The sequence below is a fragment of the Cricetulus griseus genome, chromosome 2 (assembly GCF_003668045.3).
Source record: "Cricetulus griseus strain 17A/GY chromosome 2, alternate assembly CriGri-PICRH-1.0, whole genome shotgun sequence".
Taxonomy (NCBI): Eukaryota; Metazoa; Chordata; class Mammalia; order Rodentia; family Cricetidae; genus Cricetulus; species Cricetulus griseus.
In genome coordinates this window covers 347,074,476-347,146,564 of record NC_048595.1, presented here as the reverse complement: position 1 = coordinate 347,146,564, position 72,089 = coordinate 347,074,476, and positions in this window count along the sequence as shown.

Genomic DNA, 72,089 nt, shown 5'->3' with positions numbered 1-72,089 from the left:
TCCCAAAGTGCCTATACAAGTTTTCACTCCCATCAGCAGTGGAGGAATGTTCCCCCTTTTGACACATCTTCTCCAGCATAAGTTATCATTGGTGTTTTTTTTTTTTTTTTTTATTTTAGCCATTCTGACTGGATTCAGATGGTTTCTTAGAGTTGTTTTGATTTGCATTTCCCTGATGGCTAAGGATGTTGACACTTTCTTATGGGACTTTCAGCCCTCTATTTTAGATTCCTCTATTGAGAATTCTCTATTTAGTTCTGTACCCCACTTTTTAATTGGATTGTTTGGTGTTTTGGAAACTAGATTCTTGAGTTCTTTGTTAATTTTGGAGATCATCCCTCTGTCGGATAAGGAGCTGTCATTTTGTCAAGTTTACTGTGTCTTTTGCCTCAAATAATCTCAGTTTCAGGAAGTCCCATTTAATTGTCAGTTTCAGTGTCTGTGATACAGGTGTATGTTCAGGAATCTATCTCCTGTACCAGTTCATTCACAGGTACTTCCCACTGTCTCTTCTAAGAGGTTCAGTGTGGCTGGATTTATGTTGAGGTCTTTGATCCATTTGGACTTAAGTTTTGTGCAAGGTGATAGACATGGATCTATCTGCAGTCTTCTACATGCCAACATCCAGTTTTGAAAGCACAAGTTGTGAAAGATGCGTTCATGTTTCTATTGTATATCGTTAGCTTCTTTGTCGAAAATCAGGTTTTTGTAGGTATGTGGGTTAATATCGGGTTTCAATTCAATTCCATTGGTCTTCCTGTCTATTTTTGTTCCAACACAAAGCTGTTTTCAGGACTATAACTCTATAATAGAGCTTAAAGTCAGGGATGGTGATGCCTTAAAGTCAGGGAAGTACAGGATTGTTTAGGCTATCCTGGGTCTTTTGTTTCTCCATATAAAGTTGAGTATTATTCTTTCAAGGATGTGAAGAATTGTATCAGTATTTTGATTTGGATTGTATTGAATCTATATATTGCTTTTGGCAAGTTTGCCACTTTCACTATGTTGAGCCTACATCTCCAAGAGGATGATAGATCTTTCCATTTTCTGGTGTTTTCTTTAATTTCTTTCTTTAAAGACTCAAAGTTCTTTCTATAAAGGACTTTTACTTGTTTGGTTAGTGTTACCCCAAGATATTTTATGTTGTTAGTGGCTACTCTAAAGCGTGATGTTTCTGTGATTTCTGTCTCAGCCCTCTTATTATCTGTATATAGTAGTGCTACTGATTTTTTGAGTTAATTTTATATCCTGCCACTTTGATGAATGTGTGTATAAGCTGTAGGTGCTCCCTGGTAGAGTTTTTCGGGTCAGTTATGTAAACTGTCATATCATCTGCAAACAGTGGAAGTCTGACTTCTTTCTTTCCAATTTGTATTCCTTGATCTTCTTTTGTTGTCTTATTGCTCTAGCTAGCACTTCAAGTACAATATTGAAGAGATATGGAGAGAGTGGACAACCTGGTTTTATTCCTGATTTTAGAGGAATTGTGTTAAGTTTCTCTCCATTTAGTTCGATGATGGCTGTTGGTTTGCTGTATATATTTTTTTTATTATGGTCAGGCATGTTCCTTTATCCATTATCTCTCCAGGACTTTTATTATGAAGGGATTTTGGATTTTGTCAAAGGCTTTTTCATTATCTAGTGAGATGACCATGTGGTTTTTCTTTTTTTGTTTGTTTATATGGTAGATTACATTGATAGAGTTTTGTATGTTGAACCAAACCTGTATCCGGGCATGAAGCCTACTTGATCATAGTAGATGATTTTTCTGATATGTTCTTGGATAAGGTTTGACAGTATTTTATTGAGTATTTTTTGTATCAATATTCATGAGGGATAGTGGTCTGTAGTTCTCTTTCTTTGTTGTGTCTTTGTTAGGCTTGGTTACCAACGTAATTGTAACCTCATAAAAAGTTTGGCAATGCTGTATTAAATATGTAAGGTCTTAAAAAATTAGGGATTTTGAGAGCCTATCCCATGTGAAGGGATGCTCTCTCGACCTGGACACATGGGAAAGGGCCTAGGCCTGGCCTACGATGATGTGGTAGACTTTGGGGAGCCCCTTTTGAGGGCCTTACCTTGCATGGGGAGTGAAGGGGGGTATGGCTAGGGGCAGGTGGGATATTGGGGGAAGGGGAGGGAAAGGGAGAAGGGATTGACATCTGAAGCAAGCTTGTTCCTAATTTGAACTAAAAAAAAGTTTGGCAATGAACCTTCTGCTTTATTGTGTAGAAAAATTTGAGGAGTATTCATATTAGCTCTTCCTTGAATATCTGGTAGAATTCTACAGTGAAGACATCTGGCATTGAGCTTTCTTTGGTTGGAAGACTTTGTATGACTGCTTCTATTTCCTTAGGGATTATAGGACTCTTAGTTGCTCACCTGTTATTGAATAAATTTTGTTAAGAGATACATGTCCAGAAAATTGTCCATTTCCTTTAAATTTTCAAATTTTGTGGAGTACCAATTTTCAAAGTCTGACCTGAAGATTCTCTGAATTTCCTCAGTGTCCATTGTTATGCCCCCACTTTCATTTCTAATTTTGTTAATTTGCATGTTCTCTCTCTGCCTTTGGTTAGGTTAGATAAAGGTTTGTCTATCTTGTTTATTTTCTCAAAGAACCAACTCTTTGTTACATTGATTCTTTGGATTGTTTTCCTTGTTTTGACTTTATTGATTTCAGCCCTAAGTTTGATTATTTCCTGATGTCTACTCCTCCAGAGTGAATTTGCTTCTATTTGTCCTAGAGCTTTCAGTTGTGATGTCAACTCTCTGGTGTGACTATTCTCTCGTTTCTTCTTGAGCACCTAGAGCTATGAATTTTCCTCTTAGTACTGCTTTCAAAGTGTCCTATAAGTTTGAGTATGTTGTGTTTTCATTTTTATTGAATTCTAGGAAGTCTTTAATTTATTTATTTCTCCATTAACCCAGGAATGCTGCAATTGCATGTACTTCAGTTTCCATGAGTTAGGTTTTCTGCAATTTATGTTGTTCTTGTATTCTAACTTTAAAGCATGGTGATCTGATACAGGGTGTTATTCCCATTTTTTGTACCTGTTGAGGTTTGTTGTGTTGCTATGTATGTGGTTGATTTTAGAGAAGGTTCCTTGTGGTGCTGAAATAAGGTATATTCTTTTGTGTTTTGATGGAATGTTCTATAGAAGTCTGTTACAAAACCAATTGAGTCATAAATTCTGCTAGTTCCTTTGTCTTTTTATTAAGTTTCTGTCTGGTAGTCCTGTCCAGTGGTGAGTATGGGGTGTTGAAATTGCCCACTATAACTGTGTGGGGTCTTATTTGTGATGAGGTCTTATTTGTGATTTGAGCTTTAATAATGTTTCTTTTGCAAATGTTGGTGCCCTTTTATTTGTGGCATAGATGTTTAGAATTGAGACTTCTTCCTGATGGATTTTTTTCCTGTGATGAACATGAAATAACCTTCTTCATCTCTTTAGATTGATTTAATTTGAAGATTAATTTGTTAGATACTGGGATAGCTACTCCAGCTCATTTCTTGTGTCCATTTGACAGAAATACCTTATCCCAAGCCTTTACTCCAAGGTAATGTCTGTCTTTGATGTTGAGGTATGTTTCTTGTATGCAGCAGAAGGATGGATTCTGTCTTCATATCCATTTTGTTAGCCTATGTCTTTTTATTGGAGAGGTAATAGCATTAATACTGAGGGAAATTAAGGACCTTTGAGTTTGTTTCTTGTTTGTTTTTGATTTGTTGTTAGTAGTGGTATTGTGTGTGTGGATTTACCCTGATTTTTCTTTTGGCTATTGGTAAAGTGTGACTATCTATTGCCTATGTTTTTGTGTGTGTAGTTAACATCCTTAGGTTGGAGTTTTCCTTCCAGTACATTCTGAGGGCCTGGATTAGTGGTTACATATTGTTTAAATTTCATTTTGTCATGGAATACCTTGTATTCTCTATCTATAGTGATTTAAAGCTTTGCTGGGTATAGTAGTCTGCACTGGCATCCATTGTCTCTTAGTGTTTGTAGAATATCAATTCAGGTTCTTCTGTCTTTCAGAGTTTCCATGGAGAAGTCCAGTGTAATTCTGATAGATTTGCCTTTATATGTTACTTGGCCTTAATATCTTTCTTTTTTCTGTATGTTTGGTGTTTGATTTATATGATGAGGGAACTTTTTTGTGGACCACTCTATTTGGTGTTGTGTAGGTTTCTTGTACTTTCATTGGCATGTCTTTCTTTAGGTTGGGAAATTTTTCTTCTATGATTTTGTTGAGTATCTTTTCTTCACATTAGGTTTGGGTTTCTTCACCTTCTATACCTATTTCCTTAGGTTTGGTCTTTTCACAGTGTCCCATATTTCCTGGATATTTTGTGTTAAGGATTTGTTGGACTTAAGATTTTCTTTGGTTGATGAATTTATTTCCTCTGCTTTATCTTCAGGGTCTGAGATTCTGTCTTCCATCTCTTGTATTCTGTTGGCTATGCTCACATCTGTGATTCCTGATTGTTTACTCAGCTTTTCTCTTTCTAGCATCGCCTCAGTTTGTGTTTTCTTTATTGTCTCTAATTCAGTTTTCAGGTCTTGAACTGTCTGAATTGTTTCCTTCAATTATTTGATTGTGTTTTCTTGTCTTTCCTTAAAAGATTTGTTGATTTCTTGCATCTTTTGTTTTGTCTTTTCTTCCATTTCTCTGAAGGATTTTCTCATTTCCTCTCTTAGGTTCTCTATCATCTCCATGAAGTTGTTTTTAAGGTTGCTCTCTTCTGCTTCATCTGTGTTGGGATGTCCAATTCTTGCTGGCATATACTCTGGTAGCACCATATTGGTTTTTCTGTTGTTGGATGTGTTCTTATATTGTTGTCTTTCCATCTCTTCTTCCAGTATGTTCAGATGGTGTCTCTTCCTTTCCTGGAGTGTACATGTCCAAGGTTTTCTTCTGGTTTGTGCAAGAGGGTCTGATACTCTGATTGTTCTCAAGGTAGGTGCAGTTGGGTCTGAGGCTCTGGCTCTCCAGGTGGGTTGGAGTGGGACTAACACAGAGATATCATCAGACTCTGGGTTGCTTGGTCCTCAGGGGCTGAGTTGACCTGCCTGCAGACCCTAGGACAGGAATTCCCAGAGTGGACAGGAAGAAGTTGGGCCCAAGGCAGGAGCCAATCAGCTCACCTCTGCCCTGATTGGGGGCAGGAGTAGCCCAGCAATTTCAGCAGACACAAGGTTGCTTTGTCCTCAGGGGTTGAGTGGACCTGCCTGCAGAGACCAAGACATGAGTTCTCAGAGAACTATGAGACTTCTTAACTTAAAATTTCTTCCTCTGTCTCTGTACTCATTTCCTCTTCAATATGTGTGTTTCTTTATGTCTTTGCCAAAGCACTGACACCCTTTATTGTTGAAGTTTTGATTTGTCTGTGGAACATTTTCCAGTGGAAAATAGGATTTAGGAACAGTAATGGACAAAATACCCCTAATCTATAAATACTTCATTCCTGGAGGCACATTTTAAATAACATATATAAATAAATGAAGATGGGTAAAATTAGGTAAAAAAATAAATCAGCAAAAATAAAACACTAATCAGTGAAATCTAAGGAAGTATAGATCAGTTTTAATTAAAAGAATGTGATTAGACTATGGGCCTGAGAAGTAGGAACATACATGAAAATAACTTTGGGGCCAACAATTAAAGGACACAAAACCTCTTAAATATAAATAAGAAATTATTGGGTTTCCTATACCTAAATAATAGAACAACCACAGCAAAAAGAAAATCAGATCTAGAACAATGAATGCCATTTGATCATCTATTTTTATTGTCATGCTTATTGGGTTAATAATTACATAGATGTGTAGACAAGCACATCTCTTTGTGTGCTACTAGTAGTTTTCAGATAAGATTAGATGATGATTGTCCCCTTATAGTGGGCAAATAAAGCTTTGAGTTCATGACATGAGGTCATTATTGGAAGATATCTTGTGGCTGGTAGGAGTTAGGGCTTAATTTGAGGAAATAGTTCATTGCCATCATAGCCCTATAACTTGCCTAATGCCTTTCTGAATTCCATTTTCTGTAATTTCTGATCACTATGATGTGAACTTCTCTGCCATAAACTGCCATCCCAACAATAGATTGAATCTTCTATAGTCTTGAGTCAAAATGAAACAAGAGTAAAAATGAAACAAGATTCATTTTGACTCCAGATTTCAGAAGACGCAATCTTATTTTCTTGTCACAGTTTCTGGTCACAGTGGTTCAAAATCTAATAATTGTTCTTCCAGTTGATATGTTCTTACAGCTTCAGTTAAACAGATCATATGAACTAAATATACCAAGAGCATGAATGGCAATGAAACTGAAATAAGGCAATAAGTGGCTGAGAACAGAAAGACACTAATAAAATCTAACTTATTAGTCAGAGTCAAGAGTTTTTGCTCTTGAGAGCAAATAAATATCAGAACTTACTTCTTGACTATAAATATTTCCTTAGGTCATATGATCTAAGTCAATTCTTTCACTATCATTTTCATAACCAAGTCTGTCCTAGGAATCTAAATGTATGTGTCCTGGTAGGTATTTAGTAATAATTCATACTTATTTTAAAAACTTGACTAATTTTTGACAATGCTGGGTCTTTTGCATAGAAAAAAGTAATATTTATTATGCTATTCAAAGAAATAATTCTTCAGTTTAAGGTTTAATTAAAAACCATACACTTGAATAAACTTTTTCCATATGTTAAGTTCACCTATCTTAGAAATGAGATTTAAATATTCTCCAATGTTCAGAGGAGCTCTGTTCTTCAGATGAGTGATAAATTCAGTGTATATCAGGTTGTTTTAACCATTAGTAAAATACAACAGTGTTGGGTCAAATATTCCCTCTTAACCATGAAGCTTTTTTTCCTTTGAAATCTGTGTTCTTAATGACCTTCTTCTTCTCAGTGTGAAGCTTCTGTTAATTAAAATATTTGTGATATGTGGTTTTAATAACTGCAATTAAAGTATAGAGAGTAATTAAAATATGGATAGAAAATTAAGATGGGGAATAAAAAATTTTAAAAGGGATGATAACATCCAGATGACTCAAGGGACCACAGACTGCAGGTCAGCAGCAATTAATTAATGCTTACAGTAGTAATTGTTTTACATTATCAAGATGCCTGTAGGATCATCCTGAAACCCAGACCACAGACTACCTCCAGTCTTGGCCAAAAACAATGTTCTTGTCAATTTATAGTTCAAATTTGTATGAGAAAAAAAGAGTAATAACTGTTTTTAATTGAAAATAGATTCTTTTCTCACCCAATATACAGTGACTTCATTTTCCCCTTCCTCTATTACTCCCAGTTCCTCCCCACCTCCCCTTCCATATAGATACACTCCCTTCCTATCTCTTATTAGAAAACAACAGGTTTCTAAGAGATAACAACATAAGGTAAAAAAATAAAATATAGTAAGTTCAAACAAAAACCATCACAGTGAATCTGGACAAGGCAACCCAACAGAAGGAAAAGAACCCAAGAGAAAGCACAATATCTGGGACACATTTGATCACTCTCTTACAAGTCCCATAAAAAATTCTAAACTGAAAGCAGTACTATGTGCACAGAACTCCTGGTACAGACCATTGTAGGTCCTGTGATTTCTACTTCAGTCTTTGTGAGTTTATATGAGCTTTGCACAGTTGTTTTAGGAAATCCTGTACTTCTGGAATCTTCCATAACTTCTAGCACATACACTCCTTCCACCTCTTGCAACATTTTACAGTTATTTTGAATTCAGGCCCTTCCTAACATAATACTACTGAAAGTTATATTTTAACAAGAATGTAAGAAATACCACTACTTTAATAACTACTACTTTTATAAGTCCTTTCTACATCTTTGAATGATTTCCTATGAAGTTTCCATGCATCAAAATGCTTTAGAGAGAATTTCAAATGTCACATGTGTAATATATACATAAATTATGCATATACATATGTATATATCCAAAACCAGTAATCTATTTCTACATTAACCTACTAGTTATTCATACTTGCCCTGAATTTGTGTAGAACTGGCTTCAGGATATGACTGTAGCAATCAGAGTGAAAGGGAAGATGAACGTTGAATGAATCTGGAATATCTTTGGTTAATTTAAATATCTTTTGTTAATTTGATGGTAGTTGTCTTTTAACATATTTTCATGAAGAGTTCATTCCAGCTTCAGTTTATCTCATACAAAAAGGGGTACAAGATATATAGTGAAGGGGGAACAAAGGTAGAAACCCAGTGATCCACATTGCCTGAGGAAAAGAATCAGTGAAGGATTCACTGTCTTCAAGATACTGGTCAAAGTAAGGGTAGGTATGGCAAATACAAACCTATGGCAGCCAACTTAATTAAATATGCATATTTTAAGTGAGTTGGAAGGGTGATAGCTACAATGACACCAGGACCTGCAATAGTCTTGCATGCCACTATCTAATGAAATCACTTTTTCAAGTAAAGTCAAATCAAAATGTGAAATGTGAAAAAGAAATTATTATTAACAATTTTTCTAGATCTTTTTGTGATAATTGATATTATTTGCTAATTTTAATTTGTATTCAATTTTCAAACTAATCTATGCCTTTCAACTTTTATGTTAACTTCTCAAAGGATGTCTCACAAATTTCATAATTTTAGTCTTTCAAACAACTTGTATAACAACCACCTTACATGAAAAAACAGAGAGTAAAAGTATTACCAAAGATTGTGTGAGTCAGTGGCTTCTGTTTGAACCTAACAGCTAATGTATATGTTTTTGTCCCTGGTAGCTTCTCCTGGTTTTGTTACCCTTGCTTTTGTTGCTGTTGTTTTGTTTGGCATTGGGATCGAACCTAGGACTTGCTGATGGCCAGCAAAACTTTTCTTAATACATGCAGGTTTCCTTTTACATTTTATTTGGACACAAGATTACAGAAATATCCAGAATTCAAACTTATCACTACAGAAAAAGACCTTAAAAATTCCTCATTTTAATACAAAAAAATGAAACCTGAATAATCACCAAAAATTATATAAACCTTCTCGTGTAAAAGAAACCAGAATAAAGCTGTTAAATTTGAAAATAAAAATTAATTTTCTGTACATATTGTCATATAGTTACATTGCAGAGACATTATTTCTGGGAGAGTTTCTCTTCATGGTTTTAATTAATTTACATTTTCTTAATGTAAAAGGAAATAAGTTCAAATATGTTTCTATAGTCTATTGTACACATTGTCTAAGATGGAAAATGGGTCACTTCTGTGAAATTATCTTGATCTGGAGCCATTATGTTTTGAAGATGTTTAGAGCTCTCAGGTAATGACTTTTAGAAAGCAGTAAGACAAACCCACTTGAAGGAACCCACTATAATTTGAGCTGAGGTAAAAGACAGAGAGCTGCATCCTATAGGTGTGTAGCATAGACAAGAGTGTTTCATAAGGAAATGACTCAACAGAGAAGGACTCATCAGGAAGAAGAAGGTACTCAGTTCAGTAGAATAATGTGATAAGAGAACAGAAACCATAGGAATTGCACATCTGTGTTGGATATTTAGGAGACAATTGAAACAAGAAGGAAGCTCCAAAAATTTCTTCTTCAACTTCTAATTTCACGGATATTTGAACAGAGCAAAAAATTTCTGTTGCTGTCATCACCATCATCAAATGGCATGTTTATGAGTGACCTGGAGCCAAATATTAGGTTCTAGAGGAAAGTGGAGGATTCCAGCAAAAGAATGAAAACAAAGTTTGATCTGGATGCATTTCTTGCCAACTGCATAACTCTGAGTGATGCTTTCTTTTTCATTTGATGTGGTTTCTGTCAGTTCTCAATGAGAAGATTGAAAGAACAGAGAATATTTAGTTTAAAACTTATGACTTGCTTTTGCCTTTCTTACTAATTGTGTTATCTGAAAGTAAAAACACATTCTCCTGAATCATTTCCTTAAATATGAATGCATAGATTATATTGCATTCTGATCTACCTGTATAGAGATACACATGAATATATAAGAGTGTCATGAAATTATTTGCTACAAAAATGGTTTTTAAGCCACTGAATGATTAACCGTATTTTCCACACATGTGATAAGGGTCACATAAAAGTATAATGACATTTTTGAAAGTTTCTGTGATATTGAGACAATTGTGATGTCATTGTGTACTGTATTTCTGGAGACACTGGTATAAACAAACTCACTGCATAGACATTTGTAGTAAAGTACACACCAACTCTGAGAGACTCAGGAACACAGGAACAGAAAGCACAGCAGGAGAGTGTCACCTGCCTTGTGTTGTGGGTTGTGTTGTCTTAACCCAGTTCAGCATTGAGACTATTGCAGAAAATAAAATTGAACAGGCCAAATTTTGGTGGTTTTTATAAGAAGAGAATAAGCTTACTTTTGACTAAGTTCCCATGTACCACCAATACACACAGAAAAAGCTGCTAGCAAGTATGAGCTCTGTCTCTAAAGGACTTTAGGCTATTATTTTACAATGCTGGATATACTAACATAATAAAAATATACCATGGATTGAGAGTGAAAAAAAAGAAAAGTACAGCACATGCAACTATGCACATAACTATGGTAACAACTGATTTGTCATTTTTTTTTTATGTTTTACTCTACAATAGTATTTATGCTACTTAACCATTTAGGTCTTTGCAAAGTGTACTTTGGAATAACGTGATATGTGATACTGGAGCAGCTGCAAGCCACTTCTGTTCATTGTTTCCTGATTGTACTGGAGATCAGTTTAAGTGAACAACTTCTACCATCCAGGTATGTGTCAGTACACTGCTTAACATTAACACAATATAAAACTGCTCAATTCGACAAGTCATTTTAGTAATCATCATGTGACCCATTTTAAATGGTTCATGTGTGTTTGTGTGTGTGTGTGTGTGTGTTCTAAATGGGTCAGCAGATAAAATTCACCTTTGATCAGAAATAAATGCTGAATTATTTCTGCATCCATGGCACTAATATTCTCTATACTGTGCTGATAATTAGGCATGTGTACCCTCCTAAGGTACTATATCTAATAAACTATTTTTTTGACTGGAATAGATTCCTGTATCAGCAAAGACAATAGAAGGCACTTCATGTCTGAGAACATCTCATCTGTTCTCATCTCTTTGGCCTATGAACTTCTACATTATGGTGTATTGAATATGTATCAAGTTATTCACTAATGTTTTGCATCTTTTGTGATCATTACTAAGTAATTTAATAAGAATAATTAATTCAATGGGAATTTGATATGGTGTAACCAGTCCCTTGTCCAGTGTGTTTAGGATCATTGTGTGTCACATCATGGAAGGTAAAAAGTTAATTAAGTAAAAATAGTTACAAGTAATAATTTTTATTTAAAGAAAAATCTCTACAATTCTTCATGTTTAAAAATTGTTTAAAAGAATACAATAATTCTAGAAGGATTCCAGAGAAATTGGATACCTCCATTATGATAAAATGTAATACCTTTGGATTGACTTTTAAAGCCCTCCGAACAAGAAGAGTTACTCATGCCTCAAATCACTAACTCACTGTAAAATTGATGATTGTGTTGCCATAGGGAAGAGCCTAATACTATTTTTCTGCTTAATGAGCATAGTAATGCTTCCCCTAAGTTCTTACCATTATGTCCATAATTTAGTATATTTTTCAAAGATCATTGGAGAAATTTCTATTTGTACTGGATAGCAATTTATGTAAGAACCACAACTCAGAATAAGAGAATTTGGAAAGGTAAGTTGTACATGATGTATTTATATCACACCCTCCCGAAGTTTCAGGCATCAGTGCAAAAGAGGGACGGAAATAGTGTTAGACTCAGAGGTGATGGGCATCGACAGTGAAGCCATATTTGCTTGGAATTGTAGGACGATTGGACATATGAGCTCTCAACAGTTTTGACTGAATATATAAGACCCACACAAGGTCTGAAGAACCATAGTCCCAGGATAGATTAGGAAGTGGCTTATGAGTTACCACCCTAGCTGAAAACTGTTCACCATTGATATCTATTATGGTAGAAAAATTTCTGTGTAATTCAAGAATGAGATTTCTCAGAGGCAGCCAAGCTTGAGTACATAGACCTATAACCATGCACATATAGTGAGCACTACATAGTGCAGTTTTTTTAATAATATACAAGCAAGTAAATTTATATTAACTAAGCATGTTGTATTTATATATTCAGTAATACAACCCACACACACATACACAAACCCCCACCTCCACCACCTACCCCCCACAAATTGATAATTAAAGAAATAAAAGACCAAGTACGGTATATGGGAAGGGTTTGAGGAGGAAAGAGAAGTAGGAAATGATGTGCTTACATATTAATTGAAAAAAATGAGCACATGAAGTTGAGAGGGGAAAGTTGTAGGGTTGTGGGAAGGAATTGGAGGGATAAAATTAAGGATGCATCTAATAAAAATGAATGTATGACATTCTCTGTCAGTAAAAAACAAATAAAGATGAAAAATAAAAAAAATAGACGCATCTAGACTGACAACTTGAAGGAATTTAGAATCACCATTATAAATGTTCTCTGATTTGTCCATGAGAGATTATATAGATTCGGTTAAGAGAAGAGGGATGGTCCACCTTAAATGTTGATAATAACTTTACAAGTCCTAGGACTTGGGCCAAACAAAGAAACCAATAATTAGTAATAATAATAATAATAATAATAATAATAATAATAATGATAATAATAACAATAATAATAATAATAATAAACAGAAGAGAGCAGCCTGGAAGGAAGATTTATCTCCCCTCATAGCCTCACAGCAGATACCATTCGATCATCCATGCCAAGCTCCTGTTGTCATGTCCCTGCCATGGTGGATTCTAGCCATGGACTGTCAAACAAAACAAGATAATCCTTTCTTAAATTGCTTTTGTGTGGTGTACTGTCACATTGGGTAAATATGGAACTTATATAGTAATATGACAAAATGTTTTCGTGGTGTTTCTAAGCAACTAATTTTGAAGATTTGATTATTTCAATGTGCATGGGCTTTGGGAACTGTGAACAGTGGAGGAATAGGTAATGATGACAACTTTGCAGGTATCACTTCTGGATTAATGCTTAGCACTTAGTGGCATCATTTTTCATAATTGAAACACCACTTCCATTACATCTCTGGCATTAATATTTCACAGTGTTCTGAAAGAACCTTATATCTTTTTGATTATTTTAGCTCCAGTTTACTTTTCATAAGATAGTAGTAGATAACAGATGAATATATTTGGAAATATTTGTGAAACCTTAACAAAGATTATTGTCAAATTATAACTTATATGCAATTACCAGCAGTTGACCTATTTCGGCACAGGTGATTGTCATTTAAATATAAAATTTCATTATTTTATATTCTAAAATTATATGTACAAGAAACATTCTTAAAGACAAATAAAATTTGAATGAAATTATTCTGAAAATAAAAACTTCAGATGCAGTGGCCAGTAAGTTTTATGTCCTTGCATTATAATGACATACTCCAACATTGTGAAAGGCATTTGTTTTCCTCTGCAGTGCCAGGTTGCCTTGCAGTAGAAAATGAGATCTATTATACTGAAGAAGGAATATATTACCAAGAAATACATGGTCTCTGATTCAAAATAATTGTGTTATTCAATATGTGACCTCTAGACCATTGTTACATGACTGAATTTGTACTAAAACAAAGGAAAATGTTCCAAGACATGGGACTTGGCTTTGGAATGTAAGATGCTAATGATATGTTTATTTTTAATTTCCAAAAGCATGAAAAGCAAAACCAATGCATCTTATAGTCGATAAAATAAAGAAGCCAGGATACTGTGAAAGTTTGTATTTAAGTACGATGACTGTCAATTATAACAGACACATTATCTTTCTTCTGTACTTGACATTTGAAGAATGAAGTTGCAGGAAATGCTCTGACAGGTTGTCTGTTCTAATGTCAGATAAAAGACAGCTGACTTTCTCACATAGCACATCTCTATGAAGCACAATTCCAACACTTTAGAAAATATTCTTTACTGTCCTTCTTATTTGGTACCCTCTGAATTCAGACAAATTGAATAACCTATAGACCTAAGTCTATAATTTGAATAACCTAATTCTACTGATGTTATCACTGTGTATTCATGTCCTACACAATTTAATGTATATACTGATTATTTTATAGAAATCAATCTCATTAATGCTATTGATTATTTTATAGAAATCAATCACATTATGAATATGAATTTCTAGTATCTAGGAAGAATGTAGTCTCCATGGATATATAGAAAAATCAGATGAACTAGATTGGACAGTTGCTGTATTTTTATATTCTGACCTATATAAAGTTTCCAACACTATCCACAACTTTAAATTTTCTCCAAGATTGCATAAAAAGGGAATTTCTTCATATTCCCTTCAATTTGTTATTACTCATATTCAATACAGATTTTATTTCCAAATGATGGTTAGTGGTATTGAACATCTGTATGATATTTATCACTCTCTATACCTTCTTTAAAAAATGTCTGTACAGTTACTTTGCTTCATATAAATGTTTGTGTGTGTTTTCTTTACAATGGATGTCAATATCCAAAGTGGGTAAGCATGTTCTGCAGCTTAATAGCATAACAAAGATACAAATGAACCTTTAAAATGAGAAAATGCATTTTAAAATATTTTTCTTAGCATGAAAGAATGGATTTTATTATGCAGAATCTTCCTACTTGTCTGTTTTGCTGGTTGCACTTTGGTTAAACATCAGAGATTATTTTTGAGAACAGTGCCATAATTTTTTCTTCTCAGAAGTGTATGCATTTAAATATTTCTTATTTTTAACCTATTAGTCTACTTTGAACTATTTTTATATATGACTTAAAAGGGTCTAACATCATTTGTATATATGTGAATATCTGACTTCCTCAGAACAACTTAAGAGACTGTTTCTTTCTATATTGTGAATTTTAACACCCTTACTAAGGGTAAACTGTTCATTTTGGGTGTTTTTCTATCTGAGCATTTACACCATTCTTTTTGTAAGTCTGTTATGCTGAGAGATTTCAGTGATTTGGGGTTTGTATTGGCTTTTGTCGGGGGAAGGGAAGGAGAATTACATTGAAATGTAATTAGCATTTATTTGTACTTTCATTTTAACTTTCATTTAAAATGTTTGACTGTATTACTGAAATAAAAATACAATTTTAATGAAACCTTATAAACTTGAAAGTTTTTGAAGTTATGAATTGTGATACCTCCATCATTATTCTTGATTTACAAGAGCTCTTTAGCTATTGGAGGTCTTTTGTGGTTGTGTAAAGTTGAAAAAAATTTTCTAAAAAGAGTGTCACACTCCTTCAGTAATTACAACATTATTCTCAATAGCCACAATTTTAAAAATCAGTTAAATTTCCATCTACAAAATATCACTTTTGTCATCCTAAAATAGATTTATGCTGGTGGAATTCTGCACAACTTTTTAATAAAGGAAGAAGAAAGGAAGGAAGGAGAAAAGGAGAGAGAATGAATTAGAAAAAGAAATTGGTTATAATGTGCTTGACTTAGCTCAAATTTCATTTTATTATATATTATTTTATTATCCCTCAGAAGACTTCATTTTCTTTTTAATTAATTAGTTAAATAATTGATTAAATTTATTATTTTAATTGAACTACTGTTTCACATTCTTCCTCTCCTCCTAGTCCCTCACCCAACACAAATTCTCTGTCTCCCCGAACCATTTCTCCATTTCTATTCAGATGAGTGAACCTCCCATGAATATCAACCAAATATGGCATATCAAGGAGAAGGCTGGACAAGGCTTCCCATATGAGGATTAGGGTCCCAAAAGGCAGCAAAAGGTTCAGAAACACTTCCTGATCCCACTGTTAAATGTCCTACAAGACCAAGCCACACAAGTCCAACAAAAATGTAGAGTGCTTTGGTGAGTCCCTTGCAGGTTCCCAGGTTGCTGGTTCAGTCTCTGTGAATCCCTATTATCCCAGGTTTTCTTGTGGTATGCTTGTCCCTGCTGGCTCCTTCAATCCTTCCTCCCCATGTTCTGTAGGATTCCCTGAGATCTGTCTAATGCTTGGCTCTGTGTCAATGCATCTTTTTCCATCAGTTGCTGGATGAAGCCTCTCTGACAACTGGACTAAGCACTGATATATGAGTAAAGCAGAATATCATTATGAATCATTTCTTTGAGTTTTTTTTTCAAGTTGTATTTGGTTCTATTCTTGGTCTCTGGAATTTCCAGCCACTGGGTCCTGGCCTCCAGGCAGTGGTATGTGTCTCAAGCTGGACCAATCACTGGCTGGCCACTCCCATCAATTCTGTCCTGCTAATACCCAAGAAAATCTTGTAGGCAGGACAAATTTTAGGTCAAAGTTTATATGTACCTGGGTTTGTGTCCCATCCACCAACTGTAAGTATACCAGGAAATGGCTAGTTAGATTCTTCAGAGTTTCCATTGCTCTGGGTTTCTAGCTCATCTGAGACATACCCCAGATTCCAGTTGTCTCTCCTTTCTTCTTCTATTTTTCTCCCACATGAACCCTACTGTTCCCCCCACCCCTCCTGCACCTGTGATGTCTATTCTGTTTCCCCTTCCTAGGTAGATTCATATGTCCCCCATAAGCTCTACTTGTTAGAGGGCACCATCAGTAGGACAAAACAGCAGCACCCAGAATGGTAAAAGATCTTCACCAACCCCACATCACACAAAGGGCTAACATCAAAAGTATATAAACAACTAAAAACTAGATATCAACAAACCAAATAATCCTATTCAGAAATGAGGTTCAGTTCTACACAAGGAATTCTCAACAGAGGAATCACAAATGGCCAAGAAATACTTAAAAGAAATGTTCAATATCCTTAGCCTTCAGGGAAATGAAAATCAAAATGATTCTGAGAATCCATCTTATATCTGTCAAAATGGTTAAGATTAAAGACACAAGTGATAGCTCATGTTGCAGAGTATGTGGAACAAGGGAAACACTCCTTTTTGCTGGTGGGAGTGCAAACTTGTAAGTCACTATGGAAATCAATATAGCTGTTGCTCAGAAAATATTGAAACAATCTACCTTAAGACCTAGCTATACCACTCTTGGGCATATACCCAAACGATGCACAATCATACCACAAAGACACTTGCTCAGCAATGTTCATACAGCCTTATGTGTAATACCCAGAACCTAGGAAGAACCTAGATGCCCTTAAACTGAAGAATGGATAAATGGATAAAGAAAGTGCAGTATATTTACACAATGGAGTATTAACCAGTTCTTAAAAAAATGACATCATGAAATTTGCAGGCTAATGGATGCAACTAGAAAAAAAAAATCATCCTGAGTGACATAACCCAGACCCAGAAAGACAAACATACTATGTATTCACTTCTAAGTGGATCTTAGCTGTAAAGTAAAAGCCAGGCTACAATTCACAGAATGAGAGAAGACTTCTTTCTAATGAGAGACAGAGGCTTCATAGATGAGCATGGGAGGAAGGTGGGGAGAAACTAGAGGAATAAAGGGGGCAAGTGTAACCAGGATATATTATATTAAAATATTCTATTTTTAGTAAATGAACAAAAAGTAACCTATCTAAAAATATTAGAAATTAGCAACAATTATCAAGCAAAAGTGAGTGATTGATCTTACACTATTACTAATAATCTCACTACAAATTCAAATAATAAAATTCAGCTAAAAAGTACCGTGTAATGTCACTGTAAAATGACAAATTGCTTACCTTTAGTAACATTTTATCATTTGTAGTAAAATGAAGAAATCTTATTTTGTCAAGCTACTTTTGTAGATGAATAAATTAAGGCACAGTTTATTCAATATATCATAGAAAGAAAATGGTAGATGTGAGTAAGATTTAAACATATAAAATATAATTACATAGTCTATGATTTAAATGACTGTATTGTATAAGTTTGGTAAGTCAGCTAGGTAAAAACTAACATTAAATAATAGTACTTTTGCATGCACTAAAATTGTATAGCTTAAAATTACCTGGAGAGTTCTCCATCTAAATGGAAATTTGTGGCTATCTAGGATTGTATGTACTTGAACATTTTAGACTTGTATGTTGAGACAATATAAAAGTTTATTCGAGTTCACAAGAAATTGTAGCAATCAGAGTTTAACATTGTTTCTGGATGAAAAACTCAATTTCCATTCAGAATTCTTTTAACACTACATAGGTAAAGAGAGAAATGTTTATTTGGTAACAATAGTAAAAAAAAATCATTAATTATCTCTTCTGGTGGTTTAGCTGTAATAGCCATATGGACAGCAATAAAAACAATCCCTCAGATGAGAGTTTCTGCAGACAGGTAGAGTTATTGATTCAATTGCAAACACTTGGATAATTGTGGTTTATCCTTTGTACCAATCACTTGTTTTTTCCTACCAATATATATAGGAACTTTAGATAACTGCATGTGTGAGTATTTCTCATCTCTTCCAGATAACTTTTAATACTAACTTACTTTAAACTTTCCTCATTTTCTCCTTATTGGACAAAATAAATGTTCAAAGGAGACAAAAATTGTTATTCTTCAGCTTTTGGTGATCTCCACACAAAACAAATCTTTCTGTAATCAAATAGAGAAAACAAACAACATAAATTAAAAAGTTCTTTTTGGTTTCCAGGCACTTCATCCTTCTGCATGCCTGTCTCTGAGAATTCCAAAGCTGAAATTAATAAGTGTTGGATAATCTGTCAGAGTTAGAAGAACAGACTGAATGTTCCACAGAGCTGAAACCTATCAGAATGGGGTTTTTAAAGCTGAAAATAAAATAATTACATCGTTCTCTACTAAAACTATTGAAGGCTTATTTTGAATTTCAATCAATTATATAGTTGAAAGAAATCTTCCATTGTTCTTTCACAACAATTTTTAACTTAAAAGTAATTTCATTACTTGAAAAATTGACAAATGACATGAATAAGTCTGTCATTTCTTAGATTGGTCAGGATCTCAATATGCTTTCTATTTAATTTTCTGAAATATATTTCTCTAATTATACACTGTGATCATTCCAATGCTTGACTGTTCTCTTTTGATAATAAAAGAAAAGGAAAATGTTACAATGATTCATTTTAATTCTAAGTCAAATATAAAATACTAGGAGACACTTAAAATACATCTTCAGTAAATGCTTAGTATTTTACATTTTCCACTTACATGTTTTTGAAATTGGCTAGTGTGGTAGAGTATTATTTTAAGGTGTGTGACTTTTGTTTATGCTGCACTTGTTTAACTCTAAAGCTGTGATTTTTTGCCTATCTAAAACACCTGATGGTCTAATAAAGAACTGAAGGGCCAATAGAGAGGCAGGAGCAAGGATAGGCTGGGCTGGCAGGCAGAGAGGATAAACAGAAGGAGAAACAAGTAGGAGCCAGAAGAAAGCAGTAAGAGAACAAGGAGCCTGCCTCCCAGCCACCCAGATAGCTACAGAGTAGGAAGGAAAGTAAAGTATACAGAAATAAGAAATATAAAAGCCCAGAGGGAAAAGGCAGATGGGTTAATTTAAATTTTAAAAAGTTGGCTAGCAGCAAGACAAGCTAAGGACAGGCATTTGTAAGTAATGATAAGAATCCATGTGTGATTTATTTAGAAGCTGGGTGGTGGGATCCCCAAAAGAAAAAAACATAAGATAATAGACTAGACTAGCGTTTTAAGCTTTATAGCTTTTTTATTCATTTTCAAAACCCCAAAGTACCTTAGATATCTGTTGGTTACTTCATTAACTAAAATCAGAGTCTACAAAATTTGACAGCATTCAATCAACTGAAATTTTCTATAAAACATCACTTATAGTATATTGATGCAATATCTTAGAAGCCCACATTCAATTTTAAAGACATTAGGCCATCTTAGATATTTTAATTAGATATTTACAAGATGCCCTATACAGTAATTTCAATGTCTGAACTAGAAAAAAATCAATCATACTATCCATAACCTTAGAGTTTAGATTTAAATGTATGAACCTTCAATCTAAAGCAATAATAATTTGAGTGGTCATGGCTAAGATACCCTTGTGGATTAACATTTAAAGTTAAAGTTAGGAGTCCAGACACAACTCACCCTTGTCCACCCTCTGCCCTCTGCCCTCCTCCTGGTGCCTGAGTAAGTCTGGGAGCTGCTCTGTCCCCAACCCCCTCCATTACCCCTTACTTGATTCTGCCTGGGCACCCCACCTGGAGAAGAGTGGACCTGCTCAGACAGGAAGGCCTCCCCTAAGTCCAGCACACCTCACACTTGTCCACATTCCGCCCTCTGTCCTCTGGCTGCCACCTGAGCCTGTGCCTGCTGCCTGAGTCTGAGAACTCTGCCTGCTGTCTGAGAGAAGGAGAGGCCCCACCTGCAACCACTGGAAGAAGAGATGGGAAGATGACAGAATAAGAACACACTGAACAACAGAAAGATCAATATCTTACCACCAGAATTTAGGGACTCCAAAACAGCAAGAACTGAAAAGCACAACACAGAGGATGAAGAAGAAATGGAACTTAAAAATCGTCTTAACCCACACACCTATGAACATCGGATTTTTGACAAAGATGCTAAATCTATACAATGGAAAAAAAGAAAGCATCTTCAACAAATGGTGCTGGCACAACTAGACTCAGACATGCAGAGGATTGCAGATAGATCCATATCTGTCACCATGCACAAAACTTAAGTCCAAATGAATCAAAGACCTCAACATAAATCCAGCCACACTGAATCTTCTAGAAGAGAAAATGGGAGATGCCCTTGAATGTATTGGAACAGGAGACATTCTGACATTGGAACAGCTTCCTAAACATTACACTTGTAGCACAGTCACTGAGATCAACAATTAATAAATGGGAACTCCTGAAACTGAGAAGCTTCTGTAAGGCAAAGGAAACAGTCAGTAAAACAAAACGACAGCCAAAAGAATGGGAAAAGATCTTCACCAACCCCACATCTGATGGAGGGCTGATTTCCAAAATATACAATGAACTCAAGAAGCTAGCCACCAAAACATCAATCAATGAAATTAAAAAGTGGAGCACAGAACTAAATAGAGAATTCTCAACAGAGGAATCTAAAATGGCTGAAAGACACTTAAGAAAGTACTCAAAATCCTTAGCCTTCAGAGAAATGCAACTCAAAACCACTGTGAGATAAGATCTTACACCAGCCAGAATGGCTAAAATAAAAAAAAACACCAGTAACAATCTATGCTGGAGAGGATGTGGAGAAAAGGAACACTCCTCCATTGCTGGTGGGAGTGCAAACTTATAAGACCACTCTGGAAATCAGTATGGGAGTTGCTCAGGAAAATTGGAATCAGTCTACCTCAACATTCAGCAATTCCTCTCTTGGGCATATACCCAAATAGCAAAAGTTCATACAACAAGGATGTATGTTCAACCATGTTCATAGCACCATTGTTTGTAATAGTCACAAGCTGGAAGCAACCTAGATTCCCCTCAACTGAAGAATGGACAGAGAAGATGTGGTACATTTATACAATGGAGTACTTCTCAGCAGAAAAAAAGCAATGGAATCTTGAAATTCGCAGGCAAATGGATGGAACTAGAAGAAACCATCCTGAGTGAGGTAAACCAGTCACAAAAAGACAAACATGGTATGTACTCACTCATATATGAATTATAGACATAAAGCAAAGGATTATCAGCCTACAATCCTCTTCACCCAAGGAACTAGGAAACAAGAAGTACTCTAAGGGAAATATTCATGGTCCTCGGAGAATGGTAAGGGCCAGGATCTCCTGAGCTAATTGGGAGCATGAGGGTAGGGGAGAGGGAGCTGTTAGAATGAGCAGAAGAGAAAAGGAGGGGAAAGGAGGAAATGGAGGAGCAGAAAGGTTGAGTTGGGGGAAGAATAGAGAAGAGCAGGATGAGAGAAATTGTAACAGATGTAGCCATTATAGGGCCGAGGAGAGATCTGACACTAGGGAGATTTCCAGAGATCTAAAGGGACTACACCAACTGAGAATCCAAGCAATGGTGGAGAGGCTACCCTAAATGCCCTTCCCTTATTATGATACTGATGACTACCTTATATGCCATCCTAGAGCCCTCATCTATAGGCCATCATGGGACTGAACCAGACCCTTGAAAGTGGATGTCAATGAGAAGGCCTTGGCACTCTATGTGGCCTCTGGTAGTGGATCAGTATTTTTCCCTGATGTAAGAAGGGACTTTGAGAGCCCATCCCATGTGAAGGCATGCTACCTCAGCCTGGACAACGGGAGGAGGTCCTAGGCCCAGCCCAGGATGATGATGTGGAATTTGGGGTGCCCACATGGAGGACCCTACCCTCCATGGGGAGAAGAAGGGGAGATAGAGGAGGCTGGTGGGGAGTTAAGTGGGAGGGGAGGGAGAGAGAATGGATTGACATACACTGCAAGCTTGTTACTAATTTGTACTAACAAAAAATAAAATAAAATAAGAATCTAAATAAAGCCAAAAAAAAAATAACCAAGCAAGTGAAGGAAACAATTCAAACAGTTCACAGTGTGAAAGCACAATTACAAACAATAAAGACAATACAGAATGAGGGAATGCTGCAAATAAAAATCTGGGTAAACAATAAGGAACCACTAATGTAAGAATAACCAATAGAATACAAGAGACAGAAGAGAGAATCTCCTGTTGTAGACTCATTAGAGGATAAACAGTCATCGACCAAAGAAAATCTCAAGTCCAACAAATCCCTAACACAAAGTATCCAGGAAATATGGGAAACAATAAAAAGAACAAACGTAAGAATAATAGGTAAAGAAGAAAGCAAAGAAATTCAGCTCAAAGGTACAAAAAACTTATTCAACACAATCATAGAGGAAAACCTCCCCAACCTAAACCTTTCATATGCCCATATGCCTATGAAAGAACAAGAAGCTTACAGAACACCAAATTGATTGGACACAAAAAGAAGTCCCTTCACCACTTAATAATCAAAACAACAAACTTAAAGAATAAAGAAAAAATATTGAGTAGCAAAAAGAAAAAGGCCAAGTAATATACAAAGGCAAACCTATCCATATTACACCCGACTTCTCAATGGAAACTTTGAAAACCAGAAGATCCTGGATACATGTTCTACAAACACTAAGGGAACATGGATGCCAGTCCAAACTACTGTATCCATCAAAGCTTTCAATCTTTATAGATGGAGAAAACAAGATATTCCATGACAAAACCAGATTTAAGCAATACATATGCACAAATCCAGCCCTATAGAAATTACTGGAAGACAATTATGCTCATAAAAACATAGGCAATAGATAATCCCACTTTACCAAACACCAAAAAAGTGGAGAAATCCACACACAATAACACCACCAAAAACAAGAATTAACAATCAATGGTCATTAAATCCCTCAATGTCAATTGTCTTAACTTGCCTATAAAAAGATACAGGCTAACAGAATGGATACAAAGACAGAATCCATCCTTCTGCTGCATACAAGAAACACATCTCAACTTCAAAGACAGACAATACCTCAGAATAAAGGTTTGGGAAGATTTTCCAATAAAATGGACCCAAGAAACAAGCTGGTGTAGCAATCCTAATATCTAATAAATTAGACTTCAAACAAAAGCCAATCAAAAGAGATGAAGAAGGGCATTTCATACTTATCACAGGAAAGTCCATCAAGATGAAGTCTCAATCCTGAACATCTTTGCCCCAAATACAAAGGCACCCACATTTGTAAAAGAAACATTACTAAAGCTCAAATCACACATAAAACCTCACACACTTATAGTAGGAGACTTCAACACCCCACTCTCACCACTAGATAGGATCACTAGACAGAAACTTAACAATGAAACAAAAGAACTAACAAATGTTATGACCCAGTTGGGTTTAACAGACATCTATAGAACATTCCTTCCAAACACAAAAGAATATACCTTCTTCTCAGTGTCACATGGACCTTCTCTAAAATTGACCACATACTAGGCTATGTAGCAAACATACACTGATACAAAAAAAAATGGAATAACCCCCTGTATCTTATCAGACCACCATGCTTTAAAGTTAGAATTCAACAACAACACAAATTGCAGAAACCCTACAAACTCATGGAAATTAAATAATGGGCAATTGAATCATCCCTGGGTCAAGGAAGAAATAAACAAAGAAATAAGAGACTTCCTAGAATTTAATGAGAATGAAGATACAACATACCCAAAGCTATGGGACACGTTGAAAGCAGTGCTAAGAGGAAAGTTCATAGCACTAAATGCCCACATGAAGAAACTGGAAAATCATCACACTATAGAATTAACAGTGCAACTGAGAGTACTAGTACAAAAGGAAGCAAACTCTCCCTGGAGGATTAGATGCCAGGAAATAATCAAACTGAGTGCTTTAATCAATAAAGTAGAAACTAAGAGAACACTACAAAGACTCAATAAAACAAAGAGTTGGTTCTTCAAGAAACTAAACAATATAGAAAAACCTTTATCCAAAGTAAGTAAAAGTCAGAGAGAGACCATTTTAAGTAACAACATCAGAAATGAAAAGGGGTATATAACAATGGACACTGAAGAAATCCAGAGAATCATCAGGTCATACTTTGAAAACCTGTACTCCACAAAATTCAAAAAATCTAAAGGAAATGGACAATTTTCTGGATAGATATCACTTACCAAAATTAAATCAAGAACAGATAAGCAATTTAAACGGACCTATAAACCCTAATGAAATAGAAGCAGTCATCAAAAAACTACCAACAACAACAACAACAAAATGCTCATGGACAGATGCTTTCAGTGCAGAATTCTACCAGAAATTCAAAGGAGAGCTAATACCAGTACTCCTCAAATTGCTCCACAAAATAGCAGCAGAAGGAATATTGTCAAGCTCTTTCTATGAGGCTACAATTACCTTGGTACAAAAGCCACATGAAGACAAAATAAAAAGTGAAATAAAGACCAATATCCCTTACAAACATTGATGCAAAAATATTCAACAAAATACAGGCAAATCGAATCCAAAAACACATCAGAGAAATCATCCAACATGATCAAGTTGGCTTCATCTCAGGGATGCAGGTATGTTTCAACATATGAAAATCCATCAATGTAATCCACAATATAAACAAACTGAAAAAGAAAAACCACATGATCATCTCACTAGATACTGAAAAAGCCTTTGACAAAATCCAACTGTCCTTCATGATAAACGTCTTGGAGAGATCAGGAGTAACAGGAACATACCTAAACATGATAAAAGCAATATACATCAAACCAATAGCCAACATCAAATTAAATGGAGAGAAACTTGAAGTGTTTCCTCTAAAATCAGGAACAAGACAAGGCTGTCCACTCTCTCCATATCTCTTCAATATTGTACTTGAAATTCTAGCTAGAGCAATAAGTCAACAAAAGGACATCAAGGGGATACAAACTGGAAAGAAAGAAGTCCAATGTTCGCTATTTGCAGATGATATGATAGTTTACATAAGTGACCCAAAAAACTCTACCAGGGAACTACTACAGCTGAGAAACACCATCAACAAAGTGGCAGGATATAGAATTAACTGAAAAAAATGAGTAGCCGTACAATATATAGAAGATAAATGCGCTGAGAAAGAAATCAGAGATACATCCCCCTTTAAAATAGCAACTAACAATATGAAATACCATGGGGTTGCACTAACCAAACACAAAAACAGACATAGTATATAGTAAGAACTTTGAGTCTTTAAAGAAAGAAATTAAAGAATATACCAGAAAATGGAAAGAAAGATTTCCCATGCTCTTGGATGTGTAGGATCAACATAGTCAAAATGGCAATCTGGCCAAAAGCAATCTACACTTTCAAAACAATTCCCATCAAAATCCCAACACAATTCTTCACAGACTTTGAAAGAACAGTACTCAAATTCATATGAAAAAAAAAACAAAAAATGCAGGATAGACAAAATAACCCTGTACAATAAAGAAACTTCCAGAGGCATCACCATCCCTGACTTCAAGTTCTATTATAGAGCCATAGTCCTGAAAACAGCTTGGTATTGGCACAAAATAGGCAGGTTGACCAATGGAATTGAAGTGAAAACCTAATATTAGTTCACACACCTATGAACACCTGATTTTTGGCAAAGAAACTAAATTTATACAAAGGAAAAAAGGAAACATCTTCAACAAATAGTGCTGGCATAACTGGATGCTGGCATGTAGAAGACTGCAGACAGATCCATATCTATCGCCATGCATTATACTTAAGTTCAAATGGATCAAAGACTTCAACATAAATTCAACCACACTGAACCTCCTAGAAGAGAAGGTAGGTGGTACCCTTAAAAAATGGTGCAGGAGACTGCTTTCAGAACACAACACCAGTAGCACAAACATTGAGATCGAAAATTAATAACCGGGACCTCCTGAAACTGAGAAGCTTCTGTAAAGCAGATGACACAGTCAGCAAGACAAAATGCCAGCCCATAGAATGGGAAAAGATCTTCACCAACCCCACATCTGACAGAGGGCTGATCACCAAAATATACGATGAACATAAGAAGCTAGTCACCAAAACACCAAACAATGCAATTAAAAGATGGAGTGCACAGCTAAATAGAGAATTCTCAACAGAGAAATCCAAAATGGCTGGAAGACACTTGTGAAAGTGTTCAACAACCTTACCCATCATGGAAATGCAACCTAAAACCACTCTGAGATACCATCTTACTCCTGTCAGAATGGCTAAAATCAGTAGCACCAATGACAATTATGCTGGAGAGGATATGGAGCAAAAGGAGCTCTCTTCCATTGCTGTTGGAAGTGCAAACTTGTACAACCACTTTGGAAAGCAATATGATGATTTTTTCAGGAAAATTGGAATCAGTCTACCTCAAGATCCAGCAATCCCTCTCTTGGGCATATACCATAGAATGCACACTCATACAATAAGAACATATGTTCAACAATGTTCATAGCAGCATTATTTGTAATAGCCAGAACCTGGGAATAACCTAGATGGCCCTCAACTGAAGAATGGATAGAAAAATTATGGTATATTTACACATAGGAAAACTACTCAGTGGAAACAAAAAACAATGGGATTTTGAAATTCACAGGCAAATGGATAGAACTAGAAGAAACCATCCTCTGTGAGGTAACCCAATCACAAAAAGATAAACATGGCATGTACTCACTCATTTTTGATTTTTAGACATAGAGCAATGGATCACTAGCCTACAATCCACACTGCCAGAGGAGCCAGCAAACAAGGAAGACCCCAAGAGAAGATTGCATAATCCTTTGAAGAAGTGGATGGGGACAAGAACCCTTGACCAAATTGGAGCCCGGGGCAGGGAAAGAAAGGAGAGCCTCTTTGAAGCAGAAACAGACACTCATAGCTAAGCACTGAACCATACTACTGGAATTCAGTTGTGGAGAGGGAGGAGGGTTGAGCAAAGGAGCCAAGACTGGGATGGAGAGACCTTCAGAAACAGTGTACCTGACCTGCTAATAGAATGGATACCCTAGTCATAAACTGGGGAAACAGCATTGGACCAAACCAAGTCCTCTGAATGTGGTTACCAGCTAAGTGTCCAAGACAGTCTATGGGTCCTCTAACAGTGGAGCCAGTCTTTATCCCTAGAGTACAAATGGACTTTGGGAGCTCATTCCCTATGGAGAGATACTATTGCAGCCCAGATACAGCAAGGAGGACCTAGGCCTTCCCCTAACAATATGACAGACTTTGAAGGTATCTTGTGCAGGACCTCACTATCCGTGGAGAGGAGTTTCAGGGTGGGGTTAGAGGGGTTGTTGGGGAACATGGGAGAATGGCAGGGTGAGGGAATGGGGGGATGGATATGTAAATATGAGTAATTAAAAATAAAAATGTCATAAAGGATGAAGTTCAAGCCAGTTGTAGGTGGTCCCTAACTCTAATAAGTACATAAGAAGATACATAAAAAGATAAAATCTATAAATAACGAATATAGAAGAGGAAAAGAAATATCCATAACAATAAATAATGGGTAACATGGTAAAGGGATATAGAGATTCATCATCAACAAGAAATTAACCAGAATAGAAAGTAAAATCTTTAGCTAGGTCCTTATACACAAAGTCAGAAATTCTGCAAAATTGTATTTTAAAATGGTAATTGCTTAGTCACACTTAAAAGAGACTGGTTGGTGGCCAACTCTATTCCTTGGGGTTTTTTTATTGGTGCTCTTGTAGGAGGCCAGCTAAAGAGTTTTGATCAAGAAAGATTTCCTCTTCCATCTGGGAATAACAACAGGAGTCTCTCCATTTTTACATCTCCCAAACCCACTGGCTGCTCAGAAACACTAGTGAGCAGGCACCCAAGAGTGCTTGAACCAAAAAAATGTAGAACAAAAAGTGAAGAAAAACTGGCTGTGGGTTGTGTCTTAGATGAAGAACAGGATACAAGTCTTTGTCATAGTATAAAACAAGAGCAAGTTCTACTAAGTGTGGATCAAGACATCCTGTCTACAACACACAACCATGACCAGAAGTCACATCAATCTTTTGCTTTTCACACTGAGAGTAATAGTGGCATTTGGGAAAAAGACAGGTACTGTGTGAGACTTCCACAAGTCCATATGTGCATTGGAAGAAATTGTCTGCTGAGAGAAGACATAGGCACAAGCTCTTCCACTTTTGAGTATGTATAAACATAAAAATCATAATGTGTGGCAATAATATTAAAGGAACAAAATTACAGAACCAGTTCATACTAATATCAATAGGAACATTAAAAAATATACATATGCATGATTAAGCCGTAATAATAAAAGAACCACACCTCTTGCACAAAAATAGAAGAAACTATAGGTCATCAGGTTAAGCAAAATAAATCAGAATTATATGTTTTCTCTCAACTGAGTTCAATTTAGAAGAATATAATAAAGAAAAGCAATGCCTTGAAATAAATTGTAGACTCCTGGAAATGAGAAAAAATGTAAAAGAATGATGAGAATCAATGTAGAGATGTAGTAGAGGGTGTGAATATGATTAAGATGTATCATGCACATTGATGGAATTTTATAATAAAATAAAAGACTACAAAATTGTCTAAGGTGATTACTTCTGGTAATCATGACTACCACCTACCACCTGATCCAAAAAGCATTGTTGCTTTATATTATTACATCGGGCTCATATATTGCAAACTCTCTGTTCATTTGTAAAATTAGTTTTAATTGAAAACCAACCTCAAAAATTTATGTGAAAAATTCTAAAAATATATTGCAGAACAACAACAAAAAATGAGAGAACTTATCCAATATTGCACTTCTGAAAATGAGTAGGCCAAGGTGTGATTTCTCTAGAAACATTCGGTTTTCACTGTTCTTTTTGGTTGATCTTCCAAGAGTGATAGTAACATAAGTTATGGAAAGTCCAAGTAAACAAGACCCATGCGTTCTTTGTTTTTCTACTTGTAGTTCTCTGAAATACAGAGATTTTGCTAACATGCATACTAAGGTTGACTTCCTATATCATACAGCTCATATCATGAAATCAGACAGCTCTGAAAATGTTTAATAACTCTAACTAGTGGAGGATCTGATGTTTGAGACCTGCCTGGTGTATATATAGAGAGGTATGTCTTAAAAAACAGAGTAAACTAAACAGAGAATTTTCAACAGAGGAATCTGAAATGGCTGAAAGACACTTAAGAAAGTGCTCAAAATCCTTGGCCATCAGAGAAATGCAACTCAAAAAAACTCTGAGATGCCACCTCATACTTGTCAGAATGGCTAAAATCAAAAATACCAATGACAACCTATGCTGGAGAGGATGTGGAGAAGAAGGAACACTCCTCCATTGCTGGTGGGAGTGCAAACTTGTAAGACCATTCTGGAAATCAGTATGGTGGTTGCTCAGAAAAATGGGAATCAGTCTACCTCATTCCAGCCATTCCTCTCTTGTGTATATACCCAAATAGTGCATGTTCATACAACAAGGACATATGTACAACCATGTTCATAGCAGCATTGTTTGTAATAGCCAGAACCTGGAAGCAACCTAGATGCCCCTCAACTGAAGAATGGATAGAGAAAATGTGGTACATTTATACAATGGAGTACTACTCAGCAGAAAAAAGCAATGGAATCTTGAAATTCACAGGCAAATGGATGGAACTAGAAGAAACCATCCTGAGTGAGGTAACCCAATCACACAAAGACAAACATGGTATGTACTCACTCATACATGAATTTTAGACATAGAGCAAAGGTTTACCAGCCTATATCCTCTTCACCAAAGAAACTAGGAATCATGAAGACTCTAAGGGATAAATAGACCCCAGGAATGGGAAGTGGCATGAACTCCCGAGCTAATTGGGAGCATGTGGGTAGGAGAGCGGATGCTGCCACAAGAGCACAAGAAGAAGAGTAGAGGAGAGGAAATGAAGGAGCAGAGATATTGAGTAAGGGAAAGGACAGAGGAAAGAGAGCAGGATGAGAGAGATACCATACTAGAGGGAGCCACTATAGGTCCTAGAAGAGATCTGGAACTAGGGAGATCTCCAGAGACCTACAAGGATGACACGATCTGACAATCCAGGCAATGGAGGAGAGGATAACCTAAAAGCCCTTTCCCTAGAATGAGATTGATGACTACTCTCTATGCTATCCTAGAGCCCTCATCCAGTGGCTGATGGAAGCAGAGACAGACATCCACAGAAATGCACTGAGCTGAAATCTGGAACCTAGTTGAAGAGAGGGAGGAATGAAGATCAAAGGGGTCTGTACCAGGTTGGAGAAACACACAGAAACAGTTGGCCTGAACAAGGAAAAGCATATCAACCCCAGATGCTATCTGGGAGGCTAGTACAAGACTGATCCAGCCCCCTGAACATGGATACCAATAAGGAGGCCCCTGCACTCCAGGGAGCCTCTGGAAGTGGACTACCATTTTTCCCTGGTGTAAGAAGGGACTTTGAGGGCCCATCCCATATGAAGGGATACACTCTGGCTCTGGACACATGGGGAAGGGCCTAAGCTCAGCACAAGAAGATTTGGTGGACTTTGCAGAGACCCTGTTGAGGGCCCTACCCTGCCTGGGGAGTGGTGGGTGGATGGAGTGGGGGGTAGGTTGGAGGTGGGGGAGGAGGGATGGGGGTGAGGTGAGGGAGAGGGAGAAGGGACTTACATGTGAAACAAGCCTGTTCCCTAACTTGAATTAATAAAAAAAAAATAAACAGAATAAATGAAGTTCCAAATTTGTGATAGTTATAATGCAATTGGCACCCATAATCTCTTAGGTAGTGACATTATTAGGATTTATGGCACTGTTGGAGCATTTATGACCTTGGTGGAAGATTGTCACTATGGGGCTTTGAGGTTTGCTATGTTCAAGATATTTCCCAGTGTCTCAGTAGACTTCCTGTTGCCTGAAAGATGTAAGACTCTCAGTTATTCCTTCAGTACCATGTCTTCCTGCATACCTCCATGCTCCCCTCATTGTAATCATGGACAGAACCTGTGAAACTGTAAGCTGGCCATCCAATCAAATATTTTTATAAGAGTTGTGGTGGTCATGGTGTTTCTTCACAAAAGTATAAACCTAATTAAGCCAAAATTATTCATAGTGTTTTTAACCAGGAATTGTTTGATAAGAATTAATAAGAAGATTTAAAATTATGGCAATGTACAATTTTCCTAAGAATTCATATGTTTTCTTCATCTCTTTATCCATCAAATATTTTGTTTTCTTTTTCTCTGAATATATAAGAATGGCATCTATTTAACTTGTGTATGTTCACTAAGAGGTAATAAATATTGTTCACATGTCATTGCTTACTTTCTTGATAGTTAATGCAATTGCAAAAGTGGTTCTTGCATGACATGTTATATCTGAAAGTATTTAAAGAAAATTGATATTATGAATTAAATATAATAAATGTCTTCACACTTTATATAATATAATTATTTCAAATTAGTCTAACTATAAATTGGGTACATTGGTTTTCATTTAAGCAGAATATTCTTTTCTTCTTCAATCAAGCAGGTAATACAGCATAATTGAATAATGTACTAACATCAGTGTTTTATTTTCAGGGTGAGGAGAAGGGAAATCTGCCTATAATAAATTGACATCACAATAAATCACATTTCAAATGATGTCCTCTGTGCCCAATGTAGAAAGGAAGGCTTATTTTATCCATAAATTAGTGGTTCTCAACCTGTCAGCCATGACCCCTTTGGAGGTTAAACTACCCTTTCACTGGAATTGCATATCATATATTCTGCTTATCAAATATTTACATTATATTGATAACACTAGCAAAAATACAATTATGAAGTAGCAATGAAATTATTTTATGATTGGAGATAACCACAAAAAAAAGTTGCAAAAAAGTTGCAGCATTAGTAAGGCTGAAATCCATTGCCCTAAATTATATTTTAATGAAAACTGAACTACTAGAAAATTTCCACTAATTTTATACCTTTCCACTTGGATTCTTTGCCTCCAAGAAATAAGGGATTATATAGTCAATGTCAAATTAGTCCACTGAATCACTTTAAGTAGAACATTTATCTTACTGCCAGTAATGATCATTAATCCTTTTAATTCTGTAGAACACACATTCAATGAAGTAATAAGTTTGCCAGAAAGTAAGCATAAGAGTTATTTAATAGCATGATTTTTAAATAAGTAAAGGTATGCACTGATAATCAGAGTCTTTATGATGTCACAGTTGGAGATCTCAGCCAATATTTATTTGGAAACAGTATCTAAATTATCAACTGAAACTATTTCTAAAGTTATTTTAATGAGAATTTTTCAAATTTTCAAATAGGTTCTGAGAAAAATATGTCTATTTAAATAATCAAACAACCTGAAAAATGTCTACATTTAAGGACTCCTGAGATGCTGATATGTATCAAACCAATTCACACAAATCAGACAATATGTTACTACTTTATATCTTTTCATCTAATTTATAGATGCCTTATTTATCTGGATATGAATATATTGTTTAATGTATTTTAATATCCAGGAAAGGAATAGAAATTATGTATATATTTCTTTTGCTTACTTATATATCCATCCCTCTGTACTGTCCATCTCTTTATCCAACCTGCAGGATACATCATGTTGATTTTAAATTCCCTGCTCAATCATAAGATGCTATGATGACTGATATGTTGCATCCAAGTGACAAATGAAGCACAGAGAAAGCTAATAGAGAGAAGAAATGGATGGAACAGATAGTTTTATCCCTGAAGGCATGCAGCAGGTGAGAAAGATATTTGGCCCCAATTTAAGAGTTTAGGACTTCCCATATCAAGGTCAGCCAATATCAAGAGAGGACCACATGTCTTCATCATTCTTAAGCTCTTCCAAGTGCTAATAGCCCTTCTGTAACTATGCTATATTGGGTCAGTATCTGCTTTTTCAATTTGCTAATTTTGCTCTGGATGTCTCTACTCCCTTGATGACTATGAACACTTTAATTAATGAACCACTGTGAACCCATATACCCACTGTATGAGTTATAATACACTTTAAGTTAGTAAAAGAAACTAAGTAGAATGGAAAATCACAATAACAATATGCCAGGGAAAACATAAATTAAATGCAACTCATGATGTACAAGTAATTATTTGTCCAGGTTTAAAGGAGCTAGAGTTATTCTATGCCTTTATCACTGAAGTTAATTTAACTAATACTGTCAAGAGAAGTTAAACAGGCACATTACATGAAATCCGAATGCTTTCCCGTTGCCATAAAGTATAACCTATACACTTTGAAAAGAATAAAAGTTTGCTGTTTAAAGAATTTTCTCTTTTTTTTTCTTTATTATTCTCCCATAAAATACATCCTGACACAGCTTCTCCTTCCTCCCCTCCTCCCAGATCCAGATCCACTGCTTCTCCACTTTCCTTCAGAAAAGAGCAGGACTCTCAGTACTATCAATCAAACAGGGCACGACAAGATGCAATATGAGTAGGCATAAACCTTGATATCAAGGTTTATGTAGCAGGAGGGAAAGTTTTTTGTGATCAGGCAAAAAAAAAAAAATGTTATTCCTGTTCCCTGTTCCCACTTTTGGGAATACTACAAAAACACCAAGTTAAACAACCACAGCATTATGCAGAAGGCCTAATGTAAACCCATGCATTCTCACTGGTTACAGCTTCAGTCTCTGAAAACCCCAGTAAATCCTGTTTATGTGATTCTGTGGGATGTGTTCTTTTAGTGTCCTTGACTCCTCTGGCTGCTTCAATCTTCCCTCTCTGTCTTCTGCAGCATTCCACAAGCTCTACCTAATGTTTGGCTGTGGCCTAAGCCCACCCCCATGTGTCTTGGCTCAGGGAGTATTCCCCTATATGGACTGGGCTCCCAAATTCCACACCTATGCTAGGGATAAATACTGGGTTTCTACAGGAGGTTCCATAGATTTCTGAGATTTCCTCACATAAACCCTTGTTCCTGGGTTCTGGATCAGTCCCACACTGGTATTCCAGCTATCAGACTGGGGAGCAAGAGTTCCCGGATGTTCAGGTCAGATGTTTCTGTGGGTTTCACCAGCCTAGTCTGGACCTCTGTGCTCTACACTGGTCCTTCTCTGCATCTGGGTTCCAGTTCAGATTGGTGGTTAGTTATGGGTGTCTGCTTCTACGTCCACCAGCTGCTGGATGAAGGCATATAAGTCGGTCATCAGTCTCATAATCAGGGTAGGGCATTTAAGGTAGCCTCTCCTCCGTTGCTGAGATAGTTAGCTGGTGTCATCTTTGTAGATCTCCAGACATTTCCCTAGTGCCTGATTTCTCTGTAAACCAAAAATGTCTCCCTCTATTATGATATCTCCATTCTTGTTATACTGTATTCTTCCCCTGACTTATACTTTCGAGTGCCTCATGTCCTTGGCATCCCTCTTCTCCCCTTCTCATTCTACAAGGTCCCTCCCCCCTCTTCCTGTGCTCCCAATTTGCTCAGCAGATCTTGAAACTCTCCCTTTCTCCAGGGGACCATGTATGTCTCTCTTAGGGACCTCATTGTTTATTATCTTCTTTGGAAGTGTGGATTGTAGGCTGGTAGACCTTACTCTATGTCTAAAATCTGCATATGAGTGAGTACACATCGTCTTTTTCTTTTTGTGATTGGGTTACCTGGATCAGAATGGTTTCTTCTAGATCCATCCATTTTCCTGCAAATTTCAAGATTCCATTTTTTTCCCTGTTGAATAGTACTCCATTGTGTAAATGTACCACATTTTCTTTATCCATTCTTCAGTGGAGGGGCATCTATGCTGCTTCCAGTTCTGGCTATTACAAATAGTGCTGCTATGAACATCATTGAACATATGTCATTGTTGTATGAATGTGCTTCTTTTGGGTATATGCTAAGAGTAGAATTGCTGGATCTTGTTGTAGACTGATTCCCATTTTTTTGAGGAGTCGCCATACTAATTTCCAAAGTGGCTGTACTAGTTAGCGCTCCCACCAGCAGTGGAGAAGTGTTCCCTTTTCTCCACATCCCCTCCAACATGAACTGTCATTGTTGTTTTTTATTTTGGCCATTCTGACAGGAGTAAGATGGTATCTCAGAGTTGTTTTGATTTGCATTTCCCTGATGGCTAAGGATGTTGACCACTTTCTTATGTGTCTTTCAGCCATTTTAGATTCCTCTATTGAGAATTGTCTATTTAGTTCTCTACCCCCACTTTTTAATTGGGTTGTTTGGTGTTTGGGGGACTAGCTTCTTGAGTTCTTAGTATATTTTGCAGATCAACCCTCTGTCAGATGTGGGGTTGGTGAATATCTTTTCCCAGTCTGTCAGCTGCCGTTTTGTCTTGATGACTGTCTCCTTTGCTTTACAGAAGCTTCTCAGTTTCAGGAGGTCCCATTTATCAATTGTTGACCTCAATGTCTGTGCTACTGGTGTAATGTTCAGGAAGTGGTCTCCTGTACCAATTAATTCAAGGGTATTCACCACTTTGTCTTCTAACAGTTTCAGTGTAGCTGGATTTATGTTGAGATCTTTGATCCATTATGACTTAAGTTTTGTACAAGGCAATAAGCTTCGGTCTAACTGCAGTCTTCTATATGTCTGCAACCAGTTATGCTGGCACCATTTGTTGAAGATGTTCTCTTTGTTCCATCGTATAAATTTTGATTGTTTGTCAAAAATCAGGTGTTCATAGGTGTGTGGGTTAACAATCAGGGTTTTCAATTCGATTCCACTGGTCTACCAGTCAATTTATACCAAGCTGTTTTCAGGACTATTGCTCTGTAATGTAGCTTGAAGTCAGGGATGGTGACACCTCCAGAAGTTCCTTTATTGTATAGGGATGTTTTGGCTATCCTGGGTCTTTTGTTTCTCCATATAAAGTTGAGAATTGTTCTTTCAAGGTCTGTGAAGAATTGTGTTGGGATTTTGATGGGGATTGCATTGAATCTGTAGATTGCTTTTGGCAAGATTGCCATTTTTACAATGTTGATTCTACCTATCCAAGAGCATGTGAGATCTTTCCATTTTCTGGTATCTTCTTTAATTTCTTTCTTTAGAGACACAAAATTCTTATGGTACAGGTCTTTCATGTTTTTGGTTAGTGTTAACCCAAGGTATTTTATATTGTTTGTGGCAATTGTAAAGGGTGATGTTTCTCTGATTTCTTTCTCCACTAATGTCTCATTGGTATATAGTAGGGATATGGATTTTTTTTTAGTTAATCTTGTATCCTGCCACTTTGCTGAAGGTGTTTATCAGCTGTAGGAGTTCCCTGGTAGAGTTTTTTGGGTCACTAATGTAGACTATCATATCATCTGCAAATAGTGAGCGTTTGACTTCTTTCTTTCCAATTTGTATTCCATTGATCTCCTTTTGTTGTCTTATTGCTCTAGCTAGGACTTCAAGGACAATATTGGATCGAGTTTCTCTCCATTTAATTTGATGCTGGCTGTTGGCTTACTGTATATTGCTTTTATTATGTTGAGGTATGTTCCTGTTATCCCTGATTTCTACAAGACCTTTATCATGAAGGGGTGTTGGATTTTGTCAAAGGCTTTTTGGCATCTAGTGAGATGATCATGTGGTTTTTTTTTTTTCCCTCAGTCTGTTTATATGGTGGATTACACTGATAGATTTTCATATGTTGAACCATCCTTGCATCCCTGGGATGAAGCCTACTTGATCAGGGTGGATGATTTCTTTGATATGATCTTGAATTGGATTATCAGGATTTTATTGAGAATTTTTGCATCAATGTTCATGAGGAATATTGGTCTGTAGTTCTCTTTCTTAGTTGTGTCTTTGTGTGGCTTGGGTATAAATGTTTTTGTAGCATTGTAAGAAGAGTTTGGCAATGTCCCTTCTGCTTCTATTTTGTGGAACAATTTGAGGAATATTGGTATTAGCACTTCTTTGAATTTCTGGTAGATTTCTGCAGTGAATCCTTCTGGCCCTGGGCTTTATTTTTTTTTTTTTATTTTATTTTTTTTTTGGTTGGGAGACTTTTCATGGCTGCTTCTATTTCCTTAGAGGATATAGATTTGTTTAAGTTGCTTATCTGTTCTTGATTCAATTTTGGTAAGTGATAACTGTCCAGAAAATAGTCCATTTCCTTTAAATTTTCCACTTTTGTGGAGTACAGGTTTTTAAAGTATGACCTGAAGTTTCTCTGGATTTCCTCAGTGTCCGTTGTTATGTCCTCTTTTCATTTCTGATTTTGTTAATTTGCATGATCTCTCTCTGCCTTTTGGTTTGTTTGGATAATGGTTTGTCTATCTTGTTGATTTTCTCTAAGAACCAACTCTTTGTTTATTGATTCTTAGAATTATTTTCTTTGTTTCAACTTTATTGATTTCTGCCCTCAGTTTAATTATTTCCTGGCATCTGCTCTTCCTGGGTGAATTTGCTTCTATTTTTTTCTAGAGCTTTCAGCTGTGAAGCCAAATCTCTGGTGTGGCTATTCTCTAGTTTCTTCATGTGAGCACGTAGAGCTATGAAATTTCCTCTTAGTACTGCTTTCAAAGTGTCCTATAAGTTTGGGTATGTTCTGTCAACATTTTCTTTGAATTCTAGGAAGTCTTAATTTATTTCTTTATTTCTTCCTTGACCCAGGAATGTTGCAATTGCGTGTTGTTCAATTTCCTTGAGTTGGTAGGTTTTTTGCACTTTGATTTGTTTTTGATTTCTAACTATAAAGCATGGTGGTCTGATAAGACACAAGGGATTATTCCAATTTTTTTGTACCTGTTGAAGTTTGCTATGTTGCCTAGAATGTGGTCGATTTTTGAGAAGGTTCCATGTGATGCTGAAAAGAATGTATATTCTTTTGTGTTTGGATAGAAAGTTCTATAAATGTCTGTTAATCCCAATTGAGTTATAACTTCTGTTAGTTCCTTTGTCTCTTTGTTAAGTTTCTGTCTGGTGGTCCTATCCAGTGGTGAGAGTGGGGTGTTGAAATCTCCCACTTTGACTGTGTGAGGCCTTATTTGTGATTTGAGTTTTAATAATGTTTCTTTTATGAATGTTGGTGCCTTTGTATTTGGGACATAGATGTTTAGAATTGAAACTTCTTCCTCATGGATTTTTCCTGTGATAAATAGGAAATGACCTTGTTCATCTCCTTTGATTGATTTTAGCTTTAAATCTATCTTGTTAGATACTAGCATAGCTACCCCAGCTCATTTCTTGGGTCCATTTGATTGGAGTATCTTATCCCAACCCTTTACTCTGAGGTAATATCTGTCTTTGAATTCAAGGTGTGTTTCTTGTATGCAGCAGAAGGATGGATTCTGTCTTCATATCCAATCTGTTAGCATGTGTCTTTTTATAGGTGAGTTAAGACCATTAATATTGAGGGAAATTAAGGTCCATTGAGTGTTTATTCTTGTTTGTTTTTGGTTTGTTGTTGGTACTGGTATTCTATGTGGATATACCCTGCCTTTTATTTTGTGTTTTTGTAGAGTGGGATTATCTATTGCCTATGTTTATGCAAATATAGTTAATTTCCTTAGGTTGGAGTTATCCTTCCAGTACTTTCTGTAGGGCTGGATTAGTGGTTACATATTGTTTAAATCTGGTTTTGTCATGGAATATCTTCTTTACTCCATTTAGAGTGATTGAAAGCTTTGCTGAGTATAATAGTCTGGGCTGGCATCCGTGTTCTCTCAAAGTTGGTAGAGAATATCTTCTTGATTTCAGAGTTTCCATGGAGAAGTCTGGTGTAATTCTGATAGGTTTGCCTTTATATGTTACGTGGCCTTTTTCCCTTGCTGCTCTTAATATTTATTCTTTATTCTGTACGTTTTGTGTTTTAATTATTATGTGAAGAGGGGACTTTCTTTTGTGGTCCACTCTATTTGGCATTCTGTAGGCTTCTTGTACTTTCATTGCCATGTCTTTCTTTAGGTTGGGAAAGTTTTCTTCTATGATTTTGTTGAATATATGTTTTCTACACCTTTGAGTTGGTTTTCTTCACCTGCTTCTATACCTCTTATACTTAGGTTTGGTCTTTTCACGGTGTCCCATATTTCCTGGATATTTAGTGTCATGGATTTGTTAGACTTCAGATTTTCTTCAGATTTTCTTTGCTTGATGAGTTTATTTTCTCAATTTTGTCTTCAGTGTCTGAGATTCTGTCTTCCATCTCTTGTATTCTATTGGTATGCTTGCATCTGTGGTTCCTGATTGTTTACTCAGCTTTTCTACTTCCAGCATTCCCTCAGTTTGTGTTTTCTTTATTGTCTCTACTTCAGTTTCAGGTCCTGAACTGTTTCCTTAAGCTGTTTAATTGTAATTTCTTGGCTTTTTTGGCTTTCCTTGATTTCTTACATGTTTTGGGTTGTCTTTTCTTCCATTTCTCTGAAGAATTTCCTCTCTTATTTATGTGCTCCCATCAATTGCTGGATGAAGCCTTTCAGATGATGATTTGGATAGGCACCTATCTATGAGTATAGCATAATAGCATTAGGTATCATTTCATTGATTTTTTCCCTTTTTGTCAGCACTGTTTGGTTCTACTCTAAGTATCTGAGCTATTAAGCTACCACATCCTGGCCATCTATTCAGTGTTGTATATGGGATCCCTCAAATGGCTTGGACCTCTAGTTACACCATCCACTGATTGGTCATTCCCACAAACTCTGAGCCACCATTACCTCAACACATCATGTAGGTAGAAAGAATTGTGTGTCTTTGGTTTTGTGGCAGGGATTGTGTCCCATTCCCACCACTGGGAGACTAGCCTGGTTACAATCGGTGGCCAGATCAGGCTTCATTTCCTCCTTTACTAGGAGTCCTTGGTAGTGTCACCCTCATAGGTTCCAGAAAGATCACACTGAACTAGGTTTACACATCACCTGTTCCAGTAGTTTTTTCTGCACTCTCTCCCTTTGTCCCTCTCTCTCCAACCTGATAAATTCTGACCTCCCCCAGTCCACCCTAAAAATCAATTCTATTTCCCCTTCCCAGGAGACCCATGCTTGCCCCTAGACATATCCTCCTTATATAACTATTCTGGGTCTTACATTATAGTGGATTATCCTTTACTTAACTAATATGCACTTGAGTGAGTACTTACCATTATTTTCTTTCCAGGTCTGGATTGCCTTACTCAGTATGATTATTTTCCTAGTTCCATCTATTTGCCTTAAATTTTCATGATTTCATTTGTTCTAACAGCTTAATAATACTCTATTGCATAGATATACCACATTTTCTTTGTCTGTTATTTGGTTGAAAAACATCTAGGTTTTATCCAAATTCTCGATAGCTGAGGTAGTGTTCTTGTAGTAGATTGGAGCATCTTTTCAGTAAATTCCCAATATTGGTATAACTGGACATTGGGCAGATCAATTCCCAATTTTAGAGGAGCTGCTCTATTGATTTCCTTAGTGGCTGTACAAGTTTGCACACCCACCATAAATGGAAGAGAGGAGTGTCCCCTTGATACACATCCTCACCAGTATAAACTGTCACTGTGTTTTCACTTAGCTTTTCTTACAGGTCCAAGATGCAATCTCAGAATCATTTTGATTTTCATTCCTCTCATGGCTAATGATGTTGAACATTTGTTTCTCAGCAATTTGATATTCCTCCAGTTAAGAATTCTCTGTTTAGAAGCTAGTAAACAAGGAAGACCCTAAGAGAGACATACATGGTTCCCTGGAAAAGGGGAAAAGGAAAAGATCTCTTGAGCAATTTGGGAGCATGGGAGGAGGGGGGAGGGAGCTAGGAGAATGAGAAGGGGAGAAGAGGAGAGGTGAGAAGGACATAAGCGAGCATAAAGTTTGAGTAAGCAGAAGAATAGAAGAAAACAAGAAAGGAGATACCATAATAGAGGGAGACATTTTAGATTTACAGAAAAATCTAAAATGCACTATGCCTGTACTATGGACATTTCTGGAGATCTACAAAGATGACACCAGCTAACAATCTGAGCAACAGAGGAGAGGCTACCTTAAATGCCCTCCCCTGGAAATGAGATTGATGGCTCACTTATATGCTATCCTATAGCTTTCATCTAGAAGCTAGTGGAAGTAGAAGCAGACAACCACAACTAATTACTGAACTGAACTGGAATCCAGTTGAAGAGAAGGATGTGAGATGAGCAAAGGGTTCCATACCAGGCTGGTGAAACCCACAGAAACAGCTGACCTGAACAACAAGGAGCTCCTGGTCCCCGATTGATAGATGGGAAACCAGCATGGGACAGATCCAGACCAGAGGAATGAGGGTTTCAGTGAGGAGACCTTGGAAATCTACAGGACCTTCTGTAGTAGATCAGTACTTATCCCTAGCATAGGTGTGGACTTTGAGAGACCATTGCACATAGAGGTATACTCCCTGAGACAAGACACATGGAGCTGGACCTAGGCCCTATCCCAAATGATAAGATAGACTCTGATGACACCATATGGAAGGCTTGACCCTCCCTGGGGAGCAGAAAGGATATGTGATAGGTAGGGTTTAGCTGGTGGGTGGGGTAGGGGGTAGGGGAAGGAGAGGGAACTGGGATTGACATGTAAAACAATTTTTTTTCTAATTCAATTAAAAAATCTGCAAAAAATATTCACACAGAGACATACATCACAACAGCAATTAGGTAACTAGAGGAGAAGACATATATTTTAAAGGGTGTGGTAGGATGGGAAGAATTAGCAAGGGAAGGGAAACTGATGTTCCTGTGGTCTGGATCAGTCCCATGCTGGTTTCCCAGCTATCAGTATGTAGATCTATGTCTGGGACTTAGATTCTATCCAATTTTTATGCACATACCATGCAGAGGTTTTGTTTTGTTTTGTTTTCTATTACTCTGTAGTACAGATTGAAATGAGGAATGGTGACACCTCAGGTAGTTCTTTTATTGTTCAGTATCTTTTCAGCTTTTCTGAATATTTTGATTTTCCATAAGAAGGTGAGTATTTTTTGCCTTCAATGTCTGTAAAGAATTGAATTGGAATTTTGATGAATATTTTGTGGCATCTGTAGATTGCTTTTGGTGGGATATGTATTTTTACTATGTTAATTCCACAAAAACATGATCATGAGAGATCTTTCTATATTCTGATATCTTCCTCAATTTCTTCCTTTAAGGACTTTATATTTTTGTCAGATAAGTATTTTACACAAGATATTTTATATTGTTGTAGCTATTGTGAAGGGGGATATTTCCCTGATTTCTTTCTGAATCTTTTTATCACTTGCATAGAGGATGACTGACTTTTCTTTTTTTTAGTTAATCTTATATCCAGCTTTGAAGTTAATGGGTTACTCTTTGAAAACCTGTAAAATTATTTCAATTGTATGAGACATTTTCTTATTTACATGATAAAAATATTTTCACTGATCAAATGGATTCATAAATAAATGAACAATGTTGACTTGCTGAATGGGGTATAAAAGTTATCTCATTTACAAATATCAAAAGATTCCCTAGTTTTATATTCCTTGGAATACGTCTTTCAGTAATTTGTGTTCAGTATGTTTTTAAAAACTCTTTATATTATATGAGAGATTCATTCATTTATATAATTTCAGTCACATTCACCTCCAAATTTGTGTCCTATTCTCCTCTCTCTCCCTCTTAATCCTTACTCCCTTTACCACCATTTGTCTTCTTTATTGTATGTGACTCATCTAATTAGTTTTCTGTAATTTCTAATGTAATTGGCTGTACATATAGCATTAAACACATCAAATATCCTGAGCATGTAGGATTTGTATTTGTGAATGTGACAACAACTAAAGATTGATGACTGAATTATATGCTATCCTATAGCCTTCATCCAGAAGCTGATGGAAGTAGAAGCAGACACACATGACTCATCACTGAACTGAACTGGAATCTAGTTGCAGAGAAGGATAAGTGATAAGCAAAAGTGTCCAGACAAGGCTGGTGAAACCAACAGAAACACCTGACCTGAACAATGGGGAGCTCTTGGTCCCCAGACTGATAGCTGGGAAACCAGCATGGGACTGATCCAGACCCCAAGAACATGGGTTTCAGTGAGGAGACCTTGGAAATCTATGGGACCTCCTGTAGTAGATCAGTACTTATCCTTAGAATAGGAATGGACTTTGGGAACCCATTCCACATAGAGGGATACTCCCTGAGCCAAGACACACATGGGGGTGGGCCTAGGCCTTATCCTAAAAGATATGACAGAATCTTATGACCCCCCCCATGGAAGGCCTCACCCTCCCTGGGGAGCGGAAAGGATATATGATAAATAGGGTTTTAGTTGGGAGGGGGGTCATAGGGGAGGAGGGGAGGCAGAAGGACCTGGGATTGACATGTAAAACAATCTTGTTTCTAATTCAAATAAAGAAAATCTGCAAAAAACAAGTAAGTAATTACATAGAAAGAGTTAGAGGGAGGAAGGGAAGCTTGAAAATAATAACATTATATTTTTGATTAATCTTTTTTAATGGATAAATATTTAAGAAAATATCTCAATGACAATCCATACCAAAAAAATGAAAAGTCCTTTTACAAGAAAGCAAAACTATCTAAAAGGCTTGTCTAAATTTTAGAAAAATTAACTTTTGGAAAACTATATTTTTAAATGATGAATTCAGAAAATGTAATTTAAATTCCAAATTTGCAACCTCTAAGAGATGTGTTTTCACCTTACTTGCTGAATATTTTTTCACAGGAATATGGAAAATGTGATATATTTTTTAAAAGTAATTATAAATATGAATAATATAATAACTCCTTACATAGCATCTGACACCTACTACATAGAAAGTGACAGAAGCCTGGCATTATGGGAAAATTTTAATTTTGGATGTAGCACTTGAGGAAAAAAATATTTTTGTTATGATTCCAGTTATCAGACAGCATATCATATAGAAACTAAGTTGTCAAACAATATTACTGAACACAAATATGAATATAGAGAACATGAAAAACAAAATAATTATCAGGAAGTCAGGAATGATAAATGGCTAACATGATTTTGGCTTAGAGTTAAGTTCATGACTATCTTACTGGGAAGATTTTCTTTGCCAAATATTTATGAATTTATTTTCACTTTGGGTTGCAATTTTCTTTACTCTTTTTTTTAAAAAATCACAACATTTATAATAAATTCATGTTTTGAAAATTAACCATCAAAGTTACCCCAAATAAATGAAATGAAATCAATCAATGGCTAAAGAAATATAAGGAGGCAAGCACTGGTATTGCACGCCTTTAATCCCAGTACTCGGGAGGCAGAGGTAGGTGGATCTCAGCAAATTTGAGATCAGCCTCGTCTACAAGAGCTACTTCCAGGACAGCCTCCAAAGCTACAAAGAAACCCTGTCTCCAAAAACATCATCAAACAAACAAAAAAGAAATATGAGCACTTCTTGTTTATGAGAAAATATTGGAGTTTAAATGACAATGTGCTGAAATGTCGATGCTGGATGTTATTTGTCAAGTTGGTTTTGTAGCATCTCTCTGTCCCTTACAATTCTCTTTGGAAGACCCAATATGTGACAGAAACAACTTGAAGAAAAAATATTTGATTTGACTCACAGTTTTAGAGGGTTCAGACAAGGATCCTTTTGTTCCATGGCTTAGAGGTATCATTATGGCATTGGGAATTTATGGTAGATGAGCACTTTTGACTTTATGGTCTCTCTATGTTTATAGAGAGACACGGTCAGAAACAAATGCTCATATAAACCTAAAGACCTAAGTCCTGTGATTCATTTCCTGCACCTTGGCTCTACCTCTTGATGCTTTTACAAGCTACCAAAATTAGTGATAACAAGTAAGGAATCATCACATAATAGATTGACTTGTAAAGGGCAATTAATATTCAATATAAAACTGTGAAATTTAAGTGACCTACCTGCCAATAGAACCACTTCCTCATAGATTCTTTCCCTGGCAACTCTTCTCCAGGATAAAGGCTTCCCAGCTTATCACAGCCCTGATTGTTCCTCTAGGCCCTTAGCCCCAATAGCAGTGGCTTCAGCCACTGAGGCTCAGACCATATAAGCCACAACTGTTGAGTAACCACCCTGTCCTGTGGTTCACTCTCTCCCATCTCAGCACCAGTACCACTGGTGGGTCCTGCCCCCACTCCATACTGCTATGATGCAGCTTTCACCAGTCAACAAGCAACAACCTATCAGCTGGGCCACCATCATCCCTGGATTCTGTCCCCCAGGACCTATACCATCATCCAACTTCATCATCACCCCTGTGGCCAGCTTTTCTCAAGACCTCCAGCATACTCTGTAGGCTAAGACACCATCCACATCAGTTGGAAGAACAGCCAAAGTAGCTCTACCTGTGTCCAGGCTGGTATTAGACAACTGAAAAGAAGACTCAGACTTTACTAGATGCCAGAATGCATCAAGAGACCCAAGGTCCTCAAAACCCCCATGGAAATACCCTATTGGACCTGAAGACACACCAATCACCAGAACCCTTGGCCACTTAAGCCAGAGGACAATAGAGACAACATAAACCAAGGGAAATATACCCACCCAACAAAAACAAACACAGAAAAAAAAAAAAAACATGTAGACCTATCCTCATCCCAAATTGAGAGGTCTAAATGCCAGTGCAAGAACACAATAACAGAGATGGCAATATGTCACCACTAGAACCTAGCTATCTTATGACAGCAAGAACTTGATGTTCCATTGCTTCCAAAGAAGTTAGATACACCTACATAAAGACAAGCAATATATAACCCCACACCAGCAAAACACAAAGAATGAAAGCACACACTACCACCAATACCATCACCACCAGCAACAACAAATAACAGGAATTAACAATCACCAACTATTAATATCTCTCAATATCAATGGACATAATTCAGCAACAAAAAGACAAAAGCTAACAGCATGGATTAAAAACTAGGATACATCCTTCTGCTGCATACAATAATCACAACTCAACATCAAAGACAGACATTATCTCATAAAATGTTGGGAAAAGATTTTCCAATAAGACTGATCTAAGAAGCAAGCTTTTGTAGCCACTTTAATATCTAGTAAAATAGACTTCAAATCAAAATTAATCAAAAGAGATGAAGGGCATTTCATATTCATCAAAGGACAAGTCCACCAAGAGGATGTCTCAAATCTGACCATCTACTCCCAAATAAAAGGGAATCCAGTCTTGTAAAGGAAAATTACTCAAGGGTAAATCACATATCGAATCCAACACATTAATAGTGCAAGACTTCAATAGTGCACCTTACTCTCACCAATGGATAGGTCATCCAAATAGGAACTCAATAGAGAAATAATTGTAGTGGAACACTCCTTTAATCGGGAGGCAGAATACTTGGGAGGCAGAGGCAGGAGGACCTTTGTGAGTTCAAGGCCTGCCTGGTCTATAAGTGAGTGACAGGATAGGCTCCAAAGCTACCCAGAGAAACCCTGTCTTGAAAAACCAAAAAAAAAAAAAATACTGTCAAACAGAATACAAGAACACACCAAATTGACCATTCACCATGATCAAGTGGGCTTTATTTCAGAGATACAGGGATGGCTCAACATGTGAAAATCTGTTAATGTAATCTACTACATCAGAAAATAAAAAGCACATGATCATCACATTAGATGCTGAAAAAGTCTTTGACAAAATCTAGCATGCCATTATGATAAAAATCTTGAAACAATAAGTGATAAAAGGGACATACCTAAATATTATAAAGGGAATGTACAGCAAGAAAAATGCATCCATCAAATTAGGTAGAGAGAAACTGAAATTGATTCCAATAAAACCAGTAACAGGACAAAGTATCCACTCTCTCCACATCTATACATTATAGTATTTGAAATTCTACTAGGGCAATGAGGCAACAAAAGAAGATACAGGGAATACAAATTGGAAAAGAAGAAGTCAATGTATCACTATTTACACATGACATGATAGCATACATAATCAAACCCAAAAATTCCACCAGGCAACTTCTACAGCTGATAACCCTCTTAGATACAAATGATAAAAGGGCTGAGAAAGAAACCAGGGAATCAACACCCTTCACAATAGCCACAAACAATATAAAATATCTTGAGGTGACTTTAACCAAGCAAGTAAAAGACTTGTTAGACAAGAACCTCACTCAAGTCTTTGAAGCAAGAAATTGGAGAAAATGGATCAGTAGAATTATCATAGTAAAAATGGCCATCCTGCCAAAAGCAATTTACAGAATCAACACAAACTTCATCAAAATTCAAACAGAATTCTTTACAAACTTTGAAAGAACAATGACAAAATTCAAAGGAAAATAAAAAAAAATCAGGAGAGCTAAACCAAAATTGTACAATAAAAGGTATCATCATCCCTGATCCCAAGTACTACAGAGCTATAGTAAAAGCAAAAGCAAAAACAAAATCAAGCATGGTATTGACATAAAAACAGACCTATGGATCACTTAAATTGAATTGAAGACCCAGAAATAAATCTACACATGTTTGGAGACTTGAATATTGACAAAGAAGCCAAAATTATATGATGGAGAAATTTATGCTAAACAATGGAAATTCTATAATATTATTTATAGACACAATACTATCTTCATCAGCTTATAACTGCTAATTTATATATATTTCAGTTGTAAATATACTTTCTTATTAGCATTTCTTATTAACATTAATAAAATTAATACAATCAACAATTTTACCTGCTACAACAAATATTTTATTCATATTAATTAATTATTTATACTGTTTTTCTTAAAATTTGTACCAAAATCTTACCTATTTGGGGGGTGGGGATTCAAGACAGAGTTTTTCTGTATAGCACTGGCTGTCCTGGAACTTGCACTGCAAACCAAGCTGGCCTCAAACTCATGGAATTCATCTTATCTCTGCATCCTAAGTGCTGGGATTAAAGGTGTGTGTCTCCACTTCCCAGCAAAATCTTACCTATTTTGATTTTTTATGAATAAACAATGAAATATACCTTGATGTTTTTTTTCTTTACTAAATCTCTGGAATTGAATTACAAAATTTATCTAAAGTTAATTTTTTACTTAGGTTTTTTCAATTGAATTTTATTTTGAAAAAAACTTCAATTTTCCAACAGGGAAACTGGAAAGAATATGAAAAAAATCAAAACCAAATAAATAATATAACCTTTCATTATATACAAAGCAATACAAATATTGTTATCCCTAAACTTTATTGGAGGATGTTTAATGGTTTCAGGGAACTTAACTTCAACTTAATAAGTAATATATACATTTTAGTTTTATATTCAGTTTTAACAAAATAAACCTTTATTTTTAATAGGCATTAGTTGCACTAAATGATGTTTAATATGTTTTGTATCTAATTTCTGGATTTGTGTGTCTTTTTTCAAACAATTGTAGGGAAGGTTATGTATATAAGATTATTCATGAGTGTCTGGTGAAGCTCATTTTGGTTCTCATTGGCTGAATTTAAGTTCTCTGTTACCTACGGTATGATACCAGTTTTAAAAGAAATTTAAATCCTATGCATAGTCAATGCATGTTACAGTACTTTCCTTAGACTTACATATGTTAGAATACTACTTAATAATTAAATTCTAACACCAAAAAAAAACTATGAAAACAAACCTAAAATACAAGAACTAATTCCCTTTCAGAAAACAAAACAAACAAACCTACATAAATCCATAAAGTGGTAAATTTATTAGCATGTAATAATTTTTTCTTTTCAGTTCCTAACCTTTAATTTCCAAGTAGTTACTTAGAGCTTCTTAATGACTTGTCTAAGAAATCTTCTTTTAAATTATCATCTTAGGTCAAGCTGATATTTTCATAAGTAATAATATATCTATTTACTATTAAATAGCTTAAACATCTCTAACCTACCGAAGAGCCCTTATACTATATATTTAATTACTTTTGTGAGCATTTGTACATATCAAATTGAGATATATATAGAATTTACTAAAATATGATATAAGCATATTGCTGATTGTAAAGATTTTAAAATCACCAATATTCAATATATTCTAATAAAATAAGTGGTTCAGCTGTTATTACTTCTATTTATTTCCTTTATTTAAAATAAAATTACTTAATTACTTAAGCCAGTGCTAATTTGTAATGAGTTTTACATGTTTATTTTACTGAAATTAAAATACCACATTTTATTAGAGCGGCAAGTTTTTAATGTCTTCCAGGGAAACATTATCTAACAAAAATATGCATTTAAATTTCTGATTGCAGCATTCATTACTTCACTAAAATTTTCGTAGGAATAAAAGATGGATGAGATGTGATAAAGACAAATACTTTCATAATACTATGGGGTTTTGCCTTGTTTTGTACTATGTTTGACAAACTGCGACATCTGTCTAAAATCTGTCAACTTGATGGATGGGAAACATAAATCACATTATCTTATGTCAACATTCCTCTCAGAACAATACTTTAGCATACATTCAGTGTTGTGTTCTGAACATGACTCTTGGGGACAAAAGGAAAACCTGTAACACTCACCAGATTCTTATTTACTTTTTAAACCTCTTTTGACTTAAAAACCAAAACTTTCAAAGTAAACAGTTCAGAGATATCAAAATTATCCCAAGGGTTTGAGAGACATTAGAATAATACTGAAAGGACTGTTAAGAATACATTCTCATCCAATATGATTTAGTCATAAAGGCATTCTAGCAGACTTATACTCAAAGGGACCTAAGCATTCAATGGAAGTTTGGAATTTTAGCAAAATTTAATTCTTACATATTTACAAAGGCTTTATGAAATTGTAATATATTTTTGGTACTGATATTAGAGGTAATGGCTTATTTACAACTTTGTAAAATATTGCAAAATATTAAAAAAAAAACTATGCTCATTATCAAGCATGACTTCAGATGATGACTCAATGCATAATCAGTAAGCCAGAAGGAGGCCAGGATTTGTGAGTATATTAAAAATTGCCATGTGTCTTGGGTAAAGTAGGTTCTTCTGGTTGATCTAATCTGCATTTGCACAGTAAGCAGATGTATACTTTTTAGACATTGGTTCATGTCCAACATTCATGAATGCTTCTTTCCCAAGGCATTAAGAATTTGTATTATTGTATGTGAACCCCTTTTCTTCAATATTCATACAAATGAGCACATAACCATGTCTGTCAGTCTGGGATAGGGCAGGACTGCCACATCTGTCTCTGATGTTAAAGTTAGTGGAATCAGCATGCTATTCCTGCACTGACTGCCCAGGTCTTAATGTAATGCCTTCACATTCACCAGTCTCATAAGAACTGCTTCTGAAAGAGGCAGTGACTTTGAAGACCTTAGTGGCTGAAACAGAAACAAGCTCTAGCAGTGCATCAAAATTTTATTGGCAATTCCTGTTCATACTCTTTCATTTGTAAACTGTAATATTGGGCTTCCAAAAAAGAATTCAGAAAATTATTTAACCTCTGAGTACCTCGTGTTCCTTACTTTCAAAGTCAATGAATACATAGAATCCAAATTCAATGAATTCATAGAATCTGTTTCTATGCCATCATGGAAACCAGATTAACAAGTTTACACAGTGTAAACAGTGAAGTGTCCTAGTACCATCTACTATTTGGACAATCAAGAATTCTTTATGAATAAATGAAGGAACCTCTGTATTTATAAGATTTTATTTATTATAGTTCACCTTAATGTTTAATACCAAGTTATTTTATATTCATTGGGTGAATATAAATTTGCTAGTATTCAAGTATATGGAAATTGATATCATTTTCACTACACTGATAAAAATCAATAATTCTTTTAATCCAAACAAATAACTCTCTTCTCTGGTGTTTTATTTCTATTCCTTCTAAATCTACTGGTTTTTGTGCTCCTCTGGCTGTTGTTCTAGCTAGAAGAAATTATCTTTAATTCATATAATGTAAAATGGAGTGATAGAGTAGTTTAAACCATAACATGATAAACAGAATCACTGCAAACAATAATTTAAGCACAAGGACATTATTCATTGTTTATTTTGTCTACTTTATTTTGTTTGTTCACTATTAAAGCATCAGGGTTAAATTGCATTTGCTAAAAGGAAAAAGAAAAACAAAAGTACACTCCATTTATTTCTGTGTAGTATTAATGGTATTCTGTCTATTCATGTGGAGATGAGAACTCAGTATTCTGAAAATATGATCAGATGAAATAATATAAAAATCACTCCATCCTACCTCACAGAGCTTGACTGTTTATTGAATTTGAATAGTCACTCAAAATTTATATCTAACTTGGCTACACCTATAATGTTCTTGAAAAAATAGTAATCTTTTGCAGTAAGAAACCTGCAACACCTGAGAATCTCTTGTATTCTGTTGGTTATACTTGCATCTGTAGTTCCTGATAGTTTATCCACCTATGAACATCTGACTTTTTACAAAGAAGCTAAAATTATACAATGGAAAAAAGAAAGCTGTCCCGCGCAATAGTCTCGCCAGCAAGAACCACACAGGACATTTGGATCCTTCTGCAGGAAAGCTTTAATGCGTCTTGAGAGGAGAGCATAAGCTTACCAGAGCGGAGACCCCGAGCCAAGAATCCCGTCCCCTAATAAAGGCTGGCAGCCGCTGCCTGGGACGTGTCACCCTATGATTGGCTTCAGCTCCTCAGGCCATATGAGCCACGGAATAGGCAGAGATCAAGGAAATGGAAAATTACCCAGCGCCTGCGAAATAATTTACATTCAGTGCCTGCAGGCACCATCATTGTAATGGAGAATGCAGGGACGGCTCCCTCCAGAAAGCATGTTCAACAAAAGGTGCTGGCATAACTGGATGCTGGCTTGTAGAAGGCTGCAGATAGATCCATATCTATTGCCATGCACAAAAATTAAGTACAAATGGATCAAAGACCTCAATATAATTTCAGACATTTGGAACCTATTAGAAGAGAAAATAGGTGGTACCCTCAAACAAATTGGTACAGGAGACCACTTCCTGAACATAACACCAGTAGCAGTCACACTGAGATCAACAATTAAATAATGGGACCTCCTGAAACTGAGAAGCTTTTATAAAGCAAAGGACACAGTCAACAAAACAAAAGGGCAACCCACAGAATCATGAAGGATATTCACCAAACCCACAACTGACAGAGGGCTGATTTCCAAAATATGCAAAGACCTCTAGAAGCTAGTCACCAAAACACCAAATGATCCAATTGAAAAGTAGTGTACAGAACTAAATAGAGAATCCTCAATAGAGGAATCTAAAAGGGATGAAAGAAAGTGCTCAACATCCTTAGCCAGCAGGGAAATGCAAATCAAAACCACTCTGAGATACCATCTTACTTCTGTCAGAATGGGTAAAATCAAAAACACCAATGACAGTTTATGCTGGAGAGGATGTGGAGAAAGGACAACACTCCTTCACTGCTGGCAGGAGTGCCAACTCATACAGCCACTTTGGAAATCAGTATGACAGTTCTTCAGGAAAATGGGAATCATCTACCACAAGATGCAGCGATTCAACTGTTAGGCATATACTCAAAAAAGCACATTCATACAACAAGGATATATGTTCAATTATGTTAAGAGAATCATTATTTATAATACCCAGAACCTGGAGGCAACCTAGATGCCCCTCACCTGAAGAATGGATAAAGAAAATGTGGTATATTTACACGGTGGAGTACTACTCAGCACAAAAAAAAAAAAAAAGGGATCTAGAAATTCACAGTCAAATGGATGGAACTAGAAGAAACCATCCTGCGTGAAGTAACTAAGTCACAAAAAGACAAAAATGGTATGTACTCACTCATATATGAATTTTAGACATAGAGTAAAGGATTACCAGCCTATAATCTGCACTGGAAGAGAAGCTAGGAAAGAAGGAGTACCCTAAGTGAGACATACATGGTCCCCCAGAGAAGGGGACATGGACAAGATGTCCTGAGCAAATTGGAAGCATGGGGGGAGGGGAAAAGGAGCTATAAGAAAAAGAATGGGAGAGGAGGAGGAGGAAGGAGAACATGAGAGAGCAGGAAGATCCAGTCAGGGGAAAAATAGAGGAGAACAAGAAAAGAGATACCATAATACAAGGAGCCATTGTAGGTTTAAAGAGAATTTTGGCACTAGGGAAATGTCTAGAGATATACGAGGTCGACCCCAACTAACAATCTAAGCAATAGTGGAGAGGCTACCTTAAATGCCTTCTCTGATAATGAGATTGATGACTACCTTATATGCCATCCTAGAGCCTTCATCCAGTAACTGATGAAAGCAAAAGAAGATTCCCATAGCTGAACACTGAGCTGAACCCTGGAATCCAATTACAGAGAGGGAGGAGTGATGAGCAAAGGGGTCAAGAACAGGCTGTAGTAACCCACAAAAACAGCTGACTTGAACAAGTGGTTGCTCATGGACCCCAGACTGACAGCAGCAGGGAAACCAGCATAGGACTGTTCCAGACCCCAAGAATCAGGATGTCATTTTGGAGGTCTGGGCAATCTATGGCACCACTGGTAGTGGATCAGTATTTACCCCTAGTACACAAATGTTCTTTGGGAGCCCACTCCACATAGAGGGATGCTCTCTCAGCCTAGACACATGGGGGAGGTTCTAGGCTCTGCTCTACATGATATGACAGACTGTGTAGATCTCCCAATGAAGGCCTCACCCTCCCTGGGGAGCAGAAAGGGTTTGAGATGGGGGTTAGTGGGGGGGGCAGTGGAGGAGGGGAGGGAGGTGGAACTGGGATTGACATGTAAGCTTGTTTCTAATTTAAAATTGGTCTAGTTACAAATATAAAAGTGAATAAGTAATTAAAGTAATCTGGCAAGTAACTTGCAAATAAGACATAGCTTATGTTCAAGTAAGTCATTTAAACTTAATTTTATCTTTTTTCATGAGACCCTTTTTCACTTCAAATGTTTCTTCTGAAATTATGCTATAGAACAGTTTGTAAACATAGATAAACTGTTATTCATGTCTGAAAATCCTTCTTTGAGGTTAACTTTCATACTTCTCATTGCTATATCTAAGAAACACAAGTGGTGCTAATGAACTACAAGGTGATCTGTAATTCCCAACAGAAGATGTATTTTAGGTCAGGTTGGACAAATCACTATGATAAATTACCAATAGCTCTGACATGAATGCAGTGATGATTTCAAGGAACTTGAGATGTTCTCTTGATGTCCTTATTGAAATTGCCACTGAGGCTACAGCAACCACATCCTAAATCTTATAGGTGGCAATGACCTTGGATACAAAAGTACAATAAAAGATATGAAGAAATAGATTGAAATATTGTTCAGTCAGAAAAACCTTAGTTAGCCATGTATTCTCAATTTAAATATTTTTGTTGAGTTTTCATTTTTGTTGTTGCTTGTTTGTTTGCTTTTCTTGGTTTTGCAACATGATCTCAACTATTGCTTGCCACCCTCTGATTGTATCATGCATGTACCTGGAGAATGGCGAATTCTGATCCTCCTCCTTCTACCTCCCCAGTTCTGAAGTTTAAAGGCATGCACTACCACACCCAAGTCATGCAGTACTAGTCAAGCACTCTATGACTGTACTATATATCTGAGGCCCCAGGTAGATGTGAATAAATGAAAACTTGGATTCAAGATAAGGAAACCTTACTAGTACATCTCCCTTACAAGGTATATAAAAATGAACAGGGATATATAATGCAGTAAAAAATCATAAGGGGAATCAAATATAAGCTATACTCTACTGTACAGACAATATTTCATACAAAATGTAAATCATGTTAAATGAAATGTAAATAACATTATTATGTCTCCATCTTAATTTTAATATTTAATACTCAACTTTAATAATTCCCAGTCTGAGAAATATGAGTTAAGTGAAGTTTTATAAAGAATTATATTATTTTAGTAAATGTGATATCAGAAAAAAAGGTAAACTTAACTTAATGGATCCAAAATAACTCATTTGTTCAGAGTGATGAGGGAGGAAGCTATGCTATTAGCTACTGGCTATGGCAAGAAGGGTTCCTGATATTGCTAAGCAACCCCAGAGCATAACTGAAGGGGAATGTACTGTGTATGTTTATCTTATTGACTGTTAAATAAAATACTGTTTGGCCAATGAAATGGCAAGTTAGGCAGGACTAGGTGTTGAAGAAGATTCTGGGAAATGTAGTAGAGAAGTGCTGATCCAGGCAGGAAATGACATAGCAAGGAGACTCATATTTAAGTGAAGGAGAAACAGGAAGGGTTCTTTTTTCCCCTTCCTCCTCCATCGGCAGGATGTGATTCACTGGCAAGGAGGCACACCAATAAGGCGTCGGATAAGACAAGTCTTATAACATATATAGATTTATGATAATTAAGACTGAGCTAGCAGATGAGGAATCCTAGTCATTGGCCAAGCAACTTTGAACCTAATGCAAGTTTCTGTGTATTCATTTGGGCCTCACTCGGGCAGGCGGCTGGCATAAAGCTCACACATGGCGGTGGAGCTCAGTCGGCTTTTGGCAGAAAGATTTATCTGAACAGAATGGTGTCAGAAGTGGGATGACCCCATGCCCCAAGGTTTCCAGAGAAAGAAGGAAACCTGCCACCGGCCACAGCCTGCCCTGTCGGGCCGCTGAGAGGCATTGGAGTAGCTTCCATATGCTCCCTCAGTCCCGGCGCTCTTGGACATTGTACTCGGCACTTCTGAGATAATAAAGACAGATCCAGATAAAGAAAAACCTCTAAAGGTTTACACTACATTTAAAAATATATGTAGGCTTGTGAGAAAAAATGTAACAGGAGGAAATAGAGTAACCGGTTGTGGTGGCCAACGCTGGTAGGATTTGCTGAAATAAGTAGAGGCAGGCAGATTTCCACAGAGAAAACCTGTCTCAGAAAAGAAAAAACAAAAGGAAGTAAAAGTAAAATAGTAAAAAAGCCACCTAGAGATAAAATATACACAGAGAATCCAGATACTAAATGTCATACTCTTGTCTTTAAATTGTTTGATTGCCGAGGAAAGAATTACTGCTGCTAAAATAATTTGATTATAAATGCTGCTAAATTAATCCAACTTCTACATTTTAAAAATGCTTTGACTTCAAAATTTAAGTTTAAGGACAGGCTACTTAGAAAGAAAGGTTTTGCTTGTATTTCCACAGAAAATCAAAAGCTGTTGATTCCTACCGTACTAATATGGTTTGATCAAGCAAGACCCCCTAATGCTGAGATGATACAGCCTTGCAGACTACAAAAACAAGGACTTAGTCAGATTTTTATGTTTTATCATGATCCCTATGGTATATGAACATTGTCCCCAATCAGCAGGAAGCAGTTTAGAAAGAACGACGCCCATATTCCCAAATATTGTTTATAAATGTTTATTTTCATTTAAATGGGGTTAGTTATAAATGATAATGAGCATAGTCAATCTCTTTTTAAAAAAAGAAAAGGGGAATAGGATATAGGAATAAATACTTTACATTGGTATAGATTTTCATTTATTGATACAAATTTAAGGTCAATTTTGTGATATGTATATGTCTCCTCTTGTTTAGGTATGGTGTTTATACTATCTTTTACCTATAATAGTCAGAACTTATAATTAGATTAGTTAGGTTTTCCAGACTTACAGAGATGTATTTGAGATGGTTAGGTATTCTTCAAACCTTTCAAAGACCTACAGAAATATGGCATTTAAATGGTTTAGGGTTTTTCTTGGCAGTGAGACACAACTGCTCCTGGCACACCAATTACATCAGAAAGGAGGATGGGCATTGAAGAATCTCGTTATGAAGTTTGCTTTCAACATGGCAAGATTAGCCATTTGAGCAAGAAACTGCTCTTATCTGGACTGTTTGTTGCTGTATAAGCTACATACATACAGGACCCACAAGAAAGTACAAAACAAGACAGTACTGAAGGGTTCCTGTTAAAATGGAGAAGTGTGCTAGACACACTGTGGCCTATAGGCTGAAGATGGATGCCCCAATGTTACAGAGGAACTTTGGGTGACTGTCCAGGTAGTGCGATGTCTCTGTCAATTCTAGCGTTTATATATCATCCTTCTATGGTCTTTGATAGAGTTGAAGACAGATAGTTATGGTTATAGTTTTCCTCAGTTATTATAAAAGATAAGTTACCTTTCTTTTCATTTAGACAGAAAAGAGGAGATTATGGGGAATGTACTGTGTATGTTTATCTTATTGACTGTTAAATAAAATACTGTTTGGCCAATGAAATGGCAAGTTAGGCAGGACTAGGAGTCAAAGAGGATTCTGGGAAATGTAGTAGAGAAGTGCTGATCCAGGCAAGAAGTGACATAGCAAGGAGACTCATATTTAAGTGAAGGAGAAACAGGAAGGGTCCCCTTTATCCCCTCCGATCCTGCTTTAGCAGCAAGATGTGATCCCAACAAGGAGGGATGCCAATAAGGTGTCCGATAAGATAAGTCGTATAAAATATATAGATGTATGATAGTTAAGACTGAGCTAACAGATGAGAATCCTAGTCATTGGCCAAGCAGCTTTGAACCTAATACAAGTTTCTGTGTATTCATTTGGGCCTAACTCGGGCAGGCAGCTGGCGTAAAGCTCACACGTGGCGGTGGGGCTCAGGCAGCATTTGGCAGAAAGATTTATCGTAACACATTACCATGAGGTTTTTGTTATCATACATAGGCAACTGCCTAGACAACTGATATGCAGTGTGTTCCTTTAGTGTTCTAAAAGCCAGCGAGTCTGAGACACAAGCAAAACTGAACTATTTACAAGTAACAAATGCATCTCAAAGACTCATAATTCCAATTGTTTCTCAACCAATTACATAGCCTGAGTTAAGGAAGTGTATAATTAGAGTGAAAGCTATTTTTCTTTAACTATTCTTTCTTGGTGACAAATGGAAAACTCAGAGTATAGCTTATTAGCAACCTGTTGTTTGTGTGTTTACTCATTTGCATGTACAGTCATACACAGAGATAGGTGTGGGCGAGTGCACACACACACACACAGACACACACACACACACACACACACACACACACACACACTTATGCCAACAAATACTCACACACTTGAGTCTGTGTACAGCAATGTAGAGTGGGCAGAGGTCTAGTTCAATTTTTTTCTTTAATCATTCCCTTCATTTTTCTTTGAGATAGAATGTCTGTAAACTTCGAACTGACATCTTTGGCTGAACTGCCTGGCCAGGACACCTCCAAGATTCTCTTGTCTGTACCTCATCAACTTTGGGATTACATTCACAAATGCTACTGGCTTTTTCTTTCATTTAAAAAACATATTCTTAAAAGTAACATATTCTGATTATGGTATCTCCTATCCCGAGTTTCTGCAGATCCTCCAATTTTATTAATTTTTAAATGTCTGTGTATACCCCAGTGAGGAAGAATGAAAGGGTATGCATTTAGGGGATTTAAGAATGGGACAAAAACAAACAGAAATAAAAGAGCCAAAGACAAAACTCAAAAGACACACAAATATGCACACAGAGAAATCACATAAAAGAACAAGTCTGGAAGCATAATGTATATACAAAGGACATGTAAGGTTTCAATACAAAAGTCCTGACAAAGCATTGTGAGACCAAGAACCTTACCAAAATGCCTTTGAATATGGTGAGATATTATTTATGACTTATTAAAGTTAACCTGAGTGTACAGAAAACAGAGCCAGTCATGCTAGTTACGTATAGAAGCTGGTCAGTGGTGGCACACCATTTTAATCCCAGGACTCAAAAATAAGAGGTAGAGACATCACTGTTAGTTAAAGGCCACACTGAGCTACACTAAACTGATCCAGTCCTAAAGAGAAACAGCTCACAAAAGGATGATCTCAGCACTTGGGATCACATGCCTTTAATCTCAGCACTAGGGAGATATAAAAAGCAAAGGGTCTCATGTAGGGTCTGCCACTTGGTAGAGAGATCCTGGATAGAAGTAAGACCCAATGACTTGGCTGCTTTGTTTTTCTGATCTTCAGTTTGAAGCTTAAACCCCAATATCTGCCTCTGGGTTTTTATTTATCAGGTTACATTTGAGTTCATTTTGTGTTGGCCATGAAATACTGGGCATGGTATCCGGTTTTAACAGTGGTTGAGACTATGTTGGAGAAAACGTATCTTATATTTGAGAGTAGTTATTAATCGAGGAGGTCTTTTGGATTAGAGATGAGATCTTGTTTATTTTTCCTCTCAACTCTTGGACCCCAATAAGCCAAGACCTGTGCATGCAGCCACAGTACTTTGAGTTCATATGTGCATCAGTCCAGGTGTGTTTAAAAGACATTTTTCCTTGTTTTCTATCACCTATGGCTCTTACAATCTTTTCACCTCTTCTGCAGAGTGCCTGGAGCCCTGATGGGTGAGATTTGATAGAGACATCCCATGTGGGACTGAGACTTCTAAGGTCTTTCATTCTTCTCATGTTGTTCAATTGTAGGTTTCTGTTTCTGTTCCCATCTCCTGCCAGAGGAAGCTTCTCTGATGATAGCTGCAGAAGGCACTGTGAGTATACCATGAGTATAGTCGATCTATGAGTACAGTATAGCATCACTGGGAGTCATATTATTGCTATGTTAATTTAGCAGAATGGTAGTAGGTGTGGCTACTTAGGGGCTGGCTACAAACGGTAGTATTTGTTTTTCTCCTAAATCCAGGTTCTTGGCCACCTGAGTAGTGTTGGTATGATTTTACCTCATGGAGTACACCTTAAATCATATATTGGTTGATTAATACCACAAGCTTTGTGCCTCTGTTGCATTACCACATCCTCAGGAGAATCACCAGTGTACATTGAAAACTTTGTACCTTGGGTGAAAACATTGTTCCTGTCTCATTTGATTTTGTGCAGAGTACATTCAAGTACTGTGAATATAGTCAGTAGGGGTAAAGGTTTTAGAAAGTTGCCAGCTCCACTTCTCCATAATCAATTTATTGTATAGGTATTGTCTTCAGCAATAGAACTTTGCCAACATTTTTACAGAACAACCAATTGCCTTGGCAATAGCCTATTTGTTTGTTTTGAATTGTACTTGGGGCCTTTTTAGATGTAACTCATTCCCAGAACTTGAGACTTTACTAGGTGATGAGAGATGCCCAGTATGAAAAGAGAAACATTGTCACCACCCTAGCAGCAAAACCTCTGACCTATAAATTTCCCTGCCTGCAAAATATGCTGCGGTAATGGTGGCACAAAAGTTGTGGGAGAAGCCAAACAATGTCTGATTTGACTCAAGACCCACTCATTGAGAAGGAACCCAAACTGAAGGACTCCTTGGGTAGCCAAGAAATGAAGATTAGATAGCTGAGAGGTATAGGGTAAAACCAAATTCAAGTAGAAAATTTAATAAAATGACTCCTAATGATATTCTGCTATACTCATAGATGAGTGTTGATGACTAACCCAGTCATAATCACAGAGAATTCCAACAGCAGCAGATGGGAGCAGATACAGAAATCCACATCCAGACATTATGCAGAGAGAGACTAAATTGGAGATTTCCATCAAATACCTCCTTTGGAGATCAGAGAACCCTGTGGAATTGGGGGAACAAAGATTTTAAGAAACAAAGGAATGGAGAACAATAGGAAAACCAAGCCCTCTGAATAAATTTACCAAGGTGCCAAGAGCTCACAGAGACTGAAACAGCAAGCACTGAGTTTACATCCACAAAGGACTTGGTGTGGTAGTATATGTTGTAGCTATTAGCTTAGTATTTTATGGCACTGCTGACTGAAAATTAGTGGGTTGCTGACTCTTGCACCTACTTTTGGGACTCCTTTTCTCTAGTTGGGTTGTCATGTCTAACATTGATATGGTAGTTTTGTGACATTTTCTTAGATTTTATTTTGTCATGTTTTGTTGTTGTCTCTTACAAGCCAGTTCTTGTCTAATGAGAGATTGACAGGGAGTGAATTCAGAGAAGAGGAGAGATGGTGAGGAACTGGGAGGATTAAATGGAGGAGAAACTATAATTGGGATATATTGCATAAGAAAAGAATCTATTTTTTAATAAAAAGGAAAAAGTAGATAGACCAAACCTACTCAAAAGAAAGCATATACTAAGCTTTGAAATTTAGGTGTGTGACTCACAGCACTACCTATGAATTATAAATGACCTGTATATTCTAGGACATATTTACCTAACTTTGAATATTAAAAATTCACGGCCTTATTCTATCATAAAATAGCATAGATGATGTATTTCTGGCATCAGGGTTAGGAAATATGTTTCATGTGCCCCTCCCCACTCTGTATTAACTCCAGTCAGACTGTTCACATCTCATTTAGTCAACAGTCATTGAATGCTAACCATGTCAATGGCCAATGCTATGAAAGGTGTTTAGGACTGGGAGGCACCTTTTCACGGGAATGAATAATGGCAAGCAATGAGAGTTTGCCTGGGGATAGTATGGAAGAAAGAAGTATATATTTTAAACAAAAAATTCTCCCCCAAAATGATTAATTTCCAAGCCTCTACAAAATATTATTTGGTGCTAAGCTAGATAAATCATGAATTCTCCCAAAGAAAAATTTTCATCATTCAGTTAAATCACAGTTGAGAGGTTTGCTTGAAATCTATCATTTAGATCAGAGCTGAAAAAATAAATATATTTAAAAGCTCTGAATCATAGTGGAACTGCATATGCAAAAAGTTCTTTCTCAGCATCCTGTTTGCATTGTGTGTGCTGGAATGATTTACTATCTTTGTGTTCCTAGTCAGGGAACAGCAAACACTGGTCCCTAACCAGTAGCTGCTGTAAAAATGCACCACATGGTACTTACATAAAATGTAATCACTTCCAGACAGTTTCAGTCAATGGATGCTTTTAATTGTAGATGTTAACAGTGTGCTAACAATATCTTCCTAGCATGCCTCTAATGCTTCATAAGATGGCTCTATTGTATGAATTAGAATTTCATTGGGAGGTTTGCTTTTCTACCATGTGACACTAAATTTTTCAGTCTTGCTTTATTTACAACCCCATGACTGCTGCAGTTTCCTTCACAAATGCCACATGTTATTCACTTATATCTCTGCTATGTTAGACTCATGCACTCATGAAACTCAAGATCTGAAGTTTGTCTCATGTAGAAAATACAAATGTCATGAAAATGAAAATATCAATAATCACTTCTTTCATTGTGGACGTGCAAATAAGTTATAAATGTCATTGCAAATTTTTATTATAAATATTATCACAACGTATTTCTATAATGTTGCTTACCGAAGACCTTATGTTTGGTTAAGTGGTTAAGCGATGTTTGAAGATTTAAATTAAACAGCCCAGCCATTAAAAGCACTTGTCACACAATCCTAGGACCTGAGATGGATCCCTTGAAAATGAAGTAAATAAGCAAATGACACACATACACACACACACACACACACACACACACACACACACACACACAGAGTGGTGATGATAGCAACACATAATAATAATATAAAAATCAATAATAATACAATTTAATAATAAAATAAAATTGGATCTGAGAAAGGAGTTAAAAGACAAGACTTTTGATGTCTTTCGTGCGTGCATTGAAGACTGTCTAATAATCTATCTATAATTGATAGAGCCCACTATTGTTATGGTAACAATTAAAATGCAAACTTATTTTTCATTTTTGCAGTAAGGACAAACCCATAAATCAAGTTAGATACACAAATATAAACACACATACACACACACACACACACACACACACACTAATTTTATTTATACTTTGAGTATTTCATACTTGTACACAATGTAATCTGATTATATATCCCACTGCCCTGGGGTTTTCCTAGACCAATTCTACTTGAGAGGGAATGGGATATGTTTCATTGTAGTGGTAGTTGTAGCCTTGCTAGAGGAAGTGTAACACTGTGGGTGCACTCTGAGGTTTCTCAATTCCATGCCAAATTCAAAGTTTCTCTCTTCCTGCCTCTTGCAGTTCTGAATGTAAAACTCTCAGCTACTTCTCCAGCACTATGTCTTTCTGTGCACTGCCACATTTCACACCATGATAATAATGCACTAAGACTCTGAAACTGTATGCAGCCCCAATCAAATGTTTTCCTTTATGAGTTTCCATGGTCCTGGTATATCTCCACAGCAACAGATCATGCAGACAAGAAAAGTGTTGGTGTCCCGCTGATGAAGAACAGCATAATTTTGTTTCCTGTTTTAGTTACTTGAATATTATTGAGTAAAATGATGATATTCTGGTTACTGACTTTGGTCAAAAAGTCATGCACTTGGTATTATCCTGAAGTCCACTTTAAATTTGTGAATACTCCCATGTGTCAATTTTGGATCTTAATAAAAAAGCCGGGTATTGGTGGCACACGCCTTTAATCCCAGCACTCGGGAGGCAGAGGCAGGAGGATCTCTGTGAGTTTCAGGCCAGCCTGGTCTCCAGAGCATGTGCCAGGATAGGTTCCAAAGCTACACAGAGAAACCCTGTCTCTAAAAACAAAAAAAGCACAAATGAAAGATCAAGACCATAAATTTGGATGATGGAAAGAAAAACACAGCTAACATTTCCATAATCCAATACTAGAACTGTTTCTTATTACATGATAATTTTTATGCTAAGAGTACACAACAATAAATGTATACAAAAAGCATCAAAAGTAAAGCACCAAATTACTTAAAAATGGAAGTGTAACAACAACCTTTAAATCCAGATAAATAGAATAATGTTATTAAAGCCCTGAAAGTAAATAACTTCTAATCTATATAGTAATATTCAAAAAAATGATCCCTTCAAATCTATGGAGGGATAAACACTAAGATAAGCATAGATGAAAGTAATTCTTAAGTACTAACTCAGCATTGCAGAAGATGCCTAGAGGAATCCTACACACCAATGGGGAATAAAGACATTCCCAATTATGAGAGCTTAAGAAAGATTAAATCTCATGAGAAGAATAGATAAATAGATGAGAACAGGAATAAATGAACAATTCAATTTAGCAAGCTAGCAAACCTTAAAGATAAATAAACCACTAAGAACAAAGAATCAACAACGAAAGAAACTAACAAAACTCAGAAATTGGAGATCTGTTACCTCTCAGTGTGAGAACTTAATGCCAATGGCCTTAACTCTCCAGTTAAAGTATTTGGATTCAGAGGGTCAAGCCTACTCACAACTTTAGATCCTATACCTGGGAGTCTTGTACAGGCAGAACTTTATGAATTCTAAGACAACCTTGCAAGTATAGAGAATTAGAGGACATCCAGGGCAACACAAAGTGACCCCATGTCTTTTGGGGGGTTTCTATTGCTCTGACAAAATGCATGACTTACAGCACAATCTTATAGAGGCTCTTTTATTTTAATTAAGACTCTCTCATCTCAGATGGTTTTGCCTTGTGCCCCATTGGCATAAAACTACCCAATAGAGCCTGTCTCAAAGAAGCAAACAATGGGAGGAGGAGAGGAAGGAAATGGTGACTGATTAAACCCCAAGATCTAGAGAAGTATCCTTGATGAAGGATACAAACTACAATTACCTATAACCTTCATGCATTTGCAGAAAGAAATTGAAGAAGATATCCAAAGATGAAAAGATCTCCAATGCTCACAGAGCAGCAATATTAATATAGAAAAATTGACAATCTTACCAAAGCACTCCAATACAATTCTTAATACACCTTGAAAGAACAGTTCTCAACTTCACATGGAAAAACAAAAACAAACAAAAAAGGATAGCAAAAACAAACCTGAACAATAAAATAACTGATGGAAGTATCACCATCTCCTATTTTAAGCTGTATTACAGAGCCATAGTAATAAAAAAAGACACATGGTATTGATATGAAACAGACATGTTGGTCAATGGAATTGAATTGAAGACCCATACATAAACCTAAACACATATGGACAACTGATTTTTCTATAAAGCAACCATAAATACACACTGGAATAAAGAAAACATCTACCACTAATGGTGCTGGTTAAACTGGATGTCTCCAAGCAAAGGAATTCAAATAGATCCATATTTATCATCCTGCACAAATTCAACTCCAATTGCATCAAAGACTTCAACAAAATGCAGACACACCGAAGCATATAGAAGAGAAAGTTGGAAAGAACCTTGAATGCATTGGCACAGGAAATATCTTTCTGAACAGAACACCATTATAACAGTCAAAATATTGGAAACTGATCTACCTTAAGACTCAGTTTTACACTCTTGGCAATATACCCAAAGGATTTTCCATTCTACCGTAAGAACACTTGTTCAACCATGTTCATTTGGAACAACCTAGATGTCCCTCAACAGAATAATAACCATGTGGTACATTTACACAATGAGGTATTTCTCAGCTGCTTAAAAAAATGATACCACAAACTTTTCAGGCATATGGATCCAATGAGAAAAAAAATCATCCTGACTGAACTAACTCAGACACAGAAAGACAAATAAGGTATATACTCAGTTAGCTGGATATAATCAGCTAACTAAATGATAATCTAGTTATAATCTGTAGACCCTGAGAGGTTAGGTAAAGAGGAGAAGTCTAGGGTGATCTCTTGGGAACAAGAAATAGAATTGATTTGGGTGGACTGAGAGTGGTAGGATTGGGAGCAGAAGGAATCAGGTGTGAGGAAAGAAAGGGATGAAAGGAAAGAATGTGGGGATGGATGGCTAGAATAGGGGGCCCATTTGAGTGAACACATAGTACAGTGGACACTTCCAGGAATCTATGGAAGTGATCTTAATGAGGATTTCTCATAATTAATCCTCTAAAATTTTGGATTGAATAAATAACAAATTTTACTACCTATAATTGAATATTTTCCTAAGTAACCATATATTGATTTACATAATTAGAGTAACAGAATAAAACATGGGTTTCACAAATGTTTATCTACAATGGTATGTTTGCATCTATTATAAAATAAAATTTAATGATAGCTACATTTTATAAATGAGTGACTGGTGAGGCAATTCAATAACACTTGCCTAGCATGAATAAGGCTATGGGTTTGATTCTCAGACAGACTTGTAAGCTCCTCAAGCCATATCAGTGTTTAGGCCCCTCCTCCAAGGATGTCTAACTTCCAGATTCCACACATAGAATATTCTAACAGCCCTAACTGCTGGACTTCATTCCCTCCTACAGAGTAAAAATCTCAATCCATGGACATGAAATCCTACCAATCTCCACACTGGAAAGCTCTACCCTGAAATGTTGTGCCCCCTTCGCAAGAAGTTCTATGTAAGCCTGTATCCTGATCAGTTCACTACTATTTCTTACTCAAACAGAGGCAGCCACCCTTCTGGGTTTTTCCCTCCTAATAAATCTTCTGTCTGAGGTTTGTTGTGTGGTGTGACTTTGTGGTATTCCTCTGCTAGTGGCTGTCAGGATACTTATCCATCTGAACTGTAATGCTTACATCACTACAGACAAATAAACATAGGATATTTCCTCAAGAAAACAATGTTTGATATTATTTTTCATTAATATATTGCTAGGTTTTACATTTGCACATTGAAATAGCAAATATTCCTACATATTGGTGACAAACCAAATTTTTATAAAGATATGTTTTTCACAACCCAATTAAAAGTCATTGAAGTAATGCTAATAGTATTTTTCTTTGACAATAATGGAGAAATAGGGTCTGAACTAGATGTCACACCTAAAACATGTACAAAACTAGATAAAATATATTTAACAATCATTTTTTTCAAATATGAAATAGCCAGCAGCACAGGGGTGTGATTCAAGAGAGAGCATGAGGTAAGAATTCAGCTTATCTACAAGTAACATTGTTAGCCCAGACCATGAAGCATGATCAATAGAGCTCCACACCTTTAGTAAACTGAAAACACACAGTTCAAAGTCATTCATGTAGCCTGAGGTGGTAGGATAGAGCTCAGGATAAAGGAACACATTCAATTCTCAAAATATCTGTTTCTTTAAATCATCGTTGAATATCTAGGTATTGACATGAAGGGTAAATCTTCATGGACATGCACTGTCTATAACCTACACTTACAGAGTATACAAAATTTTGCCCTCATTAGATCAGGAAGTCCTTAATAATTAAGTGAAACATTGGCTAGAAATTTTACAAAGGTTGTGCCAATGTAATCTAGTAACTCAAAAAGAAATTGTATTCCAGATGATCCCAGTAAAATGTCACATTTTGGAGTTGGTCAAATTAGCTAGGGTTGAGTTTGATTCCTTAGATCAACATGGTAGAAAGAGGAAATTAACTATAGAATTGCTGTCTGACTTCCACATGAGTTTTATGGTGTACTGTCAAGTTTTATGTCAGCATGACACAAGCTAGAGTCATAAGGGAGGAAGGAGCTTCAATTGAGAAAATGCCCCCATAAGACCATGTTGTAGGCAAGACTGTAGGGCATTTGCTTAATTAGTTATTTCTGGCATAAGGCCTAGCACCTTACAGGTGGTGCCAGCACTGGGCTGGTGTTTGGCACTCTATAAGAAAGTAGGCTGTGCAAGTGCCTCTCCATGGCCTCTGCATCAGCTCCTGCCTCAATGTTTCTGCCCTATTGAGTTCCTGTCCTGAATTTCTTTGATGATGAATAGTGGTATGGCATTGTAAGCCAAATAAATCCTTTCTCCCAAAATTGCTTTTGGTAATGGTGTTTCTTTGAAGCAATAGAAACCCTGACTGAAACACATAGCATGATAGCATGCATAGACACACAGACAGACAGAGACAAAAACACAGACAAAGGCACAACACAAACACACACACACACACAGAGAGAGAGAGAGAGAGAGAGAGAGAGAGAGAGAGAGATACAGAGATACAGAGAGACACACACAAACTAGATTAATTAATTAATTAATTAATTAATTAATTAAAAACCGTTATATGTAAAGTTTCATAATGGTAGCACAGAAGCAGAAATGCATTAAAAGCCTAATGAAAATATATCTTTGAAGAAATTATACAAAATTCTGAGTTTAATGGAATTCAATAATGGGATTTTGGCAGACAGGATTAGATTTCAGAAAATATGACAAATAACCAGTAAAAATAGAAATAAATCAAGTAATAATAGAGATGGTGGAAGGACCAATACAAAAATGTGTTCTTGTGTACCAGAACCAAGGTTTTAGTGAGCTTACACATTTAGGTACTGGCAGAAATGGCATATTGATTTTAATTGAATTTTTCATCATCATTGTCTATTTGTAACATTTCATTGTTTTCAGTATGTTATGCTCTCCACATCCACACAGAGTTGAAGATTACATTTACAAAGCTCTGTTGTGGGATATAGCTCAATCAGAACACTTCTTGGCTAGGTGTATAAAGCCCTGGATTCAGGACAAAACACTACATAAGACTGGTGTGATGGTGCATGCTATACTTAGTGTGCTTGGGGCATTGAAACAAAGGGATAAAGAGCTGAATAACAGCCTCTGCCACATAATCAGTTCAAGGTCAGCCTGTGATACATTGAGAGCTTTACTCAACAACAACAACAAAAAAAGGCTGAGTAACAAGAACATATTTTATATAAAAAATCAAGGACTAAAGAGTAAAATGGAACCGTCCTCTTCCCTGCTTGGAGACACCTGAAGCCTGGGGACTGCTCACAGGCCATCCCATCCCAGTGGGATCCAGCCCACCCAGAGACTGCAAAGACCCTGGTACCAGTCCCACCACCATCCATGGAACTAAGTAAGCATAGGCCTGTTTCTTGCCGGCATTCCTCTGCCCTGCTCAGAGACACCTGAGGCCTGGAGACTACTCACACAATGAATCCCATCCCAGCAGGATCCATCCCAACCAGAGACTGCTGAGTCCTGTCTCCATCCATGGGAAGATGAGACATATCAGAGTATTGGACCTGTTTGCAACCATCAAAAGGGAACCTTGGTCCAGTACCCATTAGGAGAATAAGAGACTCCCTCTACACCATTGGAAGAAGGAATGTGTAGAAGACAATATAAAAAAAAAAAACATTGTTAACAGAAAATCCAATATAACACCACCGGTGTCTAGGGGACTCTACACCAGCAGGACCTGAACATTCCAACGCAGATGAATAAGAGAATGACCTTAAAAACGTCTTCATGAAAATGATAAAAGGACTCAAAGAGGATATGAGAAAATCCCTTAAATAAGTGAAAGAAAATATACTAAAATCAATATGTCAGTTCCTCAGGAAAATGGGAATCAATCTGCCACAAGATGCAGTAATTCCACTCTTAGGTATATAACCAAAAGATGTGCATCCATACAACAATGACTTCTGCTCAACTGTGTTCATAGCAGCATTATTTGTAACAGCCAGAAACTGGAAGAAACTTACCTGCCTCTCACCTGAGAAATGGATGGACAAAATGTGGTACATTTACACAATAGAGTACTACTCAGTGGAAAAAAAAAAAAAAACAATGGAATCTTGGAATTCCAGGCAAATGGATAGAGCTAAAAGAAACCATCCTGAGTAAGGTAACCCAATCACAAAAAGAAGAAAATGTTATCTACTCACTCATATATAGATTTTAGACATAGAGTAAAGGAGTACCAGCTTACAATCTGCACTGGCAGAGAAACTAGGAAAGAAGGAGTACCCTAAGTGAGACATACATGGTCCAACAGAGAAGGGGACACAAGATGTCCTGAGTAAATTGGAAGCATGGGGGGAGGGGAAAAGGAGCTATAAGAAAAAGAAAGGGAGAGGAGGAGGGGGAAGGAGAACATGAGAGAGAAGGAAGATCCAGTCAGGGGAAAAATAGAGGAGAACAAGAAAAGAGATACCATAATACAAGGAGCCATTGTAGGTTTAAAGAGAATTTTGGCACTAGGGAAATGTCTAAAGATATACAAGGTGGACCCCAACTAACAATCTAAGCAATAGTGGAGAGGCTACCTTAAATGCCTTCTCTGATAATGAGATTGATGACTACCTTATATGCCATCCTAGAGCCTTCATCCAATAACTGATGAAAGCAGAAGAAGATTCCCACAGCTAAACACTGAGCTGAACCCTGGAATCCAGTTGCAGAGAGGGAGGGGTGATGAGCAAAGGGGTCAAGAACAGTCTGGAGTAACCCATAGAAAGAGCTGACCTGAACAAGTGGTTGCTCATGGACTCCAGACTGATAGCAGCAGAGAAACCAGCACAGAGCTGTTCCAGACCCCCTGAACCAGGATGTCATTTTGGAGGTCTGTGCAATCTATGGCACCACAGGTAGTGGATCAGTATTTACCCCTAGTACATAAATGTTCTTTGGGAGGCTTCTCCACATAGAGGGATACTCTCTCAGGCTAGACACATGGAGGAGGTTCTAGGCTCTGCTCTAAATGATATGAAAGACTGTTTAGATCCCCCAATGAAGGCCTCACCCACCCTGGGGAGCAGAAAGGGTTTGAGATAGGGGGTTAGTGGGGGGGGCAGTGGAGGAGGGGAGGGAGATGTAACTGAGATTGACACGTAAGCTTGTTTCTAATTTGAAATTGGTCTAATTACAAATATAAAAATAAATAAGTAAATAAATAAATAATCTGTCAAGTAACTTGCAAATAAGACATAGCTCATGGACCCCAGACTGATTGCTCAGAAAGCAGCATAGGAATGTTCCAGACCACCTAAAGGAGGAAGTCAGTTTGGATGTCTGGACAATCTATGGGGCCACTGGTAGTGGATCAGTATTTATGCCTAGTACACAAATGAACTTTTGGAGGGATGCTCTCTCAGCCTAGACACACTGAGGAGGTTATGGGCCCTGCTCCAAATGATATGACAGACTTTGAAGGTCCCCCATGGAAGGCCTCACCCTCCCTAGGAAGCAGAAAGAGGTTGGGATGGGGGGTCGATGGGGGGCACAGGAGGAGGAGAGGGAGAGGGAACTGAGATTGACATGGAAAACAAGCTTGTTTCTAATTTAAATTTTAAAAAGTGTAAAATGAAGAAAAAGCAAATAGAAATCTATTGCAAAATTCTAAACTTGACAGAAATGACATAATACTCTTTGAAATAAATTTGGCAAGTATATATACATTTTGACATATAGAACTTAAAAGTTTTAAAATAAAGTTTGAAAGAATATTCAAAATACTTTGTTTTCAAAGGTGCTTTATTGATTCATAATATCTTAGCCAATAAAACACAGGCAATAAGCAAAGACATAGAAAAATGTTACTGGGGACAAAAATATTTCTCCATTAGTAAAGTGTCTGGTAGTGAAGCAAGTAAATGCAAGTTTGGATCACCAGTATAAACCAAAGAGCCTAGAATATTAGAACACATCTGTAACCAAGGTGAAGGACAGAGACAGATGCATGCTTGAAGCTCATTCACTAACCACATTAGTCTAATGATTGAAATGTAGGTTTGGTGAGATTCTCTGTCTCAATTAATAATTTGCTTACAATTTGGTTTTTTAATTTGCCTATAGAGATGGCTCAGTCAATAAATTACTTGTGAAAATACGATGTTCAGAATTTGGGTCTTCAGAATTCATGTAAAGATAAGTAGTGGAGGTGTAGGGAGAGACCCTAATTATAGGTCCTGCAGACCACATCCCTTGGGTGGTCACAGGTATGTAGCAGGGTATATAAGAGCAAGAAAAGCCAGCATGTGGTCTCTCTCTAGGCTGAGCTGGCACTGGGAAGCATTCTGTGTCCAACCTGCTCAGAGTGCCAATCTGGTCACTGGTTCCCTTATGTGAGTATATCCCATAATAAACTCAGTTATTGACATATCCCTGACTCCATTTGCATT